The 71,889-nt window shown below is 44.1% G+C and overlaps 2 protein-coding genes across 6 annotated transcripts in view; one reads left to right on the forward strand and one right to left on the reverse strand.

Moving 5' to 3' along the window:
- Positions 1-2,291: 2,291 nt before the first annotated feature.
- FAM120B (family with sequence similarity 120 member B) lies at positions 2,292-42,615 on the reverse strand. Of its 5 annotated transcripts, XM_063124418.1 has the most exons (12): positions 41,225-41,451; positions 38,220-38,302; positions 37,246-38,112; positions 36,124-36,304; positions 31,750-31,845; positions 25,586-25,758; positions 21,412-21,504; positions 10,457-10,663; positions 8,760-8,868; positions 7,748-7,891; positions 4,561-4,621; positions 2,292-2,770 (listed from the first exon to the last, which is right to left on the reverse strand). In XM_063124418.1, the coding sequence occupies exons 2-12, from the start codon at positions 38,229-38,231 to the stop codon at positions 2,758-2,760; spliced, it is 1,956 nt and encodes a 651-aa protein (XP_062980488.1). In that variant the 5' UTR covers positions 38,232-38,302; positions 41,225-41,451; the 3' UTR covers positions 2,292-2,757. The 5 variants fall into 5 exon arrangements, with proteins under 5 accessions (XP_062980488.1, XP_062980485.1, XP_062980486.1 ...); XM_063124415.1 differs by lacking the exon at positions 41,225-41,451 and adding an exon at positions 42,564-42,615 and having other exon boundaries at positions 37,246-38,302; XM_063124416.1 differs by lacking the exon at positions 41,225-41,451 and adding an exon at positions 42,135-42,163 and having other exon boundaries at positions 37,246-38,302.
- Positions 42,616-64,407: 21,792 nt separating this feature from the next.
- The window catches only part of DLL1 (delta like canonical Notch ligand 1), a 14,985-nt gene continuing 7,503 nt past the window's right edge, over positions 64,408-71,889 (forward strand). The window contains exons 1-5 of the mRNA XM_063125658.1: positions 64,408-64,467; positions 65,137-65,472; positions 67,158-67,218; positions 67,536-67,793; positions 71,843-71,889. The exon at positions 71,843-71,889 is cut by the window's right edge and continues 14 nt beyond it. Coding sequence (XP_062981728.1) covers positions 64,408-64,467; positions 65,137-65,472; positions 67,158-67,218; positions 67,536-67,793; positions 71,843-71,889 — 762 coding nt within the window. The remainder of the gene's footprint in view (positions 64,468-65,136; positions 65,473-67,157; positions 67,219-67,535; positions 67,794-71,842) is intronic.

The following is a 71,889-nucleotide window of genomic DNA, read 5'->3' on the forward strand; positions in this document are numbered from 1 at the left end:
GGAATTGCAATCTCTTAAATTGAAATGGCATATCTGTTGGAATCATAGGATTGTGAGGAATGAGGACATCTTCACCTTTGAAAGGTCCTGTCAAGATTGTTCCTTCTATGACGTTGCTCAGTAATTCTTTTACTCCAAGCCGCGTGCCGTTGCAAAGCTTTGGCTGGTTGATATTTCGCAACATGATAATTGGCACGCCGATTTTCAATTGCAGTACGTGCGGTGGCATCCCTGGCAGATCGAGTGAATTCAAAAATTCTGTTGGATAATTAACCGCTTCATCTGCTTCCACAACAGTGTCGACAGACTTGTATGTGACTGCCTCACTTTGAATGTTAGACTGAATAATATTGATAAGTTCGTAGACGTTTTTGTTCTTGGGCGCAAGAATAGCTCGTTCACTCAGCCAATCGTGATTCTTATAATTGGTTTGAATATTGGGAAATACTTTTTCAACCAATTCTTCTTTTGACGTCACTAAATTGCAGAAGTTATGAGGCAATGAAATTCGTCCTGAGGTCAGATCAACCGGCACCTTTCCGTTCCCAATTTCCAGCAATTGACGTGAGAATATCTCAGCTGATCGATCGTTTTGCAGCTGGACACGCATATTTGTAGTTAATTTTAACGTCTTGACGTGTCACCATAAAGTAGAGTATTTCAGGCAAGCATTTATTTCATCTGCTGGTGTTGATCTAGGAATTATAGGTAATGTTTGCCTGAAATCTCCTGCAAGCAATATTATTGCGTTCCCAAATGGTCTGATGTTTCCTCGCAAATCTTGCAATGATCGATCAAGAGCCTCGAGGGATTTTTTGTGTGCCATTGTGCATTCATCCCAAACAATAAGTTTGCATTTTTGCAATACTTTTCCCATGCCGGATGCTTTGGAAATGTTGCACGTGGGAGTTTCAATGAATTGCATATTCAATGGCAATTTCAAAGCGGAATGAGCAGTTCTTCCACCTTGTAGCAATGTCGCAGCTATTCCGGACGACGCAAGAGCTAAGGCTATGTCATTTTAGGATCGAATTGCTGCCAGAATCAATCTAATTAGGAACGTTTTACCAGTTCCTCCTGGCGCATCTAAGAAGAAGATTTTTCCAACCCCGTTATTTACAGTTTGCATTATTTGATTGTAAATGTGATTTTGCTCAAGCGTTAGCTTAGGAATAGTTGATTGCACATACGACAAAAGATCACCCGTGTTGTAATTTTGTTCACGACGCAATTCTACATTGAACAAAGCAGGAGCAGATCGATTCGGTGATGGCATTCCCAATTGATTGAGATATAAATAAAAATGTAGATGTTCGTTTGTTCCTAATCTAAAATCTCCAAAAGTTCTTCACCGATTGCTTTGAAATTTTGACACAACGTTGCATTCGAATACGCGCGTGTTTTTATGTAACTATATTATATATGGGGACAAAAGTGTGTCTTAGAATCGAAGAAATAGGGTATATAAAAGCCCAGAGGCCTCCTCCAAGCCACTTATGCAAATAGGAGAGAAGTCATTGTGACATCACCAACCAGTAGGCCAATCCACTGCCTCTGCCTTCTCTCCTATTTGCATAAGTGGCTTGGAGGAGGCCTCTGGGCTTTTATATACCCTGCCTAGCAGAGGAGCCAAAACCCACTAACCTCCTCACCACACCTGTGACAGGTAAAAACATTCTTTTTTTGAAAAACATTGCCATCTGTTGGACATAAAAGCAACACATGCTATACTACATATTGTACAATTTTCTGCGTTTCAATTGAAATATTTCGTTAGTTTTTAAAATTTTGCCTTTGTTTTTTAGTTTGTCTTTCTTCCTTTTTTAATGTTTTGCAATCTAAAATCTCCGAAAGTTCTTCACCGATTGCTTTGAAATTTTGACAAAGTTGCATTCGAATACGCACGTGTTTTTATGTAACTATATTATATATGGGGACAAAAGTGTGTCTTAGCATAGAAGAAATAGGGTATATAAAAGCCCAGAGGCCTCCTCCAAGCCACTTATGCAAACAGGAGAGAAGGCAGAGGCAGTGGATTGGCCTACTGGTTGGTGATGTCACAATGACTTCTCTCCTATTTGCATAAGTGGCTTGGAGGAGGCCTCTGGGCTTTTATATACCCTATTTCTTCGATTCTAAGACACACTTTTGTCCTCATCTATAATATAGTTACATAAAAACACGTGCGTATTCGAATGCAACGTTGTGTCAAAATTTCAAAGCAATCGGTGAAGAACTTTCGGAGATTATAGATTAGGAACAAATGAACATTTACATTTTTATTTATATAGATTTATCTCTGTTGAATTTAATTGCTTCCCCACCAAGTTTATTTTGAAATGCTGTTTTTCAGTCTTTGCAATTCACCCGTTTGTGTCATCCAGAAATGTGTTAAAATACTCTCTGCCACTTCATAAGTGAAATTACAGAATAGTGCTGGAACCAAAACTGATTCCTGTAGAAACCTGTTTTTTCTTCTTCCTTTGACTACTTTTTCGTTGCTGCTTCTCAATCAAACTTGTACTTCCCTTGAGGGAAACGCCTTCTAATTCACAGTGCTGCAATATATACTTATGAGAATATGTACAGCTTGAAAGAGCATGGCAAGTCAAGTTACACATCTTATTTCAAACAATACAACATAAAGCATAAATTAAATACATCATTTAATTTTAATGATTCATTTGTTGTACAGCATCAGAACTATTATTGTCTGCCTCTACTCCTTTTATTCAGTTCCACTCAGGAGGAGGAGCGTCATCTGGGCCATCTAAAAACACAAATAAACTGTCAGGAGGGGAAATGCACAACCCATCCACATTTACACAGAAAAAACAAAACTCCTGTAGTGTTTGCATGGCTATGCAAAATGAAGTCAAATTTGTATTCCATACATTAGGTTTGAATTGCATCAGCAAGCCTCTCCTACTGCACGACTGGAATTAATTTGACAGTCAACATACAAACCAGTGTAGGTGAATGCTGATTTACAGAGGCAGCTACTTTTGGTTTTGTGTATTCTGCCATGGATTCCACCACAGGCAAGTATTGCAGCTCATGTTCTACCAGAAAAAAGATACAACTCACGTACTGCCCTCAGCTGTTCTTAATAGACTATAGGATGTTAGAAGCAAAGACTTGAGGAGCACAAAACCCACCATCACCACCCCAGTTATGGAGAAATGTCACACACGGACAGTGTTCATGTCACTGAACCATAGCATAGTCCATGGATTATCTAGACTTAAAACTCCACTGCCTCAGGACTGCAATTCTGAAACCATCTATTAAAAGATTAGCAAAACATGGGGAAGGCTGGGGGGAAGAGTATTCAATCTATTATGTGTTTTAGGATGAAATCTTTGCTTTATTTTGATGTTAAACTATTTTTAAGTTTACTGTGTAATCTGTACAGCACCATGTACATTGATGGTGCTATATAAATAAATAATAATAATAATAATAATTAAGGTGGTGCATCTGGGACAGCCTTCCCCAACCTGGTGCCCTCCAGATGTTTCAGACCAGAACTCCCAGCATAGCTGACCATTGGCTATGCTGGGTGGGGCTGATGGGAGTTGAAGTTCGAAACATCTGGAGGGCACGGGCTTGGGAAGGCTGATCTAGGAGAAGCATTCATACGTACAGCAACACTATCAAGAAAAGAAAAGCAACACTATCAACAGGTTCATTAAATTTGGGCTCCAGTGCCAATATTTGTACTAGAGAATTTGGGCAACATCCCAACGGTGTCATTCTACAAACTCAAAGAGCGCTAGCAGAGCTCCGCTGAATCTTTACGTTGTGGAAACAGTTACACAACTCGTTGCACAACAGGCTGCACAAGCATAGCGTTACATCCCCTTGTGTAACCACGCTTGCACAAACACAACTTTAGTTCGATTTTTATCCTGTACATAGTTCAGAACCTAGTTTCTGCTGGCTCAACATCATTTGCACTAACAAAATGGCTCAGTTGGACACTGCCTGCTGGTTCCGACATTTTGACAACAGATGGTGGGTATTCAAAGGGAAGCAACATTGCAAGAGAGTATGACTATTCCTTTGGTACTTTTGTAATATTTACAGCTATTTTCTACAATAGGTCGCGTAAATCCCATAAACTGAACCGCAAAGGCTCTCCCCTATCTCTTCAATGGGAACGCCTGGCCCACGACTGTTGCCATATGGGGCAGTGCAGAGCTGTGAGGATCAGACGGAGGAAATCTTGGTGAGCAGATATAGTTCTGGACCTCCACATTACCCATTCCTGGTTTTTCCTGACAGCCATAAAAACTGAAGTGTAAAAAACGGGCCCCCCAAAAAATTCTTTTAGAAATAAGTTTAAAATTCTAATTTTAAAGTTTAAAGTTAAACAACTAAGGGCACAATCCTATGCATGTTTAGACAGAAAAATGTTCTGCGACTCTCAGCCTGCCCCCAGCAAGCTGGCTTGGGCATGCCAGGGGTTGTAGGACATTTTTCTGTCTAAGCCTGCATAGGATTGCACCCTAATTCACTTTCTACCCTTTTCTATTACATTTTATAGCAGCTATTTACCGAGGAGCAAGCTGGAATCTCTGTCCCCTTAGGGGTCGGTGTCTTGACCTATATCTGGGACCTGAGGGGAAAAAGATACGATTGCTTAATGTTTAGAGAACAGGAAGAAACACCTTCCTTAAAGCATTTCAGAAAATAATTAAATTAAATGAAGGATAAAAAAAAATATTCCCCAGGGTGACATAGCTTTCCCTGGGTGACAATGCAGGGGTGGAGGGAGAAGAATAGGAAGTCCCATTCCACAAGCAATATTTTTCCACTTGCAGAACGAGAGTTTTTGATCCAACCCACTGAATTTAGAATAACTGGGAGAAGAGTCAGAATAAAAAGCTGAAATGTACACCTTAAGGGATGTAAATAAATGGAAATATGAATTGTCTACCAATAAGAGCCCTGCAGGCACCTGAGAACCACTTTAAATTCAAGCCTGCTGGGCCTCCCAGCCTGTATTTAGCCAACTGTGTGAAGCAGCCCCTGCCTGCCACTGCACACTAACGTAATTTTCCATTCAAAAGTGCATTCACTTAAAATAACCACAGCGCGTCCACAGGAAGCAGAGAGAGAGAGAGAGAGAGCTATGGAAGCAGCTGGTCGTGTTCTCCTGCTGAGTGCGAAATTAAACATTAGACAATCATAAATTGGAAGTAATAAAGTTTTCAACTGTTACGTTTCAGGGCCGGCCCAACCATATGGCAGAATGAAGTCCCTACTTGAGAGGAGTATTTGTTTGTGTCTGTTGGACCTGAGGAAGAATGCATCCCTCCCTCCCATAGTGCCTGCCTCCTAAGACGGGAGTGGTACGGTTTAAAGGATCAAGTCCCATCTCCTTTATTAACTGTTGCAGAGGATTCCAGCCAAGAGGGGAAACTCCTGATACTCTGAGGGAATTCAAGCTGCACTACTTCCTTCCTTTCTGGGCATTGAATGCTGCGAGAAAGGGTTGTGTTTCATTTGAATTCTCATCTAGTTGCTCGTGTCCATCACTTCTTCCTATGAGGGGACAAGGATGGGAAGGGATGAACAAAGCGGACCAGCCACATGCAGGTCTCCAGAAAGGGCAGAAGCGGCTCAGCCTCCTTTCTTCTCAGGCTACCAGAGCTGATACACGAGGGCAGCTTGTGCAGGCCTCTTCACCTACGTTGTGAGACAGCTTGGCCAAGTTCTGTACTCTGTGCTGTTACAGTCTTTCTAAATTACCCCCAAACTGGCCACGCACAGAGACAGAAGACTTGGTTTGAGAAGCAGTTGTTTAAAATGGCAAATGAAAGTTTTCTTGTTGCAGTGGATAAATTAACAGGTGCTCTCAGCTCGATGCTGACAAGAGGGCTAATATAGGGCTGCCAAACTGCGCTGGTGAGATGGAGGGAAATTACAGACAATTAAGTGTGATATTTTAATTGTCACACTCAAACCCTGAATAAAACTCAGGCTGGAAAGAGGAAAGGCCTTTGCTGCAATTGTAAGCTCGCTTTCAAATATGTCCAAGAATAATTACAAAGGGAACTTGCACAAAAGCCGAATCATGGTTTACGGAACAGGAGGATGAATCAGAATCTGAAACTAGAGATGGTCCAGAATGCAGCGGCCAGACTTGGCTGGGGCTGGTTATAGGGAGCACGCCGCTCCCTTGTTACAACAACAGCTTCACTGGGGAGTGGTCTGTATCCGGCAGAACTCAAAGTGCTCTCATGACCTATAAAGCCCTATATGGCTTGAGACCAGGCAACCTGAAAAAAACACCTTCGCCTATATGAGCCTGCCTGATTCTTAGGGTCTTCTGAAGAGACCCTCCTTTTGAGGCCGCAGCATTCAGAGATGTGTTTGGTGGTGACCCGAGTGAGGGCCTTTCCAGTGGCAGCTCCCAGGCTGTGGAACTTCCTTCCAAGAGACTTAGACCCTTTCTACACCTCCCAGCCTTCTGGGAGGGAGGCTCTCACAAGATCCTGATCACAAGATTCTCCCCCAGGGTGCACACGTGACGCATGATGTGCTGGGAGGAAAGAACCACGTCACAGCTGCCATCCCACCCACCCCGTAAGTGGAGCTGGTTGCGCAAGAGTGAGGCCCTGCTCCAGCGAAAAAGTGAGTGGTTTAAAACAACAACACAAAACTGCCCCCCCAACCCCACCCCACCCGCCACCCTAGGGGTGGTGAAATGACTGCCACTCCCTCCTCTGATGGGCACAGAGCCGTGCTGCATGACTCCGTGCCTATCTCTGGTGCCATGCTCACTTGCAAGTAAGTGTGGCACCAGGCGGGATGGGTGCCCACACCTCCCGCAGTCTTGGGACGATCCTGAGGCCGTGGGAAGAATTGGGTTTCTTTATCCCTGGTAAAACCAATGGGCATCCCCCCACTGCCCCTGGGAGTTCCTGTGCGTCATTTGGACGCACAGGGACTCAGCCATGACCAGCCCGGACTCTCAGATTGGTGTAGACACAGCCTTAGTTTCCTACCTCTCTGTTGTTTTTCTGCTGGTGGACAAAAACTGCTTAATTTAAAAAGGCCTTTAGCTTTTAAGCAGGTCTCTTGGATTCTGTTTTCATTACTATTTTCCTTTCTGTAATGGTTATGTTTTTATTGTATTTTAATGTATTATTTTAATTAATTTTAATTGTTTTTGAATGCTGCCTTGAGTGCCATTTTTTGGTAGAAACGCAGAGTATAAATAGGCAATTGGTGGGCCACCAGTGAAATTCCTTCAAAACCAATACATAAATCTTCTGCTGAAGCAGTAAAAATGTGCATAGAGAAATTTAGAATAGAAGGATGTATTCTATTTTGCTGTGATTACCTATTTCTGCCATTATTAGAAAATGTCATTGGGCTGGATCCAGACTGAGTCATAGTTAGGGCAGACAGAACCATTGTAAACAATGGGACTTACATTAGTCATACCTCCCATTGATTTCAATGGGTCTACTGGGGAGACCCCCACAAACTGGGCAGAGGGACTCTCTGAGAGCAGAACTCTTCCTCTCGTAGAAGGCAGGTCCTGATTCAACCCATTATCAGCAAAAATTAGTTGCTCCACTTTCCTTAGCACAAAGCCGCCATTCCCTTAAGTAATTCATGCTTTGTGTTAAAAACAACAACGCCCCAAAACAACAGTGAAAAAAGAATTTTGCAAGTAAAGTAATTTCGAGATTGTAGCCAATTGCTCATCTAAAAAACATGTTCTTTCTACCTGGAGGCTGGGATTCAGATGAATAACCAGGTGGCTGAGAGCTTCTCCCAAGGCATTCCCTGTTCTGATGATGGTAAGGATAAGGACGTGGCTGAATTCTGCTTGGGTTCTGAAAGCAAGAACCTCCGCATCTTCCTCGTCCCTCTGGAAAAAAGCAAACCATTTATTTCACTTGGCTCTGATAGCGCACTAACCAAAAGCATTCCAAATCTTCTCATTCTGCAATTTTAAAACAATCAAAACTATTTATAGAGAAATTCGTTTGAAGTTTCACCTGACAAAACTGTTGCTGTTCTAGGAACATGGGAAGCTGTTCACTGAGTCAGACCATTGGTCCATCTAGCCCAGTATTGTCGACCCTAACTGGCAGCAGCAATCTGGGATTAGAAGCAGACGTTTTTCCCAGCCCTTCCTGGAGATGCTGGGGATCGAACCTGGGACCTTTGGCATGCAAAGCAGGTGTTCTACTACCAAAACTGGAAAAATATGGAGGCATACAACTACTTACACTTTTTAAAGTGTAGAAGCAATGAACATGGTGTTTATTGTGGGCATGCTTTGAATAGCTTCACATTTGATGAGTTTCCCACACAAACAGCATTTACATGTAAAAAATCATGCACACCTTATATGTATATGATCCCAAATGAAGGATACAAACACGTCTATTTTGCCTCATGAATTGCTAATCAAGGCTTCCCATGTACACCCCAGACACTTGCAAGTTATGACATAGAATACTATTTACATACGAAATGCATCAACAACAATGTGGCCCTTAGCACCAGTTTATTTTTTGTACGAACACAGTTTACGTAGCTGCAACAGGTTCTTTTAAAATCTGAACTGTGAAATTGGCAAGCTTTTATTACAAATAGTTGTTTTTAACCCAGCAACATCTCTGTTGCACTCACTTGTTTTGGTAAAGTATCGGGGGCCATTTTATTCCTGCTGAGGGGTGCCAAATATTGTCATTGCAATGGATTTACAGAAGCACTCACATGACACTTACCTGTCCCAAAGCTGTTCAGTCGCTGTCTGCTCTGGATTTTTCTACCTTTTGCAGAGCATGCTTTGCAAATAAGGGACATGAGATTCTGAAACCTTGTAAGCCAAGATTCCTGTAGAGAGCAAAACAATGGTAATTGTGCCAAATTCTCTCTTTTTGAGACAAGCTGCACTGAAATGCCTAACAGGTTCAGCTGAGACATCACACCAAAGTATGATGCACAGTAACCATAGTTTAGAACTCAGTCCATGGTTTCAGCTTCCAAATACACAGACAAACCAAAGTTTAGACTAGAGCTGCTCAACACTCCCATTTTTCATAGTGCACAAGGGGAGGAGCAATGGAATTTTTGGTCACAGTACTTGGCCATGGCTTCACAAACTATGGCCTCTTCACCAGTAACCATGGTTAGCTGAAACTGGAAGCAAAAGCTTCTGATCTCCGTACGGTTGTGCCAGAGGTAGAGGGGGAACAGGGAGTGCATGAGTGTGAGGTTTGTGTATGTGACACTGAATTATAGTTTAGCGTTATGTGCAAATGCAGCCATATTGTCCTCTGGCATCTTAAAGGCTAATTTATCATAGCTTCAGCTTTTGTAATTGAGATCTTATTTCAGATACAACTAAGAACATAAGAAGTCATACGGGATCAGACCGAAGGCCTATCTACATCCAATACTCTGTTCCCATGGTAGCCAGCCAGTTGCCAAAGGAAGTAGGTTCAACATTGAAATTCATCTTGACACCAGCTTCCCAGAGATTTTATTCAGATCCTACTTTATGGACTATATATGCTTTTTCTAACATAGTTCATCAATGGGATATCTGTGGATCCATGGCTGCATGTCACATCTAGTATAGTACTGTTTACTTCCAGTTAGGCCAGCTGGCTAACAGAGATATGGGGAGACATGAGTGACATGGCTCCCAACAGTGGCATGAATCCAGAGTTAATCATGCTTAAAACAGACCCACTGAAACCACTGGGAAAAGTTAGTCACAACTGTCTTAAGTGCCACTGATTTCAATGGGTCTACTCTAAGCATAATTAAATCTGGAGCCAACACTGTATCTCCAGATTAACCAAGCAGTATACATTTCATTAGAGAAAGGCAAAAGAGCTTGAAACAAGTCACTAGTTTTTGATGAAAAATAGTTTTCATCAAAATAAAACTTCCACTACAACAAATAAAAGCCTTTAATGCAAGATGTGATAATGAAAGTCCCTGTACATCCTTCTACTAGTAGTTTGAACATAAATCAGCAAGCAATGATTTTAACTTAAGAAATTATTGAATTCTTTTGGTAATGCTTCTTTATATTATCAAGCAGACAACCATATCTACACTTCCATTTATTACTGCTGCAGCAATGGAAACCAATAATTTGACACGGTAGTGCGTTTTTTGCTGCAGTAAAATGAAGAGACAGGAAAATGTAAGAGACTGCACAGGTTAAGTATGACCAAATAAGATTTTGGGCAGCACCCAATGGGCCTGCTGTGCTTATGCAATTGATGTAGTGCTAGCGTAAGCAACCTCTATTGCAAAGGTAAGCTGGTGCAACGGCCCCCTTGGATATTATGTATAGGGTTTTGTTTGTTTAAAAAAATAGTTTTTAGTTTAAAGAAAAGAGGGTTGGCGTTCCCAAAATACAAAAGGTTCCCCCTATCCCCACCCCCAAACAAACATATGTACTTACATTGCCTTCCAAAAGCTCATGTAAAGGGCATCCTCTGTGGGCCTGCTCATATTTCTCGTGAAAAAGTTTCCCGTCGAATATACGCCACGGCATTAAATCGTCCATTCTAAAGGGGAAGCCACAGGCACTGTTGGCCATAACCAGCACACCCAGGCCCCGGATGAACAGAGAACCAAGCTGTACAGCTCTTGCATCCACCTGGGCCAGCTGTTAGAATTTTTTAAAAAGAAGAAGTGCAATGTGATCATCTGGCTGGAAGGAATGTAGTCATCTGTGTTGCTGGCTTCCTCTACCATGCAAGAATCCTGTAGCTACCACTGCTGCCGTATATAGCAGAGCTGGAGAATCTTAGGCCCACAACCCAAATCTGGCCTGCCTGGGCTTCCAATCTGGCCATGCCCCCTTCTCCTACCCCTACCTCTTACTGACTGACCATTTGGTGTTTTCCCTGCTTTTGTGCAGACCTCCACCCCACCCCCATTCTAAAAGGTTGAACTCTTAAGGTTAAGTTACTGCCAGTAAGAGCTTTAAATTGCAACATGCTGGATTTTTTTTGTAATCTTGCCCTTGCTGCTTTGGCCTTGCTCCCTTGATCTTTGGCCCCGCCCACCAGGGCTGGTGCCAGACTATTACGCACCTTAGGCAAGGCGAGCTATTTGCACCCCCCAAAAAATAATTGCCAACTTCGATCAGCTGTTCAAGAAGAGTTTCTGAATTATTATATTTTCCTTGTATAATGTTTTTTCTTAAAACAGCTAATTTGTATAAAACTGTGACCCTTAAAGGGCAGTACTGCACCCCTCTGAGGTCTGCGCCCTAGGTGGCTGCCTAATGGCAGCACAGGCCCTGCTACCCACCACTGGAATTGTGGGCCCTGAGAGCTTCTCCAAAACTGAATCCGGCCCTCAGGCTGAAAGGTTCAACACCCCTGCTATACAGAAAAAGGCAGAGGAGAAATGCATCTAATTCCTACGGAGAAAAGGAAAAGTACAGTTTGAATGTATCACACAGAATTACAAAGCCACTAGACAACGACAACAACGTGAAATTTTTGGAGGGTAAACTGGCAGCAGGACACAAAATGTTCCTTTAAAAAATTGCACTTCCGAAAACAAAGTTAAAGATGGATAACTGAACAGGAACTTTAATTACAAAATTTCACAATAGCATATAATAATGAATCATAAACCTGTAACAGGCCTGATTTTCTAAAACCAATAACAATCTAAGCCAAACGTGTGTTGGAAGGCAGGGACTTTTCAACTTACTGAACTATTGGGTGGAATAATGCCTGCGCATTTTCCTTTATGTCTCCACAAATAAAAAGCTATAAAGACTTATTTTAAAAAGCACGGGGGGTGGGGGGGACACGAGCTGAAAATGCAGGGAAGGAAAACAAATCTTGGAATATCACGGGGTCCTCACAGCTGCCCCCTCCCCCCAGGGCTATGGACCTGCTGCTAGTTTACCCTCCCGGCCGTACCAAACACGTGCAACATTGAGAACATGTCCAGTGTGGGGCTACCTGAATGGCAAAGAGGCTGTGCCAGCTGCAGCCACCTCCCAGGAGCACCGATAAGAAATCAAAGAACTGGGGCGGTGGGGAGGGGGTGCGGTGGTGATGGCGAAGCAGGAGGGGTGCTACTACCTATCCGCAAGCTGCTTTTGCCTGAACGCCTTCCAGCAATGCCAAGCCGTGGCCAAACCCTCTGCCCATGGCAGGATGAGAGCTAGGAGATGGTCCCACCTGGCAGCTCTTGCTGTGAGGTGTGTGCATTTTGTCTTTGATGGATGACTTGATTACTAATGACAGACAGGTCCATTAATTTTAGGGACCACACCAGCAGTGCAGATATCACTCAAGTGTTGCTTCTGGTCTTTCTTTTAATTTGTTTGTTTGTTTGGTACAGCCAAGACAACCCAGTTGCTTTTGTTGAAGGAACTTTATTCATTTTTTTTCCTACTCAAGGACTTAAAACTCAACTTGCCATGTCATACCATCTGTGATTCAGAGAAGCGCACCATCATTTACCTCCCCCCCGCCCACCCTGCACCACACAAAACAGCTCTTTTTTCTTTGTGTACATGCATGTTCAGAGGCTGATGGGATCATAGAAGCCTAGTTTGAAATGTATACAATTACATTTTAACTTGCTGCTGGGCAAAAATAGCAGTCTCTGCTTCTTCTATACCTTTTGTGACTTTGCAGCCAGAGGAATTTGGAAGCACGAGACAAGCAGTTCTGGCCTCATACCCCTGCTTCGCTAGGAAATTAACTAGGTGGCTTTGGGTCAGTTGTTGCCTCTCAACCTACGGATTCCTTCACACCAGCGTTTTATCGCACTCTTGTCATGCCTGGTTTGCGGGTTTACAGCACGGCACTAGGATGACGTTGTGTGATGGAGCTCTTAGTCTATCTTGTACGATTGTCATGAAGAAGAAATTTATTTATGCTATTATGCCACCCTGAGCACCTTGGAGCAAGAGCAAGATACACATGGGATTGTCATAGACAGAGTGGGCTGGATTTAGTAAGAGTATTTCTCATCAATGGACAGTATGTTTAGGCAAAAATATGGTGGTAGCTGGCAGTTTTAAATTCCCTGAGGGGCACTGTTCATCTGCTTTGAGCAGCTTGGTTACTTAAGACCTAGGGTGCTGTTGGATCCTGGAATGGATCCTGGTTATGTTTTCCATTGATTTGTTAATTGCTGAGGAACTGGAGGAACAGAAGACTCAGCAGAAACTTAAAGGTCAACTCTACACCTGGACATTGAGTGTCATAATTGAATAATTGTCTAACTGATTGTCTTCAATTAAGGGTTGCAAGGAGTTACATCATTGTACAGGTTGTCTATAAAAGTAAATGTATTTTCAAGTTCCTGTTTAACTTCCATGTCCCTCATGTGAGCTGTATTGACTGACCGTTTGTAAGTATTTGTATCTGTACTGCCATAACTAAATTATATATTTATTTGCCAGTAAAAAGGTTTGTTTTAACCTACATAAATCTCTGTCTTAATTCACGTCTTTGCTGACTTGGCTGAGAACCGCTGTAATCTCTGCTAGTCTCTGTAGGGCCCAGACAGAGACTTAACACAAAAGGTTATATGCCAGAAACCCAGTCTGTGCAATAACTAAACAGCTTCTAAAGCCATAACTCAACAGGTGCTTCTAGACAGAGGGCTCCTAGCTCTACCTGTCAAAGACACTGTCCTCTTTAGGGTGAAATCCTATCCATGTTTAGGCAGAAAAAGTCCCACAACTCCCAGCATAGGATTGTGCTATTGATGGAAATTTTATTTAAAGGAAAAGACTGACAATGTGCTGGGGAAACATGGGAGGGTTACAAATGGAAGATATTCCATTTGGAAACTTGTCACAAAAAAAAAAATGTTTGAGGCACGGAGATTCCAGGACAAATGCCTTCTTTGAAAGTGGACATAAATAACGGCGGAGGGGGTGGTATTTGTAGATAAATGGTGAAGGACCAATAATGTTTAAAATGAACTACTTTCTTCCTAGTGTATCTTTATTAGAGATACAAGCCAGCAAGAGGGAAAGGCACTGAGTGTCGTGCAAAAACAGGGAAGAAAACATTCTCAGAATGTCTAAAAATATTTTATTAATCCCAACGCGTTTCAGAATTGCTCTTCCTTCATCGGGAGCTTCCACCTGTATTTCTATATGTATGATTTAACAAGTCTTTCTAATACTTCCTCTCTTTGAAGCCAAACTTTACGAAAGATGCCACCAGTTGCCCTGGTCATTGGAAAATTGCAGCATGTAGATGCAACTTTAGTCAAAATTCAACCTCAGCAAGGTGGAAAATTCAGTTGGCCCCAATCAACTTCTGTTGGCATTAATTAGAGTCTGTGGAGCGATGATAGTTCTACCCACCTTTTTGGCTACCTGGAATGTAAAATGTCATTTATTTTGAAAACACTCTAGATATGTATTCTTGAAAAAAGAAAAAAGATAAAGGCTAAAGCTTAAGCTAAGTCCTTCCTGCTTAGTCAAGGTAGGAGCAAAGGCAATGTGGTTGAAAAGAAGGAAGAACATACCAACTACAGCATCTGTTTGAAGAACAAAACTAGAATAACCAGTTCTTAAATGTCCCTAATGCTTCATGGTAAATATTTAACAGTAAACAAATCAGCAGTTTGGGGTTTATATGCTCTGAAAGGTTTATTTGCTGTGCTTCACAGGCAGATTTGTGTAAAGTGATACTTTGGTTGAACAAAACTCATATTTACTGTAAGCCAAGGCTCTGGAGTGAGCCTAAACAAAGATCGCAATATCACTTTACATTTCTGTGTCCTACTGAAAAGAACCTGAACATCAAAACAGAGCAAGAAACTCACTACAAATAGAGCCCATGTTTATTAATCAAACCCAAACCAGTTAAATTCACTTCCAAAGTTCAAAGGGATTCATTTGGAGGAACACCCACAGAACAGTTTCCTGCACTCCTGTTTTGACACGGTGTAGTGAGTAGAAGGGAATGTGAGATCTGTACCTGGAAAAGATGTTTTCCCCCACCCCATTTCCCTTGGGAAAAGGAGGAAGCCAACTATTCAGGTGACATCACCAGCCATGTGGGCTAGTTTATTACCAGTATGGGCTGAAAGCCACCTTTCCATGTGCACTCTGAGGATCAGACATTGTCATCCTGGTTGATGACTTATGTCAAGGAATAGCTATGGAGAGTTCTTCTAGACCTCTGAGTGGATTTCGATACCCTCAACTATGGTATCCTTCTGGATTGCTTACCGAAGCTGGATTTAGGAGGCATGACTGAAAGAGTGGTCTCAGAAAGGGGTGCTGAGGGACGTCTCTTCCACTTCATGGCCATTAGTCTATAGCTGACACTTGGCAGAGGCTGGGTGAGGGCACATGTTGCTCCTCTCTGCTTTGGGTCTATGATTTACTTATTTATTTTAAATACTTTATTTAAAATTGTTATTTTTTTACTGTGTAAGCTGACCAGAGAATATTTACTTTGAAGAGTGGCACAGAAACTTTTAAAATAAACAAAGAGCTTTTCTAAAGATGAGCTGTTAATCTGCTATATCTAACTTTCAGTTTCATCACAGAATTGAGGTCTGAGTACTACAAAAAGGCATTTCCTTTCCTGCTTTTCTTTTACACAACCTCTAATTGGCACTCTGATATACTGGAATAGTGCAATTATACAAACGGAAAAAACGTGTGTGTGGGGGGGTTAGCTTTCACAAATATTACCACATTTTCCCTGCTCTTAAAAAAAAAAAACTCACCAAAAGTGCTGTTTAAAAACAGAAGTGAAACAGGAGGGTCATGATGTTGTCTAAAGAACCTCTAAACAACTGCGAGTAGGAAATGATGAGTGCGCAATAAATGTCTCATGTAGAAAAGCTCAAAGGAGTCAGAAGTTGCTACCCATACACTTGATTCTTCTCAGTGTCACTGCTAGCCTTTCCCCTGAAGCCGAGGCAGATGTGAAAACTTGCATTCCTGTTCTTGCGCAACTAAGGGCCAGCAGCAGACAGGTGCAGAGGGGAGCAAGACCAGATGACACAGGCAGGTGCGTGCACACTGCATGCCTTACTTGTTGCAGGCTCCCGGCCACCACGTGCCACACCCCAGTCTTGGCAACAGCTGTCACTTCAGAGCCTAGGTCACCTCTTAAAACAGCTACAAGTTAACCAGGTAAACACGGTCCCTTCTCTCTTCCCGCAATCTTTTTCAGATTAGCCTGAAGAAAGAAGCCTTTTCAGACTCTCTGTTACCAAGCCCTGATCACATCAGAGGGTAAGATCATATTTAACAGGGAATGCTAGCTACTCTGAGTCGCTAGTTTTCTCCATCAGTGTTTTATATTGTAGCTCGCTGAAGTTCCCACTCCCCATAATTTCTCGATAGAATTTGACAAAAGGAAAATCTGAAACAGACAGGCTCCTATCATTTTAAACACTGTTTTGCAGGGCCATTCTAAGCATGTTTACTTAGAGTAAGTAAGAGCGTCATCAGAAGAGTGTTTTATTGCATGCTCATTACTCCCACCTTACGGATGCTCGCGGGTCCTTTTGACCTCCCATGTGTCTCCTGCTCCTTCTTGCCTTCTTTCCATCACAAAATAGACCCCTTTAAATCCGTTTTTTTAGGGAAACAGAACAGCCACTGAATGGGCCACTTGGTCATTGTTTACTTCCTCTTTCTTCCCGTGTGAAGAAAGAGGAAGTATAATAGGACAGAAGGAAATGCAATTTTCCCCCATCTGATGATGCTCTAAGTCTCACTGAGCTCAAAGGGGTTTATTCCCTGGTAAATGCGCTCAGGATTGCAGCTTTATTGCTGTAATCCTATACACCTAGGTGTAAGCCCAACTGAGCTCAATGGGGCTTACTTCTGTGTAGTAGATGTGCCTAGGGTTGCACTGTAAAATGCCTACTGCTTCGCATCTCACTTGCATTCCCAATAGTACTGACTGCTGTCATCTTCATTCAAAAACATCACTTGTATAGGAGAAGAAAGAAAATACAGGCTAGGATCCAAAAGAGACGCTTTCAGTGTGTTCAAGTTTTTATAAATGCCCAGTTCTTATTTATTTGTTTATTTGAAACAGCAACTCTTGTGTAATAACAGAAACTGCTTTTGAAACTCTTCTGTTTTAAAAGTAGTTTGCTGTGCAGCACACGGGGTGAGGGGAGGCATGATGGAAAGAGTACTGCTGCTTGAAAGATGCGGCGTTATCAGTACCAGAGGCCGGATGCCTATGTACACCAGTTGCTGGGGAACATGGGCAGGAGGGTGCTGTGGCACTCATATCCTGCTTGTGGGTTTCCTTGACTGACAGCTGGTTGGCCACTGTGTGAACAGAATGCTGGACGATGGAGCCTTGGTCTGATCCAGCAGGGCTCTTCCTATGTTCTTATGACATTAGAAGACCAAAAGCCCATCTAGTCAAGCATCCTGTGTCCTAGAATAGCCAATCAGATGCCTCTGAGAAGCCCACGAGCAGGACATAAGTGAGAGCGATAGCCCTTTCCTATTGCAGTTCCCCAGCAGCATGCTGCCTCTGACCACGAAGGTGACATGTAGCTGCCATGATTAGTAGCCACGGATAGCTTTATCCTCCACAAACGTGTCTAATTCCCTTTAAAAGCCATCCAAGTTGGTGGCCCTCACTACACCTCGTGAAAGAGAATTCCACAGTTTAATGATACATTACATGAAAAAGGACTTCTTTTTGTCTTCCCTGAATCTCCCACCATTCAGTTTCATTAGATGACAATGGATTCCAATGCTTTCCATTAGCCATTTTGTGGTTAAGCAGCATGGTTTAGTGTGTTGTCTGAAAGGGGCCTCTGACTAATAGTATTATGAGAGACTGAGAAAACCTTCTCCCTCCCCACTTGTTCGACTGTTCTTTAAAACATGGACATAGGGCCAAAACAAACATTGCTTTAAATTGGTGTCTAGCAACTATGTATTATGTTCAATTTTATTCTAGAGTAGGCATCGGAGGGGGTGCGATGCAGATCTTAAAAGCCCCCGCCCTTCAACTAGGCCTGGATCTGTGGGGGCCTGTGCCTACTCTAGATTTAAAATGACGATAGAGAAAAGATGTCGCTGTTAGATACAGAACTGGCTTGGATATCACTGTGGCAAATCGTGGGTTAACCTATGATTTGTTGTTAGGTTAACTCTGGTTTGTTTAACTCATAAACAATGCAGAGTGTCCAGATTTGGATATCACAATAACAACTTATGAACAGGGTGTTCGTAGGTTGTTTATGCAAAGTGGAAGTGGCTCATATGCAGCACGCATTCTGGTAAATTGCAGGTTAATTAATTATCCCATGATTTGCCACTATGACGTATGAACTGGCCCACAGATTCAAAGTAAACACTGTTTTGGCCCATAGTATTTAAAATACTGCTACTGTTGTTTGCAATGGAAAGCAAATATGAGAGATGCACATCAGTAACAGAAATTAGGGAGAAAGCATTAACAGATCAAACTGATATTCCAAGGTGGTAGAGTGAAATCCAAAGACAGTCTGGCACATCTCTCCTAATAAAACCAATGAGGAATTGTGTAGTGAAATGCTTAAGTTCCATCAATTTTCATGGGATTTAAGACTATCCACCATTCTGCTCTGCAAAATAAAATTAAAAAACTAAAAAACCTGCGGACTAACCCACATTCCCTTTGTAGGCAGTGATCATTTTAGGAGATATATTTATAGCTGTTTGCCGCTTGACTTTTCCTGCACACATTTAGACTTCTGGAAAAGGCACAATCAACAAGAAAAGCAGCATATTTATTTTCTCATGCTGAGAATTTTCCAGCAGCCATTTTGATTCAGTGGCTTCTTGGAATTGTTCAAGAATGCTGCAGTGACTGACCAATGGCGATAGATGTCAGTTCACTAAATCATTTGATTTCCGGTATGCACAGACTTATTTCTCCCCTTTTCTTTCATGTTCTAGCTTGCTACAAGGGAAAAGCAGAGTAGAAAAGCTGGGGGGGCGGGGAATGCTGTACATGGTGATACTTATCTGTTATTTTATTCTGTTATTCATTTTTAGATGGGATTTAATGAGCTATCTGCTACATAAATATTCACTTCTGTATAAAATATGTTATGTAATAAAAATACACAATATTTGAGGCAGTACTGCATGCACTGAAAACAGAAGCATTTTAGTGTCAAACTACACATTCTGTTAATCACATAGGTGTAGCTGTGCCTGATATTTTTCGTTATGCCAGTGCAAATGCATGCAGCTCCAATTCAGATTGGGTCCAGCACACTCAGGGAGGGAAGAATTAGGCCTCCCCACCCCAACTTTGCCCTGAAATTCCACCCTACCCCACCGGGCAGAATTTCCAGGGGGAAATGGGGGAAAGGTTTAATCCTTCCCTCCCCGAGTTCACATTCACAATAGTAAGCACCAAACAACAAAGAAGGAAAATGCTTCACAACATCCTGACCTATGTGGGAGGCAGCCTCAAACACATACAGACTGGAGGAATAGTCAGTCAGATAAAGGTGGCTTCAGAGCGGTTCATAAATCTATATAAAAAGTAGTCATAAACATGCCTATAAAATATGTCAACATTTCACATTCACGCTCTATTTGCTTTATGTCTTTTACACTGTGAGGCAATAAAGTCAGGGACTTAAAAGATTCTGAAATGTAAAAACCTGTGCTGTGTGTCACATACATGGCTTCCCCCACCCACCCCCGCCACAAAGAGAAACATTTCCTTTTAGTTAGGAGGCACACTGATTTAATTACAGTGTTTATTTTCCATTTTGCATTATGCACATGTAATGCTAATTCTGCACGGCACTAAAATTCTTTGATGAAATCGGCAGACGTAAATGTCAAACCCAAACACACACACACACACACACACACGAAAGGTTGTTTTTTAGCCGCGGGACTGCTGAGGGGAAACAAGGCAGGTACTGACAGGACACAGAAGGCCAGGCGAGCATGCTTGGAATTCCAGTGTAAATACCCCAGCGAACAATTGGAGATGGCACAGACACACGACTTGCAAGTGGCTCATTCACCTTGTTATCAAGCAAGTGAGCATTTCAAACAGTGCTAGTGTCAGTTCAAAGTGACCCAACATTCCACAAGGAGAGGCTGCTGGGTAAAAAAAACGCCCAGTCCTGCCCGCTCCTAAAACTTCCTTCCCCTTTAAGAAACTTATGCCTGAAGCTGATAAACATGCAGACATTAAAAACACACACGCGCACACCTGTATATCACAAAACAGGATCACAAGCTTGGGATACATTGTAAATAAACATGGCATAGTCCACTGCACCACAGTGAGTGGGGGCGGGGAGGTATTCTATTTTGGTCTAATGGAAATGATACAATGAATTTACATTATCATTATTAATATTTACACCTTAATACATATTTTGCCCAAATAATTAATTGCTTATATTTACACACTCAGAGCGGTATGGTTCTGAACCGCAGAAGTAGCCTGTCAATTCTGTAGCTTCCTACAGGAGTTGAGTTAATACTACAAAAATACTACTCAAAATACTACAAAACTACTGTGTCTCCCCTAACTATTGCTCATGACTCCTCACGTCGTAGCAATCTTTTGAAAACTAAGGAGATACAGAATTTGTGGCTGAATTAGTAATGAGAGCTTTTAATCCTGACATAAGAGTGTCTTTTCTTCCCTCCACTGGATACTAGGCGGAGTCTGCATGTTACAACAAGACATGTCATCGTCCCCCCCAACCCTGGGTTGTTGTAAATGAAGCAGGAGCGAGCATGCTGGTTTTCACTGCCCAACTGAGTCCCACTGCAGCCGGGAGGAGCTAAACAACCCAGAGATGCCCTGTTTCTGGGTTGTTGATCATAATGTGCAAACTGGGTATTCTGGTTTATTGGGGGAGAGACAACCCAGAGCTGTAACACATGGTTAAACTATAGGGCAAGGCTTCAACTCAGAAGATCACTGGACCATCTTAAGAGGGTGGTGAAGACCTAAGCAAGTAATGCCTGCATCACAAGGAAAATGAAGGTATCTGGGCTTTCCATGGTACCCCTGATCTGGTTGTAAGAGGAAGATGGACAAGCAGGCAGTGACAAAATGATGGAAAAGAGGAGTCTGAATTAGATCCCAGCTTAGCAAACAAAGTGCAATCACATCTGGGTGGCAGTCGCAGTTAATAGAAAAGTGAGGGCTCCAAAGTGGCAGGTCACTTGAGTCTTTGGAGGAGGGGGCTGACAAACTGAAGCAAGAAACCCTTGTTTATGCAACTGAAGCATACAACTAAATCAGGGTAATCAAGTGACATCCTGACCCTCATATCTAATCTCCTGAATTTGAATAACTTTGAGAGAAAAGGTCAAAGAGAAAGCCAAAGGTTGTTCGTCTCAGGGTTGCCACCCGCACAACATTAGTAGCGGAGTCATGTCTGTACCTGCAAGTCTGCAAGCTGAACAGCTGACTTCCCCTCAAGGCACAGCGCCTGAGCCATAAATGCATTCAAGTCTTCCAAAGAAAGGCTATCCACCTGAGAGAGAGAGAGAGAGAGAGAGAGAGGAGGGAGGGAGAAAGAGAGGATTTTTTAAAATACCGGAAACTTAGCTCAGAGCTATGAGCTCAGAGTTCATACTTTTCTCCATTATCTAAATTCCTTCTTGCAGGAATGTCAGTCTTGCTCCAGTCTTATTCATGCATATTTGTTGAAAACCTAATTATGCAAACAAACAAAGAAACAAAGGCTTTCACAACACTCATTCCATGGCCCTATGTTGCCTTCGCCACCAGCCACATAAAGCTCAGTTTAATGTTTTATCTTATGTGAACTGCCCAGAGAGCTTTGGCTATGGGGCGGTATACAAATGCAATAAAATAAAATAAATAAAATAAAATAATGTTCCATCTCTCACTTTTCCTTGAGAACTTTATAATGAGCTGCACACTCTCAAATATTAGCAGGTGACCTCAGTGCGCATTGCTCTTCATAAATTATGTCCCCCTTTCCTTCCTAGGTTTACATTTGGGAAAGCACAAGTGGTTGGATCCAGATTTATGTTGGGTCAACTGCACTGATGGGAGCGGACCTCCCTGCCCCTTCCTTCCCACAGCAATCCCTTCAGCCACCTGAAAATGCAACCAGAGAGTCAGGAGACCCTGATGAATGGGGTGAGCTGCAGGGTGGTGGGAGGGGACTCCCCCAAAATTGGGCGGAGTGACCTATCACAAGTAGAGGCTTTCCTCTCACAAAAGGCATATCTTGGATCCACCCGATGGATTGCACTTACTTTGGAAGATATTATTTGGATGCAATCCACAAACGACTGCCATTTCTTTGCCGATTACGAAGCATACCAATAATAAAGGTGCAGTCAGAAAGAGATCAGTATGGAGCAACATATAATACAACCAAGTTCCATTTGAACACACAGTTGTCTAATCTATGTGGGGACATACTGTATGGGATTTAGGCATTTCTTAATTTGACTTCAAGCTTTGTAGTGGTTTCTAGCTATAGTAGACAGATGGCATGCTTACATTAGGTGCAATTAGGTGCAATCCATCAAATGCTAGTTCTGCTTGGCTGTACTACTACTACATAAAGGATTGCTTCTTTGCTCTTTGTTATTCAGCATTTCTGAAGTTTGTGGGGGGAGGTTTTTAAAAACATTTTTTAAAAAAACTTCCTTAATGTTTTGACTAAATTAATAGAAACATGGATAGAAAGCTGATGGAACTAAAGCAAGCTGATCTGATTGTTACGTACAAAGCCAGGATACAAAGACTCATGTGACAGCAATTTCCTTTCCTTGGCTCTCTTGCTGCAGGCTATGGGAATTTATGCAGATGGGAAACTGCTTTGGCTGGTGTCTGTGTCTAAAAATAACTGCTGAAGAGAGCATAAGAGCATAAGAAGAGTGCTGCTGGATCCGACCAAAGGCTTAGCTAGTCCAGGTTTATGTGGCCAACCAGCTGCCTCTGGGAAGGACATGAGTGCAACAGCACCCTCCCACTCATGTTCCTCAGCAACCTGCATTGGGAAGCATACTGCCACCAATACTGCAGGTAATATATAGCCATCATGACTATGAGACATTGATAGTCTTATCCTCCATGAAAAGCAGCCAGGACTTGCATGCAAGGCTCAACCCTGAAGGATATGAAGAATGAGCATGTGCAGAATAAATTGCCTCTTGACATTGATTACTGACAACCCTCACACATCCGTGAGAGGGCGTCCAGATAATAAGGGGCAGTTTCCAATGAGACCTGAGCTCTGGCATCTCTTTTCCTAGAAATTGAGCAGCATAGATCAGTGTCCACTTGAGGTAAACATTATTTCTAGAAGTGCGAGTTCCGGTTACCAAAACAGAACTGTAGCAGTTTGATAAGAAACATTTTCCCATTTCAAAAATGTGTGTGGACCAAAACCCCATGAATCAGATCTTTTGGTTGTACCAATAGGCAGGGCTTCTCCTGTCTTGTCTTCCTTAGACCAAAATATGAAATAATCTTCAACTAAACACTGGCTGGAATGTGACATACAAATAGAGTCTTTACAGGAAGACTTACAAAAATGGAGAAAGGAACTCAAAGTGGAACAGAAACCACACAATGTTCACAGATTCCTACAAAACATGTGTGTGTGTGTGTGTTCGATGATACAGGTTTAGTCATACTTAGAAATCAAGACTAATTTAAGTCGCATCCAATTCAACGGGTCTACTCTAACTATCACTAAATCTGGATTCAATCCCAGGTGCTTTTCCAATGCAAGAGCATCTGAACAGACAGATAATCAAGTCTAAGTGTCTTCTAATCAACCCAGCAATGCATCAGATAAATACCAAATAACCTGCAGAACAAACAAGGCCTATATTTTCCAAATATGTTTACTAGCAGTTAACTTCCTTCTTGAGATGGAGGAAAGGCAATCCCTTGGAATCATTATATTGCTGTCCCTCTGACATGTTTCCCACACCAAAATTCCAACCATGACCCTTGTTTTATTCTGGATAAACATCCATGGCCACAGCCAATAAAATCTCTTGGGTTGGATCCCAAACCATGGTTCCACCAGTAGAAAGATGCTGCTTGTAGTACCCCAACCTTCTGAAGGAGTTTTGGAGGGAGTAGGGGAGAACGGGGGAGGCGAGGACAGGGAAGTGTCATTCTGCAAGTGGTGTCCTTCCACTGGTGGGATGACATTTCTGGATCCAACCCTTTGCCCATATTCCTGTCTGCCAACTCTTCATTTATGGTGGAGGGAATGGTAGGAGCATCCTTAATGAAATCCAAGAAAGCCCTATTCTCCCCCAACCCCTCTTTTCCCAACGGTCCCTGGTTATTCGAGCACTGTTGTCTGCTCCAAGGGAGTGGTGTGGGTGGAGCAGTGGTAGAAATAGGGGTACGGGGACATGAGCCATAAAAAAAGAAGAGAACATCAGGGGAAAACAGAATTCCATCAATATAATCCAAATGCACACAGCATCCCACAGATATAAGAGCTCTCTGCAAATGGGGATTGAGCCATACATTCACTATAGGGAAGATTCCATGCATAAGTGCATCAATTTGAAGCTGCTGACATTAAAAAGTATGAGGTGTCCATTGCTTCTACAGCACCCCAGATATGCAATGGGCACTCCCAAGTGTTCCCTGGGGCCATCAGATCGTGGTTTACTGATTAGAAAACACAATCCAGAAAACAGTGTCTTAAACCCAAATGCACAATAAAGATTTTTAGATAGCAGCCTCTCTTACACTGCACAGCAAACTGCTTTGGAAACCAAGGGAGCTTCACCAAAAGCATCCCTTTGGATTAGATAAGAAGCATGGCTCTTCTTATGTTATGGCTCTTCTTCCCATAAGACAAGAGCACCACCCTCACGGACACATTTGCTACATTCTTTGTTAAGGAACTGTCATCTCTTTATGTGGCAGGGATGTGTTAATCACCAAAACTCAAGCTCAGTGAGGTTCTCCGAATTCCAGCTCAAAGCTTGTTTGGACGTGTGCCCATATCAGATTGCAAGGTTTATGTAAGATTTGTGTGGATATTTTAAAATGTTTGCATTTCACCCCATTGATTAAAGTGTGCTTGTGCGCATTTCTCAAAAGTATGCCCTCCCTGATGTGCATTTTTCAAATGTAGGCATTTTTTAATGATATTTTGTTGTTGTTGCACAAATGCATCACAAGCTTGGAAATGCACTCTGGGTCTGCGTTTTGTTTTGGGAGCTGCGAACCAGCTAAATTGTGCTCAGAAACAGGAACAAATTTCTCATTTATCCCTGCTGTGCTTTTCTGCAGAAGAAGTGGCGGAGAAAAAGCAGGAGGAAAACGAGACGGGTAACCTCATAATACCTTCTGACTGGCAGTGCTAGGACTCATCCATCTAAGGCTGCAATCGAATACATACTCACCTGGGAGTAAGTCCCATTGAATTCAATGGAGCTTACTTGTGAATAGAGGAGTTTAGGGTTGCACTGTAAGGAGACAAGAAACCAGTGAACCTGTTACACTAGTCTAGAGATATATTTTTCCTCCTCTATGCATTTCTCTGGCACATACGGGCACGAAGAGATAAGTTACAAAATTAGGATTGTCTTTACTTGCAGAATGAGGTAGAGCAACAAGGCACAGGCAGTACCAATGGGAGCTTGCAGAGCCTGGAGTTCCTCTGCCAGATCTTGAAGTTGAAAGCATGCCAGAAATGTGCAACTGCGTCGCTGTTCAGCCTCCAGTCCCCTGCTGAGCCACAGCGATCTCAAACTAGGAGTGCCACCTAGGAAAGAAAGCCGTGGCCTGGATCAGTGTAGAAGCAAGCCATGGCAAGCTTTGTTCACTGAGCTTCAACAGGAAACAATGGTTCGCCTCTTTTCTCTTTAAAGTTTACAATAACTGCAGTGCAAATATGTATGATACTCTGAGTGAAGAAATCTCAAAAACATGGCCACTCAGGCCTAGGGGCGGCGGGGGTGGGTGGGAGGAAATGACATTTTACAGTGGCACAGGATTATGAGGCTGAAAGATTTGGTGTCATTTGTAAAACAGATTTGTTTGCGTAAGCAAAAGACATCGCCCCTGAGTTTAACAAAGATTGGGGTGATCTGAGGCTGCCTGACCCTTTCCACTTCCTTCTCATACATATTTTGGGCTGCAATCCATGCCCCGCCCAAGCACTCTCAAACGGCTCCCTCCCTTCCTCCCCCACCATGTCACCTCGGTACCTGCTGTGCAGCTACGAGTCTAAGCATGCTGCAACTTGGCAGGAGAGTTTCTTTAAAGGGAGACCCTCCTCGGTCTCATGTTACAGCATGGGAGGGGCTGTGGCTCAGTGGTAGAGCGCACTCCTTGCATGCAGAAGTTCCCAGGTTCGATACCCAGTATTTCCAGGTAGGGCCAGTAAAGGAAACCCTGGAGGGCCTCTGCCAGTCAGAGTCGACAATACTGGGCTAGATGGAACAAGGGTCTGACTTCATATAAGGCAGCTTCCTATGTTCCTGTCTAATAGCTGGCCGACTTTCTCCCAGGTTCCCACTTGTGGCTCTATTTCTGCAGCAATGGGTCAATTTGCAAAGGAAGGAAGGTTAGAGGTGACTACACATTCTGCCCAGGAAGGATTGTACCCTAAGTCTTAATACACATGTTTTTTTAAAAATAGAACTGAATGGGAATAATTATGTGCTCCCCTTTGCATCCTGCATTGTAAGGCTTCTGCTCCAATCGCAGTTGTGTGCGCACTCTGATGTGTGGGTGCAGGAGCTCTGCAATGTTCATAGGTTCTCATTCACTTCAAAAGCAGGAATAGGCCTGCGCATCTGTGCTTTTGCTTAAAACCGAGAAGTACTGGCTGGGGGGTTGGGACCTCATTGGGACTCGGTGTGTGTACCGAGTGAATCCTGCGTGAGTCAGAAACTGTTGGGCAAGGCTTTTGCCTTCTATGTTGCTCTGCATTCTAGCAGTCACTTCTCTTCAAGCAAATGGCCAACTATGCATGTGGGTAACAGTCCCAAAGACACCAGGGGTTATTACAAGGGTCCAGAACCTCTTTCAGCCCGATGATCAAGTTCTGTTTTGGAGAAGCTCTTGGGGGCCATAGTCCAGTTGTGGGTGGGGCCAAAAGCAAAAGGGGTGGAGCTACAATGTCAAAAATTACACACATATTTTAGCTCAAAGCTCTTACAGTAATTGAGCCTTAAGAGAGGAATTTCAACCTTATGGAGGGTTTAGGAGGAGGGAAACTGCACAAAATCCAGAAAACCACCAAATGAGTGGTGGTTGTGGGAGAAAGGGAAGGGGACCTGGCCTTCTAAAGAACCCCCGAGGGCCAGACTCAGATCTCTGGTTGGCCGGATTTGGCCCCGGGTCTGAAGTTCGCCCTGGTTTAGATTTCTATACTGCTCAATAGCCAAAGCCCTCTAGGCAGCTCACAACAATTAAATTTGTGTCCATGAGCATATACTGCTGCACACATTGTCTCTAGACTCCTTCTTGTCTCCTCATATCTTATATCTTCTTGTCAGTGACTGGAAAAAGATAGCTAGATGCATTGATTGCTAGATGCGTTACCTTACCTATATTCAGCTGAGTAATGCTGAGTATGAAATGCAAAGCTTTATTTAGGTAAACTCCTGCTTTGTCTTTCAGAAAAACAAAGATGCCAGTTTCAAGATAAAATGGATTAAGTTGCATTTGGTAAAATGTCTCTCTTTCTTTCGTTTTTTCTTTCGTCATTTCTTTTCAAAATTACAAATAGAAGCTGCATTCCTTTGCGTGAACCACCTGGATACTATAAATGATTATAGTGTTGAGGCGTCAAACAGTGGGTGAAAGAAGTGTTTGTTTATTTACCAAACAAAACTCACTTAACCAAATGGTACTTTTGCCCAGGGAGACAAAACAGAAAATAAATATTTTGACCATCACCTGCAAGACGGGTTTCCTTCATATATTCTTTATATATTACGTAAGATGGTCCACTTTCATATATTTTGACTGTGAATATATTAAATTTGGAGAAAATTTGTGCAGTCCCAATTCATATGGGGTGGAAACTGCCATTGAACAAAACGTTCGCAATTTTTTTGTTCTTTCACTAATTAGGTGGAGAGGAAAACTCCTAGAACTTATTTCTTGATATGGAACAACACAACAACTGTCTGCATTTTTAAACTCTCCTTGTGGATGGAGACTGTTATGATGAGCACCTGTACTTCAAAACTCACCACTAAACCACTGGAGATCAACTACAAGGCATTGATAGTTGTAATGCCGGCAACCATTTAAACGTTTTATAATACAATCCATGTTTACTCAGAAGTAAAGCCCATTGAGCTCAATGGGGTTTATTTCCTAGTAAACATGCTTTGAATTGCAACCTGAAAGCAATGGAAGTGGGACTAACTTTTGAGTCAACAGGCACAGGATTCCATGGCATATCAATAAAAGTTGGATGAAATGTGCTTTTTCTAGGAAAGCCCTGATGCATCTTTGACATTTCTGCAGCAGTAAAGTTCTCTATGTCCATAATCCTGTTATCCTTGCATGTGTGGAGAGAGCAGGACTGTTACTGGAGTCAAAAAGAGCACTCCCCTTTCAACCTGCTGTGCCTGGTGAACCACTGCTGTGTTAGGGGCTTGGAGAGGAGTGGACAGCGAAGTGATCTTCTGCCTGGAAGACCTGCAGGAGAGTCTACCTGGAGAAAATATTGGAGTGCACCATGCAGTAGTTTGTCCTACATGGAGGGAGACGGTTCTCTATAATATGTTCTCCATTCTCACACACAGGCAAGTGGCCAATCCTACTGGATTGTGGCCAGTAGGCCACTACATGTCAATACAGGTCCCTACAGGTCCGGGCCCGATTCAAAGTGCTGGTAGTAACATTTAAAGCCCTAAATGGCTTGGGGCCAGGCTATCTGAAGGAACGCCTCCTCCCATATGTACCTGCCCGGACCCTAAGGTCATCCTCAGGGGTCCTTCTCCGCGAGCCCCTGCCAAAGGAAGTGAGGCAGATGGCTACCAGGAGGAGGGCCTTCTCTGCTGTGGCACCCCGGCTGTGGAATGGAGCTCCCTAAGGAGGTTCGCTTGGCACCTACATTATATGCTTTTAGACGCCAGGTGAAGACCTTTTTATTCTCTGAGTATTTTAACAGTCTATAAATTAATTTTAACGTGGCTGTTTTAAATTTGCATTTTAAATTTATATTTCTGCACTGCTACTGATTTTATCCTGGTTGTGCTTTTATATTGCATTTTATATCACGTTTTTATACTGTTGTTTTATACTTTGAATGGTTTCAATTTTTGTGAACCGCCCAGAGAGCTTCAGCTATTGGGCGGTATAGAAATGCAATAAATAAATAAATAAATAAATAAATAAAACTCATCTAATTGTAGTCTAATTGCTCTTACATCCTCTCAAAAATATTGTTTTTCTATCATCCACTTCTAGGTTTTAAGATTCAAGTATAATTTACCAGTATCTGATCTGATCCAAATGAAACATGCTTGAATGTTTTTGGAGGAAATTTCACAAATTGATAAAAGAACTGAGGGTAAAAGTTGTGAGTCTACATTAAACAGTAGCAAATCATTCACTTGTGCACAGCAAGGTTCCATCCCTGTCTTTTGTTTCTCTTAATAACGATAAAGTACATGGACAGATGAGATGGGTGCAAATTTACATATGCTTCAGAATTAGTCCTTAAACAAGCAAACAAAAAGTTAAATTTGTTTTTACTAGTCTGACTTCGACTGAAATGATATAACCTCCTACCAAACTACTTTAAGATTTAAAAGTGACACATGGCTAAGCTCCTTATTTGGTGAGCTATAGATTCATGCTGCAGAAAATAAAAAGCTTTATGGGAGAATTTAAGGTATACAGAAATGTTTGTTTTGGAACAGAACACTAAAAATAAACTCTGGAAATCCTCCTCTCCTTCTTTACCAGTCTGCACCAAAATAGAAGAGAACAGTCTTTCATTGCAGAATTAGTAGCAAAAATGGTTGAAAAGCAATTTGTATTATAAGCTTTGTTCCCAGGGCATTTTTGGCTGAAACTGCTCATACTTCTACACAGCCTCATACTTTTTATTCTTTGTAAAGCAATTTCCAAGTGTGATGGATTGGTGTCATTGCATCTACCCAAGAAGAGAATTTCTGTTTTATGAGAAGCAAAATTCTTTGCAACTCTGTGTCTGCTTGTACTAATGAAAAGCGAGAAGCATGTTAACTAACCAACTGTACTCTTTTCACTATGCTTGATCCTAATCCAGGTGCAACCCAGATAACTGCATTATAACTGGACATGTAAGAGTACCCACCTGCAGATCAGACCACACAAAAGGGTTTTTTGGTGGTGGTGGTGGTGGGGGGGACACGGGACATTCGTACACAACAAACCCAGCAAATATGCATTAATGTAGCTACAGCTTTTAAGATGCCTCAGTCTCAGAGCTAAACCACACAACGTATTAAATATGTAGTGTGCAGCGTAGCTCCTCTCTGTGTGTCTCTTTTTTACTTACAAGCAAGCATGTGTGGCCCTGATCCTGATCACTGCACATTGGTAGGAAAGGTTTAAACTTGTTTGCCTAAATCCCACCCAACTACCCCGAGTGGGGACTAAAGAAAGAGAAAAGCAGCAATGGAGGCTTTTTTCTTTCTTTAGCCTCTACACAGTGGGGCACGAAATTTAGGAAAACAAGCACCTAGGAGGGGAACATTTAAACATCACACTTCCATCCTTGTGCTACCCTGCATGCTTATTTGTATTACCTCCTTAATATCTCTTTTTCAAATAATCCAGTCATCTGGAGCCAGTAGTGGACAGGATAAAGGTGAACAAACTGAAGTTCAAATCCAGATACGACAGAGACTTTAAGGAACCAATCCTATGCATATTTAGAGAGAGAAAAGTCGTACAACTCCCAGCATGCCCCAGCCAGCCATGTCTACACATGCACAAGACTGAGCCCTAATTGTGGGAAGTCTGGGAGGACCGTTGGATCCACTTCTTCTTCTAGACGACCAGGTAGCATTTGCAGCCAGGAGTACCTCTGACTGGTTTTGGCCAATACATTCGCTGTGGTTGCTTCTAGAAAAAGGGTATCGTGCTACTGTTATACATGCCTTCGTAGACTCCAGACTTGGTTACAGTAATGTACTTTATGTAGGGCTCCTTCTAAAGATGGTTCAGAACATGGCAGGCCACTGGTTAGGGGGAGTGGGGTGCAGTCCATTTTGCTTATACTGTATTGGCTCCCAATTTAGATTAGCCTACAAAAAGGGCAGGGCTTTATCGGTGGTGGCAACTAGCTGTGGAACATACTTCTCAGATAAGCCCAAGCCCACTCAGTTTGGTCTACCGTAGGTCAGTGAAGATCATTTTATTCCAACAAACATATAAGAATTAATTCTGTCTGGATCTTTGATGATGTTTTATGTGGAAATTGTACCGGCTTGCCATGGATTTTTTATTATTATTATTACTACTGTAATGCTGTTCTTCTGTTTTTTAAAGTGTGGAATGTTACTGGTTGATGTTTGTTGGTTTTATATGTTGCAAGCCTCCCCAAGGGTTTATAAAGCCTTCTTGGCAGGCTACCCATTTCAAAAATAAATGCATTTACGTAAGTCACATTTTGAAGCTGTCTGGGTCTCCAAAACCAAAACATCTCAAAGAATATCTAAGCAACACTACATAACTTTAACTGTTAAATATCTTATATTTAGTTCAAGATTCGATACAAGATGAAATTTCATTCTACCTGGTAGTTGCTTGGGTTGTATTAGGTCTGGTTGCTGCAGGGAGTTCCCAGCATACACAAACCACTCCTTTACTGCAGGACAGGCTCCGTGGACATCTAAAGAACAGAAAATTGGATCAATTAACTAATGTGAGAACTAATGTTTTAAAAGCCATTGTTTTAACCTCTTTAAAATACAAGAAAACATAGATGCAGGCTGCAATCCCATAGCCACTTACATGAGACTAAGCCCCACTGGCTACAGCAGGACTTACTTCTGAGCCAACACGCATAGGATTGCAGTGATAGGCTGCAATCCTATACCCACTTACCTGGGAGTAAGCCCATTGTTAGTGTGTTTCAGTCCAAATGGGTTAAACTTATAAATGAAAACAAAGGTTTAGAAATGAAATGGGAAATAAATAATGCCCATTCCTATATATTTCCATAGCCATGATGTAACCAAAAGACAAAGAGCAGCTTGTACTGCCTTAACTAAATCAGCATTCTGAGTGAACCAAGGGAGCCAGGTCTATCTTGAAAATGGTGCAGAGAAGCTTCAATCACATGTTAGATCTTATTGTGTATCCTGCCAATTTCAGAGTAGTTTTTGGAGAAAATGAGAGAGGGAGAGAGACAGAGACAGACAGAGAAGGCCTTTCCTGTGGCCACTCACAGACTGTGGAATTCTTACTAAAGAGAGACATATCCTGCCCCTCATTGGTGGCTTTTCACTAGAATGAATATAGGAAGCAGCCCTGAGCCTGACCATTGGTCCAACAAGCCCAGCACTGTCAACACTGACTGCCATGAGCTTTTCCAGCCCTACCTGGAGATGTCAGGGATCAAACTTGGGACCTTCTGCATGCGAAGTAGGTGCTCTACCACTAAGCCATGGCCGTTTAGACAGCTCTTTAGCTCAAGCTATTGTTTATTGTTGAACTTTTATCTGCTTTTTGTGATGTTTTAATGCCACATTTCTTGTTTTTTATTTATGAATTTGATATTTTGCTGTTTTAAATTATCTTGTGTTAAAATTATGTTATTGCTGTTAACCAACTTGGGTATGGATCATGGAAAGGCAGGATATATTTATAAAAAAATAAATGCACGTCCATCTATTTAAAATAAATAAATGCATCTTAATCTCTACATTATCCCATGTTGGACATCTTTGCTTTGTGTGACATTACTAGTCTATGTTTTTGTGTAGACCACTTTCAAGACAGTATAATTTTTGCATTGATTTTCTAATGATAAAACACAGCCATCCAAATTCAGGATATAAGAGACAGGGTCCTTTTAAAGGGTACAAACTTCAGCTAAAAGATTTCAACTGTCGTCTTCAACTAAACTCCACCTCCCACATAATGACATTTCTCAATATAGAAGACTCGCGTGCTTTCAAGAATCCCAGATCTTCATCCGTTTCCTCCTTAAACTTAAGACAATAATTTAAGCATTGCGACAGTATTTCCAAGCTTTAGAAAGTCAACGTTTAGTACTAGGAGTCGAGTAACATTTCCATATTTGAGTAATTATCATCTAGGCTCTTAGTAATCAGGATATGTTCCATCATCCTGCTTCATTGAAATTAAGCCCTTATGCAGGAGGAGCTGTCTATCAAACAATAAGTGATTGTGGGAAAGGGGCATGGCCACCTGGAGAACCCTGGACAGCTGGATTGGGACCTCAGGAGGGTTGGATTTGGCCCCTGGCAGCAGGAGCGATCAGGCAAGGTGCACCAGCATGTTGCTTCATTCACAATAAGCAGAATCCTTTAGAATTCTGACTTATCATGCTGTGTAAATGCCTGATGTTCATAGCATGGCATGGCTAAACCCATCCTTGCATACAGACAGATACTATTGCATGTAAAGCAACAAGCTGATAAAGGTATTTTCATCAATTATATGTCAGTTTTTGAATGATGATGAACCTACCAATTAAAATTGGGATCATAATAAATGGAGGATTACTAATGAAAAATGGCATGTTTTAAAAGATTAGGCTTATTTTCTTCTCCTGCTGAGCAGACTCTTTGTAAAAGCTAAACTAAACAGAGAGGTACAGTATCATGGTATATGGAAGTTCCTACTGATATAAAACAGAACAAATGTTTTGCAGGATCATGCCAAATATTCACTACCTATACTATAGCATCCTGTGCCTATTGTGACCAGCCAGATGCTGTCCTATCCACCACTTTAAGACAGAAAAAGCCATGTGATAAGGAGGACTGCGCTGGGCTCTCCAAGCTCCCAAAGAAGAAACTGGCAGGTAGGAAGCAGAACCTTGTCTGAGTCACCAAATCACTGCCTCCCACCCTCTCCAAATAGGAAGGAGTATGGAGCAAATAAAACCTGAATCATGTCATTCCACCATGTTTTATGAAAGCATTATTACCTTTCCAGGGAAGGTTCCCCCCGTACTTGACTTTATCACCTCACATGAGTTGAGATGGCTTATGACTAGGTGAAAACAGAATTCACTTCAGCTGATGGAGGTGAAGGCACGCTATAAGTCCCACCCTAGTGTGGAAACAGATTGCCCAGGCAGCTGTCTCAAGGTAGACATGGCACACTTCCTAGTAGAATGCCCACTGTATGCAGAGTTGAGGAAACAATATCTTGAGCTCTTAATAGCTGGGTCCAATTATGACTCCTCTGTGAGCTAACACTATTGGCTGGTACAGACTATTATACGTCATATAGGACTGCCAAGTTTGTCAAATGGGCTTTGGAGAAATGAAAGTCACTGGCTGCCATAAAAGACTAAACTTATCAATATAATACAACATGTTAGCAAATATTGTCCAGGATTAAAAGATGTTTTAACTTGTTCTTGTTAGCCATTTTATTAACACTTTGTATTTTGGTATGCCCTCTGGCTAAGAGGCGTATTTTACTTCGTTTCTGTATGCACATGGCCTGACGGGCTAATAAGCAATAAACTGTTGTTGTAGGCCTCTGCGATCTCCCATTACCTGATGGGAGAACTGCTTGACCAAGGCATGGGGTTGCAGGACAGTTGCCTCAAAAACAAAAGTTTCAGAATAGCATACGGTTGGCTTGGCGGCAGTCCCCAATTAACTGGAGCTCTACTTTTAATAGAGCCACAAAACTTTGGTGGATTGATCGGTTTGATCAATCCATTAAAATGGCAGCCTGACTTGGAAGTCAGTCTCACCATCTTCAATAAAGCTTACTCCCAGCAAAGTGTGCAAGGACTTCAGTCTTAATAGTTCATCTTGATTCCTAGTTCCTGATATAATGGGAAATATTACAGATAGGGCCAGTGCTGGCACCAGGTTTTTGAGGGCCCTTGGGCAAGGCAGCCTCAAAGCCGCCCACCCCCCTTCAGTGAGTCTACCTTGTCACCACCATTGTCACCAACTGCTATTGCTCCTCACCCTCTTTGTCAGCATTGCCACCACTTGCTTGCTTGGCAGGCAGAGAGCTGTTAAGGATGCAGGCCATGGCGTCTCCTGCTCTGCCTTCCCACCACCGTTGTTGTCTGGGACAGAGCGAGAGGCAGGTGAATAAGTGGATTGCAATGGCGAAGAGGAGGGCAAGCCCCAACCATGCCGATCCTTGACACTAGCCCTGCAGAAAGCAAATCCCCCACCTGGATCCTGTCTTTTAGGATCTTGCCAAGCTGGAGAAGTGCATTTCTCAGACACTGAACAGTAAGAAATGATTTGGGGGCCTTGCAAATCAAAGCCTTGTTGCTTTTCTGCAATTGAAAATAAAATGCTTTTAGAATTCAAAAATCCTATGTATCCACTTCACTTCATCCCAAAATCTGTGTTGACTGGCCATATAGTTTGGGATATACTAATTTTTTAGACTTCCTGTGATATTTCTAACACAAAATTCATTATTCAGGCACTATTATTGCCTAAGTAATTTTGAAAAAAGGGGTAACGCCATGGGGGTGGGGGGAATCCTCCAACCCAACCTATGATTTTTTTTCAACCCCTGGAAAAAACATATTGTTTGTTAAAACAACAAAAATGTTTCTGGTTCTTTTTTAACCTCCTAATCTAGTGTAAACATAACCATTTTGCTTTGCTTTCTGATCATTAACAGCTTTCATAAGTATTTTATTAGAGCATCTTAAAAAAAAAGTCCTTAAAAGGTTCAGAAGTGCACCAGCATGCAAATGCACACCGTTCCTGTTTTGATGATTTCTAATAGCCTTCTCCTTATTAATTATGTACAGAATGCCTACAGCACCAAGGCCTAAATTTCATACAGATGTGAGCCTCTCAAACACGGATTTCACAATTCACAAACATCTTTTGAAAAGCCCATGGAGTAAAACTGTGGCTCAGCCAGGGCTCTTTGCTCCCGACCGCAAGCGTTACACAGTAAATTCCAGCCCAGCCGTTACCTTTTACAGACTCCAGCAGGATGGAATAGATATGCTGACGAGCCAGGCGGTAGATATGTGCCTGCCCAGGGAGCTCGGCATCCTGTTCATCTTCCAACGTGTTGCTGCATTCAACCTCTCCACCACTCAGGACGTTGTACACCATGTAGCTCTTGGCGCTCACGTGCTGTTCTTTCGCTATCTGTTCTCAGGAGAACAAAGGGGCTTTCTTGGTTTCGGCTCTTGTTAGTTCACATTTTATAGCTTTGTGAGACCAATGAGGATTTAACAGTAGAGGAGAAAGACAAATGATCCCAACTCCAAAAACAAAAGATTTGGGGCAATCAAAGAAAGGATAAGCTCTGAGAGCTCTGGCTATTGGGAGACTCAGAAATTAAATAATACTATAAATAATCATAGAAAGCTGCCTTATACTGAGTCAGACCATTGGTTCATCTAGCCCAGTACTGTCAACACTGACTGGCAGCAGCTCTCCGGGGTTTCAGGCAGGACTCTTTCTTTGCTTGAGACTTTGATACTTGAGGGACACCTCTCCCTATACTGTATATGCCTGCCTGAGATTTGAGATATGTTGGAGGAGCCCTCTTCTGGGTCCCAACAGTGCGAGACATACATTATGGTGGGACATGGGAGAGGGACTTGCCTGTAGTGGCACCCTGGTTGTGGAATTCCTTCCCTTTGGAGGCCCAACTGGTGCAGACGCTGGCTTAGTTTCGACACCAAGTTAAAACATGGCTTTTTCTCAAAGCTTTTGAGGGCTAAATTTGCCTAAAGTTGCACATGATATTTTTTTTTTTTACCGGTGTTAGCTTGTTAATGGTTTAATACATTTTTAGCTGTGCACATTATTTATTATTTTATATTGCTTGAATTGATTTTATCTGTACGCTGCCCTGAGATCCCAATGGGATACAAATGCTCTTAATAAATAAAAATAGACACCTGAAGAAGCCAGGGATCATTCCTGGGACCTTCTGCATGCAAAGCATTCATTCTATCACACCTCGCTATGTCCCCCACACCCCGCTCAATACAATATGCATATATAATATGTGTTTGCATTGGCCAAGATACAACAGGCCATTTATAACTACATGAAGAGGACTTCAGGTGCTTAGTTACCTGAAAGATCTCCTGATCTAAGCACAGCTGCACATTGCATTGCGGTGATGCTACGGAGTTATGTGAGAAGTCATAGGGAAGCCACGGGGACTGTTGCCCAGGCAGGATATAAGACTCTATTCCTTTGCGAAGTGTAGACTTATCTGATCCCCAAGACAACTTTTCCGCCAAAGGGATCAAACTATCATGTGAATGTGGAATAGTTGAAATATAATTGGCCACTGCTAGAATCTCGCTCATCCTTTTGTCGGAGCACCGGCTTTTTGCGCAGGACGAAGCTACGCACTGATTCCGAAAACTTTCCATCGCCCTTTCTGGAACGATATCTGTGCCAAGGAGGCAAGCAAAGAGGGGAAGATCTTCCACACGGAGGCCCAGCATGCTGCAAAGATTTTGCCTTGAGAACATGACCGTTTCCAGCTTCTCCAAGCAGAGCTTATTAATGGAAAAATAGGGGACAGTGTCATAAATCAGATAGTCGGTGTCTTCTCCGAGGATTCCCATGCAATTGTTATGCAGTCCGTAAGATGCCACCTCATAGTCTGCCTCTTGCATCGAACATATTGTCTCTTGACCAAGGGTCTTCAAGGCGAAGCGGGTAAAAGTGGCCAACCCAGACGGAATAAAGAACATCCCCCTCCCAGGTTGCTGCTTATTGGTCTTGATGAACTGAAAGACCCTGGCTATTTCTTTGTTATTTTTCAATCTCCGTTTGACCCATTCATCCCGCTTTTTCTGTTCCACCAGGCCATCAAAGTAGAATACCAGTTTGATACCAGCTGCTGAGAAGGTCTTTATGAAACCATCCAGATTAGAAAGGTATTCACACCACTGGCCACCGCAGACCCAAGATTCCGGTGTGTACCACTGTCGAAGACAAGACATAGCATCTACCACAAGAACAGGAGCAGACCCAGGATACCTGCTGCAATGGTTTTCAGCCATTTCTTTCAGGTTTACTACCGTACACCCACCTGGGCAGGCATTGGTCACAAACCAATGCAAGCCTCTAATACCCATACTTGAGCTCTATGCAAAATTCAATTTCTTCAGCAATCTAAAAAAAGAAAAGAAAAAGGAAATAGGAAAATAGAAAGACAAATTAAGAGAATTTCAATGAACAATTAGGACAATTTGAACCCTGCCTTTCTACCAAACAATGGCACTCAAGGCAGATTACAGAACCAATTGAAATGGATTAAAACAATAAAACAATATATTAACATACAATAAAAACATAACAATGACAGGGAGAAAATAAAAACAGCACCTAACCCATGAGACCCACTTATAAGCTCAAGGCCTTCTTAAATAAAGAGGCCTTTGCCTTCCAGCAGGATAACAGAGAGAGAGAGAGAGAGAGAGAGCAAACCCTAGTCTGGGTTACTGCAATGCATGATACGTAGTGCTGCTCTGAAAATGGTCCAGAAACTTCAGTTGCTCCAAAATAGGACAGTGAGATTGGTAACAGGGGACTGGCTAATATGAGCCTATTGTGCCAGTACTTTCCCCTCTGCACTAGCTGCCAGTCCACGTCTGGGCCCAATTCAAAGTTTGGTATTAACATTAACATTTATAGCCCTAAGCAGCTTGGAGCCAGGTCCCATATACACCTGCCCAAACCCTAAGTTTAGCTCCAGCAGTCCTCTTCCAGGAGCCCCCAGTGAGGTGAGTGGTCACTAGAAATGTGTACATAGATACTAGCTTTTGAGAAACTACTGGAGGCTGTGGTATACATCTGTTATTGTCATGTATGTGTATGCATGTCTTAACCAGTTGGGTAAAACCAGTTTTGCAAGATTTTCTAGCACTTCACCCTGGAAGGGTGACTGACACTACTCTCACTGATACAATAACATTTCATTGTAGCATACATAGGTGCATCATATGGGGTGTCTGGAAAGATGTTGAGTTTACTGAATATTGTCCAAAACAGAGATGGGACATGGGAAACTTGTTGCTACTGTTTGAAAAACAGAGCAAACAGGCTATTCTCCCTGCTAGATCAGGGCTTGTTCCACAATGACATTAAGGAAAAATACTCTCCCCAGAAATAATCAATTCTACACAAGTACTATGTAAATCCACAGAATATCGGAGCGGTAGCGCCATCTGAAAAGGGCTGGTCTTCCACGGGATGCAGAAGATGCAACACATCTGAACTCCCTACACCAGAGAACTGGGAGAAGGTATGGAAGCATTAATAATAATGGCTAGGATCCAGAGAACTGCACAACTAGTACCATGCACCCAAGCTAAGTTGGGATTTGTGTTTCTTGAATAGCAGCCATTAATGCTGCATAGCAAACTGCTTTTGAAACTGACAGAACATCTGAAAGCACTTTGTGAAATATCATCGGATTCTGCTGTTCAATTGGCAGGGACAGAGTCAAAAATCTCACTAGGGAGTGGCATATGTCAAACAGCTCTCTGGATCTCCATCTACGATTTTGTTTATAATATTTATATCCAATTTTCCTCTCATTGTATCCTTGCCATCAGCTGAGAAAAACAGCCCCAAATGTGCAAGATCCGGCTTCTCCCTCAAATACTCAACATGTAAATTAAATTCAACCTTCCACCCTTTTTGAGTATAATCTGAGTTTCTAAACTCATAAAGTGTATTTTACCAGAAACAGCCACAATCCACCATGAACACCTCCTTCTCAAATACTGCTGAAATGAATACGAATGGTTTTCATGTGGTTGCTCTTGTGTAACTGCCATTGATTTCAATGGGCCTTGTAGAGACATGCCAGTGATTTGTACTATGCGCCCACCTGAAGTACATTTCCCACTTCCAAATGAAACCAATCAGTCTGTGCCAAAATGAACTTAGGGTTAAATAGCCATTGAGATGTATGATTAAATAAATTAGTTCATATTATTGAATTCATAGGCTTAAAAAGAGATGAGATTTGTGGGAAACCTCTGGCTCATTAGATGTCATTTGACTCCAGCTCCTATCAGCCCCAGCCAGCATGACCAATGGTCAGGGATGACTGGAGTGCAAGAACGTATGAGCCATGCTGGATCAGACCAAAGGTCCATCTAGCCCATCATTCTGTTCACACAGTGGCCAACCAGCTGTCCATGGGAAACCCGTAAGCAAGACATGAGTGCAACAGCACCCTCTTGCTTGTGTTCCCCAGCAACTGGTGTATATAGGCATTCTGCCGCTGATAAAAGAGATAGCATATAGCCATCAGGGCTAGTAGCCATTGGTAACTTTTTCCCCCAGGAATTTGTTTAATCTCCTTCTAAAGCCATCCAAATTGGTGGCCATTACTACATCTTGTGGAAGTGAATTCCATAGTTTAACTATGCACTGTGCGAAGAAATACTTCCTTTTATCTGACCTGAATCTCCTACCAATCAGCTTCATAGGATGACCCTGTGTTCTAGTATTATGAGGGAGAAAACCCCACTTTCTCCACCCCGTGCTTATTTTTGTACACCTTTATTAACTTTTCTCAATCACCTTTTCTCTAAGCCAAACAGTCCCAGCTTTTGTAACCTTTCCTCATAGGGGAACTGCTCCAGCCTCTTGATCATTTTCGTTGGCCTTCTCTATACGTTTGCCAACTCTACATGCTATATTGGGAGCAGTACTACAACAATATCCGGAGGGCCATCAGTTCCCTACCCCTTTTGTATAATAAAAGGTGGAATCTCCCTATAGCCCAGTTACTGAAAATTTAAAGAATGCAAGGACAGAAAAGAACTATTTTTTCAAAATACTTATGAGAAATCACTCATTTAAATCTCAACTAACTATGATTCAAAAAGGAATCCCAGGTTTAAAAATATATATGAATTATCTCCCAAAAAGAAAATATGATAATTCAGATTCTTAATGATGCAAGATTTCCTTTTAGGTTTCTGGTAAGAAATTCCCCTCATTTCTAACATAGTTAAGAAATTCACTGCACCTTTTAATTAGGCTGGCATCTTATCTTTCACACTGCTGATTTCTCACCTTTTCAATTACAAACTATCTCCGAAGTGTTACATTCAGTATGCTCTATTCAAAAAATGGTAATTAAAGATTGTTAACTTGCAACTTTAAAAGTTGCCTGTGGGTTTACTTTCTAGCTCCACAATTTAAACATTCCCATCCTTCATGTGCAATTTACAAGTTCCTTTTCACTGTAATGCGAAAATAAATGTTTGGAGCAATCTAGATCTGACATGAAGTTACTTTTTCACAGATGCTACTGAAAGTGCTTCCTAGGTGCACAAACCCAAGCTTGTTTCCAATGTTAGGCGTATCCCCTTTTGATACTAGGCTTTGCCACAGAAGTCTATATGGTAGTGGCTGAGTGAGATATGGAAATATGCCTCCCTAGTTTAGCCTTAACACTCCATCCTGGCCTTGTAAATATGTCCACAGAAGTTACTAGCCTGCAAAAAATTCGGTAAGCCTGTGGGGGCTGGCAGAGGAGCGATGGAGAAGTCCATCTGTTCTCCACCAGCCCATTGCATTTTTAGCCCTTGTCTGCATTCCTCCCCACTCGCCTGCATGCAATTCCTTGTTGGTACTGGTGGCCAGGCAAGTGCTTAAATACAAGGGCTACTCTGAACCAACAAATGTTGTGTTATTGGTCCCTGCTATCTCTCATCACCCCTATAATGTCTATATTTTGTTTAATAGGTTTGCAGATGGCAGTATAAGAAAGCACTGCGTGGCCCGGGTACTACTGCCCTGTCAACGCTTGCTGGCTGTAGCTGTTATGGCAGGGGTTGCAACCTATCCGGTATGTTTACAGTTTGTTCGTAAGTCGAGGCTTTGCCCATAATAGGTAGAAAAATTATGATGGATGGAGCTTGCACATATTTTTCATAAGAAAGACAATCCCAATAGACAGCAGCATTGCATTGCAACTCACATGAATCATAGTTTGTGCATTTGCCACTTTGACAGACGGAACTGAAAGAGACAGGGCCTGATAAAAGGCATTTGAGGGGAAAACGTGCAAGAAAAAATGAATTTGTCCCCCTGCCCCCGCCGCCCCTCTCTCCACGAGTTATTGTACAAGGCACCAGCTTTAAGGAAGGGCAATAGGAGGCAGGATCCATAAATCCCCTGATGTCCTACTCGTCTTGCCCTACTGCTGTGGTGAAACTGGTGAATTGCTGGAGTAGCCATTATTGCCAAATTCAACGGTGGGCTGCCAGCTCCTCCCCACACGGTGTCCCAGAAAAAGCTCTTGCACTCGGCCTGGGACGTAGAGAATACACGTCTGTCCGTTTTAAATCAAGAGCCTTACAAGCCGCTGCTTTTCCCCACCTCCTCCCGCCCTGACACCACCACTAACCCGACTGAACGGCCTCTTCAGCTTCCTTTTAGTACAACGGCGTCACAGGCTGCGGTCTGAATGACCATCTAGCGAGATTTCCGGCTCCCTGTTGCCTTTCATAGTCCTTGTGCGGGGCCGACACGCGGAGGAATGAAACGTAGAACCTCAAATAAAGGAAGTAAGAGATAGAGGCTTTTCTTTCGTGACGGTGCTTTGAAATAATCACACATGCCTCTTTTTTTAAAAAAATGTACAAAACAAGCTATGAAAGGAGACATTTTTGTTTCATTGACGGGGTTTACATCTCTTCGCCACCCGGGGGCTCCTAGTCCTGGGCTTTAAACATCTCCTGGCAAACAGGAAATCAAATTGATGGAGATGTACATGAGGAGAAAGGCTCCACCGGTTGATTTTTTTTATCTGTCGTCTGGGATTTAAAGGCACAGTAATGTAACCAACAGGTTCACTTTGGTTGCCCTGCAAACTAGCTTATACGTATATATATAGTTACATAGAGTTAAAGTAATATGTGATAGAACAGAACTAATGTAATACTCAGAAATGTGTTTCAGCTGGAAATTCAACAGGTGCATCACTAAGGTGGCCAGGTGTCCTACTTTACACAGGACAATCTTCTCTTCGAAGGTGACCTCTATTTGATGAACTTCCCAATCCAAGCCTTGAAATGGCCCACCCAGAGTTAGCACCTTGACAGTCTTCCTCACTATGGTGAGATGTACTGTATTTCTATTTAAATTAATTACACCCAATGCACAAAGGAACCATGGCATGTAGCAGCGTAAGGGGTGGGGAAACTGGGGCAATCTGCCCCAGCTCCGCGAAGCATGTGGCCCTCTGCCTCAGCTCCTGTGTCTTCCGTTGGCCCCAGCCAGTGGAGGCTGGTGGCTCCGATTTCAGTGAATCCACCCTGGATTTCAGCCAGAGCTTTAAAGGAGCTATCCAAAGTGCTGAACGGGTTCAGTGCCTTAGACAGTTCCTTTAGGGTTCTGACTGGTCCTGACAAAAACTCAGAGTGGATTCTCAGCCCCACTGAAATCAGAGCCACCAGTTCCCACAGGTTACTCGCCACACACGCACGGGGCCTGGTAGAAAGCAGCGGCAGGGCCCCAACCTCACCTCTGCCGTAAACTCCGTAAACCCTCGGCGGCACCAGGGCAGGGATTATTCCAGAGCGCTGCAACGAAAGGACGCAGTCCTTCATAACTTTGCTCAGGAGTAAACCCCGCTGCGTTCAATGGGACTTCTTTCAGGCTTCTCGAACCTAGTGTTTTGGACAGTGTTGGCCTGCAACTCCCATAATCCCCAGTCAGCATGGCCGATAGCTGCGGATGATGGCAGTTGCAGTCTAACACATGTGGAGGGTACGAAATTCGGCAAGGCTGCCCTAGAAAAGCCTCTGAAGTTGTACATTGATTCTGATTTATACATGGAGGAGTCCAATCGGAACCGGAAGTTAGGTCTGTGTGGCTCTCTCTTTTTTATCTCTTTGCAGCGACGCCAACGAAAATTGAAAAGGCGAGGTGAGATTGCGCACGCGCAAACTTTTCTACTCCCTCTATGGTTTTTCCCCGGCCGAGAAAGTGGCAGCGTCGGTCATGTGACCCTTCCACCAGCTGCCGAAGCATCTTTCCCGGCACCCTCCGCACCCATACAGAATAGAGACCAGGAGATAAGGCGGACCAGCGGGGGGACGATAGAGATACGAAGTGAAGTGCCCTGGACTACACAATAGCATACACGCAACACTCATTCACGTGCGAATATGGGGAATCTGAAGATTCACCGTCCTTCTGACAGCTGCAGATTGTTGTTGTTGTCAGAGAGCAAGACCATCCCACATGATATTTTCACATACGTACATTCTTTACTGCTACAATCTGGCTCAGCCCTTAAATCTCTCTTATCGTATAATGTATATTTCAACCTTTTCTAGTGTCTCCCAGGGATTTTCTCTCCTATAAAAATGAACGGTATGTTTTTAACCCACTACCCCCACCCCACCCCGATATCCAGCTGCACATTATCTTCAAAAAAGAAACATCTTCATTTTTTAATCCCACCCTAAAAAGAATATTGCTTACAATTGTAATTCCCTAACAGTAAGTATTCCACTGTAGTTAATGTTAATAAATAGTGAACAATTTCAATTGAGGAAATCCTTCCTTTTCTTTCCCCCTGTTGATAGACAATCATTGTTTGTCGTCGTTCTTTTGTGAAGATGTACTGTTTGTTTGTTTGACTAAAGCTGGAGGTAAGGGCAATACTCTTAAACTCTACATGTCCTCTTAAATGTTCTATGATTTTAGAAATTCTTTCCAAGATTTGTTTAAACATCCCTGTTGCTTTTCAACAACAACATACACACACAAAACAACCTATTTTTGCTTCTTTTTTATTGGGGTTCTTTTCTCTGTGTCCCTTTCTTGGAGCTGGGCTTTAAAAAGATGGTTTCCTAGCAGCAGAATGCAGAAGGCCCATTCATATTACAATGGGCAGAGAGGGAAGAAAGAGGCTGGTTTGTTTAAACTGCTTCTGTCTTCATTCACAGCCTGATATCCAAGGGCATTGTGCTGGCTACAATGGAACTAAAGGACGTATTGTGGCCGAAAACAAATCAAAACAGAAGAAGCGATGATCAGAGAAAAGAGTCATGCAACAAAATTGTCCCCAAAATCGAAGTCTTACATCTGAGATTTATGTTACCTTTTGGCTGCTTGGCCTATTGACCGATGTTTCTAATAACCACTAGAGTTTAATAAACAAAGCCTCACATGGGAACTTTCGTGACCATTTGCAAAAGGCAGAAAAGGTGCAGCAAGGGTGGTGTTTTGTTCCTTTACCATTGTCCTTCTGGCCCCTTGCAAGAGTTTTGCAGGGAAGGGCATCAGTGACTTCTCTGAAGGTTTTTTTTTTTAGCAGTAGGTCACATATAATGCTAAATTTAAAAATAATCTGGGACTAGTAAATGTGCTCCCTCTCTCCTTCCCCTATCTCTCTGTCTCTGTCTCTCTCTCACACACACACTGAATGATGATCTTCTTTCTGAAGTCCTGTGATGATCACATAACCTACTTCAATCCGATAGGCAACAGGTGGAAGTTTGAATAACTTCACATATTTTTTTCTGGGGGTGGAGGGAAAGGGGCACAATGGGGAGCCAATTGGAGGATTAGATCAGATGTTATTGCCAGTGAAAATATTAAACAGAGCAGTGCTCTGGGGAACACAGATTAATATATTTAGTGACTTTGGGTACACAAAGGCTTACCATTGTAGCCACGTCTGAATGCCTGTGAATAGGATGGAACATATGCGGCCTGTCACCGCAGGTGCCCACATCTGTTCTTCTCCAGGCAGATGCTCGCAGGGGGGAAAAAAGGGGGGAGCCCGCTCCAAAAGCAGGGGCTCTCTGCCTCATCCCCAAACTCCTCTTTCATAATGGCTTTCAGCAAAGTGGTTATGCTTTGAATTAAAAACAAAACAAAAAGCTACGAAGCAAGTGCCGGAAAGGAGATTGTATATTTGAAGCTGGAAAGGACTGCAGAAGGGACAGGCACAAAAGAGGCACCGCAGGGGAAAAAAATAAGCAGCAAAAATGTGACTTTTTTTTTGTAAAGACTGCAATCCTAAGCATGCTTACTTGGAAAATAGTTCCACTGGAGTCTGTGGGACTTGCTTTCAAATAAATGTGTTCTGGATCGGGATCTTTGGAAGTGCAAATCAAATACAAGGCATTAAGAGAGAGCCAATATATGAAAAGCTGGATTAATGATATAATTTGTGATATGGCTCTCATATGATAAGATGATTTGTAAGATGATTAATTTTATAATGAAATTCTTTCAAGGTGTCTCATGGTAATATAATTTAAAATGGGAAGAATTATTTTTTTCATTACATTTTTTACCCCCAAACCCCTAGATATTGAGGTGATGAGAATATCTTGATCAGCAATTAAGATTTGCATTAAAGCACTTGGAAGAATCGCATAGCAATTTTTAAAAAAGCATTCAGTCCTCACCTCACCTGTTTTATTCTGGGGGGTGCGGATCATTATATGGCACTAGGGTTCAAATCCTAACCTACAATTCCCAACACAGATTCATGGAGGCTAGTGGCAATTACTAACTCTTGAAGAAAAGGCACTCTGCACATGCTTGGGGATGCTGTGATGATGCCAATGCTGATGCTGTTCCATGTATTCACAACAGAGTCAGAGCCAAGTCCTTGCATAAATGAAGGGTCCTAGGAACATTTATTTGAGAGTAAGTCTCGTTGAACTCAATGAGATTTACTTCCTAATAACCAAGAATGGGACCTGGATATGTTATCTATTTGTTTAGCTACTTATACTTACTTAAAGTATTTATACCCCATTTACCAACTGAAGTTCTCAAGGCAACTTATAATATATTTAAGATACAATCAAACAGAAATCTGGATGTTAGTCCCTCAGTGGGTGAAGTTTGCCTACCTAAGCTGCTGATGCCTTGGTTTGTTTCTAGGAAGAGGAAAAAACTTCATCACTTTGTGTAGGGCATGAATATTGCTGCCTGATCTGGGGCACACTTCTTGGAAGTCCTATAGAAGAAAGTGGAATGCGAATCCGACTTCCATTGAACAATCTCACACTTCTGAGTAAACATGCATAGGATTTGGCTGCAGCTACTACTGATTTTAATCTGGTGTACAGAGGTAATTTTAGACTCTGGACTTAAATTGGTCTTACACTCCCCCCTCCCCCCCCACTTTACATACATATTACTTCACTCACTTCAAAAGATGGTAAACTAGTCCTGTTGCATTTGGGGAGGGGAGGATGTCCTGCTCATTCTGCTGAGTGGGGCAGTGGAGGCTGGTGGCTCAGATTTTGATGGAGCCATGAATCCACTCTGGGTTTCCGTCAGAACCAGCCAGAACTCTAGAGGAGCTATCCAAGGTGTTATTTTGGGATAGGGTTCAGCATTATTATTATTATTATTATTATTATTATTATTATTATTATTATATTTATATACCACCCCATAGCCACACCTTTAGAGCTCTGTCTGGTTGTGACTGAAACCCAGAATGGATTTACAGTCTTACCAAAATCAGACCCACCAGCCTCCACTGGAGGGAGGCCCTGGACTTCTGCCCTGAATTCCTGCCCTAAGTGCACCAGTAATTTTCAAGGGACTTGTTTCCAAGCCAGTGGTTAGGACTGCAGCCTTGCTGTAAGGACACCCCCAACCTGGTGTCCTCCAGATGTATTATACTACATCTGCCCTTGGCCATTCTGGCTGGGAATAATGGGTTTTGCAATCCAACTCATCTGAAGAACACCAGATTGAGGAAGGCTGCTCTGTTGGATCTCACCACCACCACCACCACCACCACTAAAAGTGCTAATTATTGTTTGGGATCCTGAAGCAGTGGAGGCTGGTGGCTCCAATGTCAATGGGGCAGTGAATACTCTCTGGGTTTCAGTCAGAACCAATCAGAACTATGACATACCTTGGATCGCTCTTTTAGAGTACTGATGGAAACTCGGAATGGATTCACTGTCCCACTGACATCAAAGCCATCAGCCTCCGCTGTCCTGAAGACAGCTTAAAAGAGCAGGTTTGTCTACTAGATAAATGTGACAAGCACACATCTGGCCTTGTGTTCTCATTCCAGCCATTATGTACATCTGATCTGAAGGGGTGCAGGATCAGGCCCCACCTCACATCACTGACATGACATCACACCATTTTCTAAGCAATGAATGCCTGGTCTTTTGTTGTTCTAATCCCGTTTTCTTTGCCTTGTGCAAAACTCTGGTAAACTCTGGTAAATTTTGTTTTGTATTAATTGTGGAAAACTCTCATATTGCCTTGCTACCAACCACTTTAGCCAGTAGCAACAAAAAAGGGGAAATCAGAGATACACACCTACACATAAACAAACACACACCTAAAGAATTTAAACATCTGGAAATTGTTATTAGTATCTGTTTCTGGGCCATCTAAATGAGGGCAAATGACACTAAATCTGTTTCTATTATTAATATTATTTACATTTAAAAAGCAGCCTCAAAGCAACTTGCACACACAATACAGAAACTATTAATATATGATTAATTATCAGTATAACAGGAAGGGATCAATATCATCACAGTAATACTAAGAAAGTAACTATAATAAAAACATAATCTAAAAACAACACAGTATGAAAAGTGTTCATCTGCAAGTACATTAAAATCTCCCCCCAATCTTCTTGCTCAGGATCTAGAATGAACATCACATAAGCAGTCCACAACAATTGGGCCATAACATCCAAATGCCTGGGAAAAGAAGTATGTCTTTGCCTGGCATCGAAAAGATAACACTTCCTTTCAGAGGGAGTTCTGCAAGATTTTTTTTGTTTAATTAGACCTTTCCATCCTGATTCTAAACAAATTATCCAGAGGGGAGTTGATCCTTGTTTTTCAACAGGATATGTTTAGGATGGGGGCATTTTACCTGCACGCTCTTAAAGTATCCATAAGGTGCCTGATGCAATACATTGGTTATAATGTAAGTTCAGAGTAAAATTGCTTCTTCTGCTTTCTGTCCAACTTGACATTAACATGTGCATGCAAGTAGCTTCAGATAGACTCAAAGGAGCCTTGGTGTCAGGTATAAACATCCTTCTTGTATTTTTGCTTGAACAAATTAACAGTACAAACCTATGCATGCCTACTCAGAAGTAAGTCCCATGTGAATGATTGTAGCTTAACAGTCCAATACTATACATGTTTACTCAGAACTAAGCCCCATTGAGTTAAATTTACTCTCATATAAGCATGCATAGGACTGAAGTCTAGGTGCATTTTCACTCATGACACACTAAAATTGCTTTTGAGTGTTTCTAATGCTATTTCTGTGCATATGGTTCTTGCAGGAAGGAAAGCAAATTAGAGATGATTTTAAATTGTATGTTGCTTTGTGTGTGTGAGAGAGGAAAGTACTTTCATATGACTTGTATGAAAATACATGGCTATTTTCCAGGAATTAAACTCTGGATAGAATTTGGTAACAATCTTTAAAAATGGGTGTCTTCTGTCTGTCAAGTCGGTATATTTCAGTGGGCTTTTATAACTTTTTTTCCTCCATAAGTTTCAATTGGAAACATCAATTGAAAGTAAGTGGGGGTTGACTCTTAAATTGTCATGTTTGTGAGTAGGGTAAAGTGGTTAAGGGAAGGGTGGACTTTAAGTGTAGTGGCACAGAATATGCATCTTATTTATCACAAGTTAAGAAATGTAGAGCAAATCATAAGATATGTCAATAATACATTTCTGAAATGGGTGTGCCAGGGCGCTCAAGCCTCTCAGGAAAGGAAGCCTCACCTTCCTGCCTGGAAGCCTCACCTTCTTACTTGGAGGCAAGAGAGACTGGAAAAAAGTTGTGTGGATTAGCTATCATTACTTGTTGGTGAACAAAATGCACTCTCTCTGAGCATATTAGGATTCCTTCTTTTCATGATGCCTAACTTGAAAGCCAGGTTCCAAACACAGATTCAGATTGTGTTCACACACATTTATTTATCACTGGAACATCATTCTACAGTTTGCATGTGTTAAGGTCATTCTATCCATTATACAGAATGACATGGTAGAAGACTGAGATGATAGCATTCTGGCCTGTACCACTTGAGACTAGAAATGGTGATGGTGTGGATAATTTTTTAAAAAATGTTCGTCTGAACTCCCTTCACCTAGCAACTCATCTGGGAGAAGGGCTGCATTAAACCATTCTTTCTGATGTGCTTGTTTACCACATGCAGGGAACTTTTTATGTTCAGTAAAATTAAAAAATAGGCTCTTCCTCAGCTGCAGTCTAAACTCTAAATGGCTTGGGTTATCTGAAAAAACACCTCCTGCCCGTAGTTTAAGCTTTTCTTCAGAGACCATTCTGTATGTCCCACCACAGTGGGAACACAGGACAGGGCCTTCTCTGTGGCAGCACCCCTCCTGTGGAACTGTCTTCCTAAGGAAGCTAGGCCGGGGCCTTCTCTGTTCAGTTTTAGGCAGGCTGTTAAATCTTTTTTTGTTCCCCATAGCTCTTTAGTATTTTAATGTCACAATCCTATGCATGTTTACACAGGGGAAAAAAGTCCTATAACTCCCAGCATGCCCCAGCCAGCCATACTGTCTGGGGAATGCTGGGAGATGTAAGACTTCTTTCTGTCCAAACATGCATAGAATTGTGTCCTAATAGTATTAGCACAGCACTGTTTTTAAGATTTTCTCCTACTCTTAGTTTTGTTGTTTGGGGCATTTTAAAGTTTTTACATTGTTCTTTAACGTGTGTGTGTGTGTGTGTGTGTATGTTTTATTGATAAGTCGCCTAGGGGTGGGGTGGGTCCTATCTAGGCCAAAATGCGACTTACAAATAAATAAAGAGTAACACAGCCCAAAGCTCTAACCACTTCATTGTGCCCAATGCCTGGAAGGGCTCTGAAACAGATACCATGATACCACTCTCGGGAGCGGCTCTTCCCAAAAAGGCGCAATTCACACGTGCAGCCCTAAAACTCGGCTCATGCGCATGCGGGACAAACCGCCTAAGAATCCTCGACTTCGTCCCAGCAAGAAACACGTGTCCGCGATTTCCTGCGGCGGCCCTCCGGGCAAGCTGGCGGTGGGAGCGGCAGGCGCTCGCTATGCCGTGCTGCCTTTCCGGGCGAGGCCGCTTGGTTTTGTCTGGCTTGGAGGCCGCTCTCCGGACGTCGTCCTCGCGGGCCGGCATCGCGGCTGGTTTATTTGCTCGAAGGCACCGGCAGATGTTCCCTGGGTAGACATCGGCACGCGACTGACCTCAGCCCCCTCGCAAGAATATTTAACCAATAATCCTTTGCAGTTTGAGGAGCGAGCGAGGAGGGAGTGGAGCGTGCGCGGGGTAGGGGGGTGGGGGCCGGGCGGTTGTCTCACCAGAGGCCCTGCTCTTGCAGTCCCACCGGCACTCTCTCCAGTAGCCAAAATGTGCCAGAAACTAGCCCAATGGGAAGGAGAGAATGAAAGAACGCATTAACTGATCAGCCTCTTCCTTCCTTGTCTCCGCATTCGCAGCTCTCTCCCCCTCCACCCTTCCCCCCCCCCCCGATTTTCAATCCGTCCCACCGCAAGCCACGTCGGGGGCCACGGTCAGATTTGCACAGGAAAAGGGGGGGGGGAAGAGCAGCTGGCTGAAGCAATCTGATCTAGAGACAAAGGAATGCCCCGTCGGTTCTGGGATCCCAGGTAAACACGCCCGCTTTGTGATGAAAATGAGAGGCGGGAGGAGAGGGCCAAGAGCAGATGATCTGCGATTTGAAACAGGGGCGGGGGTGGGCAGAGAAAGACACAGAGGGAGAGAGAGTAGAGGAGAAAGGGGGGGGGGACACACACATACGGATGCTTATCTATCATCTGGCTTCTCTGTGTGCCAGCTGAGCCACGCGACAGCCCTTTCTTATTCTAATCAGCACATGCCTTTGCAACTTGCCACAAACCTGCAGTGCAGGCGAAAGTTCTTAGGGCTTCCCTTTCAAACAAACAAACACACAAACAGGCACCAGCCTTTCCAATGTGGATGTTGTGTGTGTGACATGGACTGCTCTCCATTTTTTATAGTCAGTGTCGTCGTCCCCGTCTCCCCCTAACCACCCTTCATTTTGGTGTGGTGTGTGAAAAGCTTGCGTTGCAGCAGGCACCAAGTCTCAGGAGAGCACTGGGAATTCCTTTCCCACATTAATTCTCGGTGGCCCGCACATGTGAAGCGGAAGGAGGGAGGGGAAGGGGGAGATGAGTTAAAATGTTCCGTAGCAGAAACCACGAAGATGTGAGCTGGACATCATAGGCTATACTTAATGTTAATCTAAGTCCCATTCATTTTAATGAGTCGAACTCTTAAGTAGGACTAACATCGGGTAGAACCCAAGAAATTGAACAATAGTGGCAGCAATATTAATAATGATAATATTGCAGCTGCGCAGCACAGAGCCTGTGCAAGCCCCCACTGAATTTATTTGGGCTTGCTCTCCAGTGAGATGTGCATAGGATTGCAGCCTTACTTGCCGGCCGGACTTTGCTTTGCAACAGACATGAATGTGATCTGGGCTGCACTGTGCGCAAGCAGAGCTCTTAGTTGTGTTGATGGCATTTGTCTTCGCAGCAGCAGTAGGACAAAGGCACGTGCCCTCCTAATGCCCGTTTTACAGATGAGGCAGGGGCTTACAGTGTAAGACACCCGTTGAGCTCAGGCATGGCAAAAGCAGATTTGAAGCTGCAGAGATGTTGAGTGAGGCGCTTCCGGACCAAGAGCTCCCAGTGCTAGCAATCAGAAGATATTATGCAGCAATACCATGGTGGTTTTTTCTTACCATGGATTTTCCATGGTAAGGAAAAAGTCAGAAGAAGTAGTGGGAAAACACAGGAGGGTTACATGTGGAAGACACCAATGCCTGAACCCCACCCCCCAATTACACGAATGGGCAGGACAATGGCATGATAAAAGTGTTGTCTGCAAGACCCATGTGTCAAAAGTGTGCACCTTCTCCCTCCTAGGCAACATCCACATTCCGGACGTTCTTTAGACTAAGCAGGTGAAAAGACACCCAAGCTGATTGTGAAACAGCCCAGAATCCATTTCTTATTCTGTGACCTCTTCTAAACTTGAGATCACTTCATGCTGATCAGTTATCCCCTCATTTCCTGCAAGCATTATCATACAATCTGGATTATTAAGGGTACAATCTATTTATCTGGAAGTATCCTTGCCACCATATACACATACTGAATTTGGTAGCAATTACTTTTCAGTAAGTATGCTTAAGACACGAGTGGCAAAATGGGGTTTATCATAGAATCATAGAATAGCAGAGTTGGAAGGGGCCTACAAGGCCATCGAGTCCAACCCCCTGCTCAACCCCCACCTTTTCCTGATTCTGAAGAAGGAATCAGCCAGGTGGATATTCCTTACTCCGGATCCATAGTGCAGTCTTGCCAGGGTACCCAATGATTCTGTGAACTTTTATGCCTAAAGTAAAAATGCCCTGTGCAGTGGGCATTACTGATTTTAACCGGGTAGAAAGAGAAGAGCCGCTGCCACCAAAAGGATAAGTACTCAAGGTGCTTTGGGACTCCTCGTTGCTTTTGCTCTACCAGATGGACAAACATGTGTAGTGTCGATCTACACACCTCGGAGGATACACCCAGAATTCCCTGGAGACAGAATCTTTAACCAGACGAATCATATTACGGGGTTTTCCTGAACTAGTGGATGTGACCCTGAATGGAAGGTTCATTCATGTTACCATATTGAGCCAAACAAAGCACCGCTATATAAGAGCAATAGGAGCCATGCTGGATCAGACCAAAGGCCTATCTAGTCCAGTCTTCTGGTCCCCCAGTAGCCAACCCAGTACCCCTGGGAAGCCCACAAGAATGGAAAGGAAAGGAACCTCTCGTGCAAGCACTGAGTCATTACTGACTCTTGGAGGGACGCCAGCTTTCACTGACGTTTTCTTGGCAGGCGTTATAGTGAGGTGGTTTGCCGTTGCCTTCCCCGGCCGTTATTACCCCCAGCTAACTGGGTACTCATTTTACCGACCTCGGAAGGATGGAAAGCTGAGTCGACCCGAGCCGGCTGCCTGAAACCAGCTTTCGCTGGTCAACTCAGGCCGTGGGGAGAGTTTCAGCTGCAGAAACTGCTGCTTTACCGCTCTGCGCCACAAGAATGACATGAGCACAATTACAGCACCCGCCTGTTTATGTCCCCCAGCACCCGGCACTGAGATGCATACAGCTTTTGATGCTGGAAGTAGCGTATAACCATAATGAGTGGTCATCATTGATGGCTTCATGAAGAACATCCAAAATGCAGTGTCAGTTTGAGTGATCCCCCTCTGTCAGTCCAAAATCAGGAGTAAGATATGAGCAAGGGGAGAACATACTTAGTATAACGTTTTATCCTAACCCTCCAGAGAGCTTAGGAGGCAGCTGACATCATTGGGCCTGTTCAGACGATATGCTAAGCCATGTTTAGACCGCTAACAAATGCAGCAAATGCTTAGTGTGTTTAAAACCATGGTTTTAAACACACCTGATGGAACGCCTCTCCCGACATGAACCTACCCGTACACTGCGCTCAACATCTAAGGTCCTCCTCCGAGTGCCTACTCCAAGGGAAGCTCGGAGGATGGCAACAAGGGAGAGGGCCTTTTCAGTGGTGGCCCCCCGACTGTGGAATGATCTCCCCGATGAGGCTCGCCTGGCGCCAACATTGTTATCTTTTCGGCGCCAGGTCAAGACTTTTCTCTTCTCCCAGGCATTTTTAACAGCATTTTAACAGCATTTAACAACGTTAAGTTTGTTTTTAATGGACCCCACAATTGTTTTTAAATGGATACTGTTGTTTTTATACTATTTTTATGTGTGTGTGTGTGTGTGTGTTTAAATTGTATACTTTTAATGTTTACTATTTTTAAATGTTGTAAACCGCCCAGAGAGCTTCGGCTGTGGGGCGGTATATAAATGTAATTAAATAAATAAATAAATAAATTATGTAGCCGCTATGGTTAGGAATGGTTCATATGATGCACTAAGCCATAATGTTTAGCTCAAAATACTTAACCACTGTGGCTTAGCATGTCATCTGAACAGGGTCAATATCTCTGCCATTTTATATTCACAACAACCCCACGGAGGTAGGTTATTTATTTATTAAATTTATATACTGCTCCATAGCCGAAGCTCTCTGGCCGGTTTACAAAAGTTAAAAACAATGAACATTAAAAAGTATACAAAATTTAAAACCATCAAAAATATAAAAACAACAGTATAAAACAACAGTATCCATTTAAACAACAGTTAGGATGAGAGAGAGAGAGAGTGTGTCTGGCCCACACTCAGTGAGCTCTATCTTTGAGTAGGGATTTGAACCCTGGTCTCCCTGATCCTAGCCCCAAATGTTAACAACTCTACTACCTGACCAGTCCAATGCGTTGTTCCAGGGACACTTTTAGGACAAATACAACCAGGAGCCATAATGTAGAGGGGTGGAAGAGGCTGGCTACAAAGACAGGAGGGGAAGTCACTGTTCTTTGCGGTGGGGTGGGGTGAACAGGCAGCTCCTAGGGGTAGTGTGACCATATGGAAAGGAGGACAAGGCTCCTATATCTTTGAAGTGTTGTATAGAAAAGGGAATTTCAGGAGGTGTCATTTATAGGCTTGCAGTACCCGGTGAAATTCCCTTTTCTACACAACTGTTAAAGATACAGGAGCCCTGACCTCCTTTTTATATGGTCACCCTACCTAGAGTTTTCACAAAGTTTTCTGCAGCCCTCAAACATTGACCTATTCTGGCTCCATTGCTGATGTCAGGTGGCCAGGCCTACAAATCTGCATCCCATTCCTGCATGACAGTTGAGGATCCAGGTTAGTTTGCCTGGTGCCATCTTAGCAAGAGTAACGCCAAGGTAGAGCGCCCATGATGTGTGAATGAGCTGTCACAGATATGGATCACAGAACGATACAATGCTTTTCAGTAGAGCCAGTCCATGCATTGAAATGGTCAGACATTCAAGCATGACCAGAGACAGGCATGAGCCATCCCTGATTGATGGAATGCTGTTGAATCTATGGATGGCAGTCGACATGAGGAACTCACTAGTATGGATATCTTTTAAAGGGGATTAGACAAATCCACAGAAGAGAGCCTATTAGCCAGGACAAGTGAGATCCGCAACAACATTTGCAGTAGTTTCAACCAGCCATGCCCCCTTCCAGGATACTCCATTCCATTTCCCTTCCCTTCCATTTTTCCCTTATAGAATGTCAGCATTCAACAGTTACTGAGCATACTCGGTTCTCAGTGGTTCTGGCCGGCCATGAGCCCTTCCAAGATATTCCATTCAGTTCCCGCTCCTTACAGTTTCCCCTCTATGAAAGTTCAGCGTTCCATAGGAAGGTGTCCTCCAGATAATGTTAGACTACATGTCCTCTCACCCCTCACCATTGGGTATGCTGGCTAGGGCTGATGGGAATTGCAGTCCAACAGCATCTGCAGGGCCACACCTTCCCCATACTGGCTTAAAGATCTGTCTCGAGCTAGGAGGCCTCAGACAGCCTTTGGATCCTGCTCAAAAGGACCTTGCAGACTTCCCCGCCTGTGCCAGCACCACCACAGCTCTCAATTAAAACTGTCCACTGACCAGAAACACTTCTGGGATCCTTCGGGGCCAACAAAAGATCTCTTGAATGGAAATGGATCACACCAGGCTCAAAAAAACAAACAAAAAAAAAACATCACTCCAAGCTCCAAAAAAGCGAAGAAGCAGAGATGAGAAAAAGAGCCATACCCCCGGCACCAACTTCTCTCCCTCCCTCCCCCCTCTCTGTTTCTTGTCTTCCCAAGAACAAATTCTCCTTGTCTCCTGGGCTAATGTCTTCTCTGCTGGCTAATGAGGCCGACGTTGTACAGTAAATTTGCTGAGGAATCAAAAAGTATTTAAAAAGGGGTTGCGACGTTGCCTTAATGAGAAAGGTAAGGATTTATGGCCTTTTTGGCGGCGGCCTTCCCAATCATTGCCCCCCCAACCCCCCCCCCCCAATCTATTCAACATACTTCAACTTAAGCTGCCTTTGCAGCGGGGTGGGGGTGGGGGCAGGAGGACAGGGGAACTACTCCTCCGGGACTGGAGCTGGAAGTGTGAGAGCAGCGGAGTATAGAGACACGCAGGAGCTGGGAGTGAAAAAACGCCATTTGGTTAGGAGCAGATGGCTGGCTAGGGGCTTGATCGCGTCTAAAGGCGTGTCATCCCCCTTCAGCTCGAATCCCTGAGGGCTCCCCTTGTCTTCGAAATCAATGAAAATTAAAGCGCAGAGAAAGGATGAATGGTTAGACCTCGAGTCCTTCCTTTGTTCGGCCCAGCTACTGGTGGGCAGGAGTTAAACTACAACCGCCTCCTATAGAAACACTTAAGTTAAACAGTCTCCCCGTTAGCCCGGCAGCATCTGAAAGAGAAGTTGTGGGGTGGGGTGGGGGGAGAGGGAGAGCAAAGAGGGGAGGGAGGGGAGAGTCAAGGAAAAAGGGAGCTTTCTGCTTGATTTCCCCAATACAGAATCGCGTGGCATAAATTAAGTTGGAAGAGAATAAGCGCTTTGGGCAGGATTCTGATGGATTTTACGACGCCTTTCAGTTCCGCTTTGCAGGCCTAATCGAGAAATCTGTGCCGCGTCAATTTAACAAATCCTTGAGAGCGAAGGCAGGGCTGTTAAAAAGATTTGGAGAGACTTTGTTTTTTTTGGAGGGGGGGGCGGAATCCAGGGGAAGGGGGGACTTTAAGCCCTTGCGCGTGTTAACTTTTGATTCCCAAACTCCTTCCCAAAACAGGAATGTCAAACGAGTGAACTAACTCTCCCTCCCTCCCTCCCTCTCTCTCTCTCTCTCTCTCTCTCTGCAGAATGCTTTGCTTCCAGATTCAATCTGCAATGGACCCTAAATCTACAGATCCCTTTAACGTTATTATGCCCCCTACAACCTTGATCCAGGAAAAAATCCTGCCCTCCCTGCTTCTCTTCCCAATGCCTTGCCCATAAAGCTTGGGAAACACCTTTTTAAAAAGAAAACATCTAAAGGGAGCTTCTCTTGCACAAGAAGGCCCATAGACATGAATGGGGCCTGACTACAAAGTGAGACTCTTGTGCAAGTCCCATTGGTGTCACTGAGGCTGGGGAACGAGGTTTTGATGGACTACTCCACTCCCACTGATGGAAGCTGGTACTCTCTTACTGCTCAACAGTGGTGGCATATTTTGTAACCATTGTACATTATTCCCCCCTTCTTGGTTGCTGTCCCAAGAGATAACTGCTGCAATGGTCTCAGGGTAGCTATAAACTTCCAGGAAGCCAGGGGGGCGGGGAATCTAATGTGCACATGTCTGCATTTCCCCCCTCCTATATAAGGGATGGAGGGTAGCTATTCCATGCTCAAACTAACCTGGTCCAGAATAAATGCCATTAAACCATGATGCTTGTGCTAGCCCTGGAAAAACGTCTTTCTACCACCCTACAAGTCTCTGCATTTAAATGGCAAAGCGCAGGATTTTCACCTGATTGGATCAAAGTGGTTAAAGGCATCTGGGTTCCCACTCCACCCGGCCTTACTACTTTCACTTATGCCCAAGAGACATACCCTCTAATTTTAAATGTGTTACATCAGCCTAGGAACTTCCATCATTCCTAGCCAGCAGGCTGGCAGGCCCTTCTGGCTGGGGTTTCTGGGAGTTGTATTCCAACTCATCTGCAGGACACCAGGTTGGGGAAGGCCAGGTTACATGAAGGCAAGATTGACAGCTATCAATGACATTTCCACTGGAGGATTTAAGAATGCATGCATACACACACTCACACACACACACACACACACGTTGCAAACCTGCTATTACTCTGTTGCTGAGGTTGTCTTGCAATTCTGCCTAGTGAATGATATCCTGTGCCTCTTGTGAAAACCCGTGCATGACCCGTTTAATTATTTATTGCATTCAGGTTTCATGCTCCAGCAATTGTACTCATGTTTAGCACTGGTATTCCCTTTCATTTTAGTTCTCAGTTTATTAACTTGATTTGTCTTCCAGTATACCACAACACCCTATGTAGGATCTAGGGTGCCTAGATGAGATCTGGAGGATACCCAGGTTCAAATTTGTGCTGAATTATGAGGAAGTCTGAATGGACTTGAGCCAGCCTTCAGCCTAACCTACATCCTAGTTTATTGGAAATGAAAAAACAATAAATCTATATCACCCTTAAGCTCCTTGGAAATGCAAATCTGACTTGTGAGCTCTACTCTACTCACTTTTTTGCCTACCCTATGCATCTGAATATTAAGTCTAAAAAAAATCTCCCCGCCCCATGTCTGAGTCCAACATTAACTTTGAATATCTTCTTTCCTGGAGAAGACAAGGTTGTCTTGGATCCAGTATTGTCACTAGAGGTACAGGTGGACTCAGTGGCACAGAGTGCCTTATATCAGCTTAGGGTGATATACGTTATCTGGACAGAGATAGCCATGCAGATAGCCATGCTGTGGTAAACTCTTGTCTGGATTACTGCAATATTTTATACATGGGGGTGCCTTTAAAATGGTCTGGAAACTTCATCTGATCCAAAACAGATTGTTAATGGTGATGAGCCAATGGGATTATATTGTGCCAGTAATTTTTCCATCTGCACTGGGTGCCAATCCATTTCCAGGCCCAATTCAAAGTGCTAACATTCAAAAGTCCTAGATGGCTTGAGGCCAGCTTATCTGAAGGATTGTGTCCTCACATGTATATCTGCCCAGACCGTAAGATCATTCAGCAGTCCTCCAGGACCCCATGCCAAATAAAATGAGGTGGATGGCTATGAAGAAGAGGGCCTTATCTGCTGTGGCATCCCAGTTGTGGAATGAGCTCCCCAGAGAAGCTTACCTGACACCTACCTTGTGTTCTCTTCGGTACATTTAAGTCTTTCAGTTTCTCTGGTTTTAAAGCTGTTATTGTATTTTAAAGCTTTGCACTGCTGCTAGGCTTTATTTTTGATTTTATCTTTATTTTATACTGTGGCTTTAAACTTGCAAATTATATTTTATCATGTTGCATTTTATGGTTTCAATCGTGAACGGCTTGGAGAGCAAACATTCCTAAGAAGTAGAGTCTTAGAGAGACAATGGTTCACCCACCATTGCCTAGTAGAAGAACTAATGGCAAGGAGAAGAGTTGGGATGAACATTAGGAAGACATAGGAATGCAGGAAAATGCCTTATACTGAATACATCGGATGGAATGCCAGACTAGATGGACTGCAAGGCCATTTTTAAGTTCCCCTCCTTTGGAAGGATTTGCTGACATGGTGGACTAGCCATTTCCCAGGTTTGTCTTTAAATGTGGGATGTGGGAATGTACGGGGTTCCAGATGGTGCTGGACTGCAACTCCCATCAGCCCTAGCCACTATAGCCAACTGTGAGCGAGGGTCCAGCAACATCTGGAGGCCCAATCATTCCCTCTCCCCCCCTCCGCTGCATTAAATAAAGGCAAAGTGAGTTTCAGAGAAGATAGTCCAATGGAGCTAGGGGCTTTATCCAAAACCAGATGGCAGGCCTGTCTAGCCTAGGATGTCTTTTCCAACTGGCAGGGCTCTTGGAGGTCCCAAGCAGAGGCTCCCCCCCCCCCGGCTCAGCTGGGGTACCTGAGCTCCAACCCACAGACCTTCTGCCTCTGCCTGCAAAACATGTGCTCTAATGCTACTGAGCTGTGTGACCCCCCACCCCGGAATCTGTGCAAGGTAAGAACCAAACATTTTGATACTTTGCAAAGACCATCCAGGTGTGTGTGTGGGGTGTGCATGTGTGCAATGTCTGCTTTTGCAGAATGAATACCACTCAACATGTTCAGCTGGGAATTTCCAGCTTTGCTGCTACCCTAAACCACCAGGAAGGACGGTCTTCTTCAATGCACATTAAATTTGCGATTTTCTTTTAATTGACCTTCACCAGCAATTGGACTTGAAGAAGTGGTTTAGATTGTTTCTCTCTCACCCCCTCCCCCACTCCGGCATTCCTTGCCCCTTCCCTTCCCCAGTACCTTAAGGTAATTTGTGATCAAGACATCTGCTTCAATGAAAGTCACATTTCGTCATGCGACACCACATTCCCACCCAACAACGTGGCCGTAAAGGATACTTTTTATTATTGTTGTTTTAAAGCAAGCTATTACCTACTAGGCACTCATTGTGGCCAAATCCTCCCTCTTGCCCACCAGCTTAGGCTGCCCCCTGAAAGGATCTGTTGCAATTCAAATGACATTTACACAGACAGTGACACCTTGCATGCCAATGAAGCTTGGCTGACTGTCTGGTTGCAGAGGCGCTTTGCAACAAGGCCCACAGAGAGGTGGGGGGAGAGGGTGTGTGTGTGAGAGAGAGGGGAGCACAAGGGAGAGGGGGTGAGAAAGAAAGGGAAGTGAGAGAGGGTGAGAGAGAAAGAGTGGGTTGTGAGAGAGAGTGGTGAGAAGGGTGGTGTGAGAGAAGGGTGGTGTGAGAGAGAAGAGGGGTGAGCCAGCGAGACTGAGCAAACTCTCCCCTGCCTCCTCAGCCCCCTCCCTTCTCCCATCAACTCCAAATTAGTTACCTTCAAACTTGTTGTTTAAATCCCTCTACTTTTCCTATTACCAGGATGGAAGGCTAATAGGGACTTGCTCCATCAGCAAATCTTCCCCTAGCTGCGTGCATGGTCCTCCCCCCCCCCTTCTTCTTCTCCTCCTTCCAACAGACACAAAAGCCCCAGTGTCTGATGGATGTGTAAAAAATAATAAGGTGACGGTTGGCATAAAGTTGTGTTGTTTTTTTTAAAGGTAGGGACGGGAAGGAAGGCTGGAAGGGATTTCTTAAAAAAAATGTGCACATTGTTGTAGAGGCAGTAGCGTGCGCCGAGGGGAGCTCTTTCTCTCGTTTGTATTGTGCAGGGAGCAGGTGCTCTCCACATTACCATACAGCTGAGAGCACAAAGGGCCAACTGATTCAGGCCTCACATAATAACAAACTGCCTTAATGACAGCCACGCGAACGACACACACCAAACTCACTTTTTCTTTCTTTCTTCCTTTTTTTTTTTTAACCAAGCTTGGAGGAGGAAAAAGGCAGAGAGAGAAAGTGCGTGCGTGTGTAAAAGAGAGATTGTAATGATGACCGTCATAATCATCACAGACGGGGGGTGGGGAGGAATTGAGATGAATGAATCGTTTGGGCAGAGGTTTGCCAGTTCACCAAGAATTCAGGAAAAGGGGGGAAAGAAAAGGAGGGGTGTCTTTCGGCGCGGTTTTTTTTTTTTAAAAAGCAGGGCTGTTTACCTAGCCACCCCCCTCCCTCTCTCCCACATCTCCCCCGCCTGGAACTTAACACATGGGTCTTTCCCGGATTGTTTGAGCTCGGTGGGGAGGTGTGTTGCGCATAATGATCAGGGAAAGGGAGCGCAGAGATTCCGAAGAGTTCTTGGAAATTGGGGAAACTCACCGATCCCCGCCCTAAACTCGCCTTTCTTTTCCCCTCCGCCTTCCCCCAGGATCACCGAACACTTCTGACACACGCAGCCCCGTTTGACGGAACCTTCAAAGGACCAACACGCTGATACCGACTCTGTCTTGAGTGCTTGTGTGCCCTTTCTCTCGCGTATCCTCATTCCCTCACCTCTCGCTCTCCTCCTTTTCCCAGATGGGGGCATTTATAAAACCATATACACACACACACACACACACACACACACACACACACACACACACACACACACACTTGGCTCACATGCCACGTTCAAGGTGTTCGATTTCAGCCGGGCGTGATGCTGATTCGGTTCCTTCTCTGAGCTAAAGGATCTCCTTGCGGTGGATAAACGTAGTTGCCAAGAGCGTACTTTTTTTTTAAGTGTGTATATGTGTGGGTGCGTGTTATAGTTACACATTTTAAGATGTTCGAGATCTCGGCTCGTATTCTTACCGAAGCGTAAACTGTGCTTCTGTATTCAGACGCGAGTGGAAGAAGGGTGTGTGTGTATATGAGAGAGAGAGAGAGAATCTTCTGAAGGCAGAAGGGGAAAGTGTGCATGTGTGTGCGGGGAAAAGGTTGTTTCTTGCGGTTACCAAATTTGCAGGAATGTAAATGAGCCCCCCTCCTTTTTTTTGTGAGAGCCGCAGGGGAGGGGAAGAGGAGGAGGGTTGCCCATTTTACAGCTCACTGACCATTTGGCGATCCATTGAGAGGAGGGCTTGGAAAAGTGGTTCCTTTGTGACCGCTCTAGCCAGATTGGGGGGCTGCTCATTTGCATCTCATTAGGCATGCAGGCGGCCGGCGAGATATAAGGCAGGCAGGCGCCCGACCGCAGGCAGATCCGTAGCGCTACAGAGCCAGCGAGCGAGCAAATAAACATAATAAAATAAAATAAAACATTAAAATAAAACGAGCCGACAGCCAGCCAGCTAGCTCCAAGGCGAAAGCAAAGAGCACCCACACCTAAACCCGGGATCACACATTCACACGGGCGCCGTCAAGTCATCGACTCTCTCGAAACGAACCACAATTTTGCCTTTCTTTGGGCTTGGATTCTTTCAAGAAAAAGAGACCAATCGGGGTACAACTGGCAGAAAGTGGCGATCAGCAAACCCTTGCGGGATTTGGAGACGGCGTGACAACCAACAGCCCCCGCTGCAAAGCTAAACACACGCCCGCTCCAAAAGCACAGATAAAAAAAAAACACAAAAAAACCCCGGACCCCTCTCTCCCTCGTCGCCTGAAGCCATCGGGAATTATCTCCTCCTCCTCGTCTCCTGAGGGATTTCCAGATCGTTGATTATTTCAATCTACTTTGGGAAGCCTTTTCTCCGCCTTTGGGAATTAAGTGGCTTTTCTCTGCTTTGCCTTGGTTGGAGCAAGAAAGAGCGAAGCGCAAGGAAGCGGCCAAAGAACCGCAGCCGGGAAGAAGGGGGAAAAAAAAAGCCAAGAGGAGGGTAGAAGTTGTTTCTTGAGACTAATTCATCTTCAAAACAATCGCCTCCCAAAGAGCTGTCAGTCATCCAAAGGGCGTATCTAAAACCGCATCGACGGAAAGCGAGCGAGCGAGAGACGCGAGGGAGAGAGCGAGAGAGACTCGAAACTAATAAATCTTCATTCTAATTCCCCTCCGGTCAGGCTCGGACAAGCCAATTCTCCTGCCCCATCTTCTTGACAGACGCTCGTTTGGTCTGGCTCTTGCCGAAAGGGACAAGAAGAAAAGAAACCCAAATCTCTCTCTCCCCCCCACGCCCCTCCGACAACACCCCCTCAAAATGGGAGGTCAGTCCACGCTGACCCTGGTTGTCTTTTGCGTGCTTCAGTTTCCTTGCCAGGTAAGCATCTGCGGTGCGTGCGTGCGGTGTGTGAGCGCGCGTGTGTGGACAGGGCTCTTGAATTCCACGGGCCACCCTCGATGGCAATTGGTGCACTCCCCCCCGGGAAAGTTGAAGTCCTCCGTCCGAGTTGGGAAGGGGTGCCGTAGCCAAGCGTGGGCCGAGCCGCGGGTCTTCGGTGCCTCTCCTCCCTCCCCTGCTTTGGAGGCAAAGAGCGAGAGCCGTCTGCCCGCCTGCGCACGCACCCGCGCATGCACTCGCGGAGGACAGCAGCGACTTCGGCGGCCGAGCACTCGCCGCCCTGGGCTTAGATTAACTCTTGAGACCGAGGGGGCGGCGGCGGCGGCGGCGGCACGTGAACCCCGCGTCGCAGTTGCCCCCTATGGGAGCGGCGCGCGAGGTGCCTCGTGGCCATCAGTGCGTGGACAATCCCCGTCCCATTCTCGGAGCCCGCTCTGCTCGAGGGGAAGCGGACGGAGCAGACGCAGCAGCAAGCGCCGCCGGTCTGCCCGTCCGGCTTGAAATCGGCGGCCGAAGAACTCCCCTTGCTCCCTGCTCCGCGCCCCGCCCCGCCCCCTCTTGGCCATGGCACCCCGATCGCTGCGCGGGCCCGGGCCGAGCCAGCTCCAGCCCCTCACGGTGCGCCGTCTCCCCCTCCCTCCCTTGCAGGTTTGGAGCTCCGGCGTGTTCGAGCTGAAGCTGCAGGAGTTTGTCAACAAGAAGGGGCTTCTGGGCAACCGCAACTGCTGCCGGGAGGGCCTGGGCTCGGCCAGCCCCAGCGGCGGCGCGGCCGCCGGGCTGCAGCAGTGCGACTGCAAGACCTTCTTCCGCGTGTGCCTCAAGCACTACCAAGCCAGCGTGTCTCCGGAGCCGCCTTGCACCTACGGCAGCGCCGTCACGCCGGTGCTCGGAGCCAACTCCTTCAGCGTGCCCGACAACCCGGCCAGCAGCAGCGACCCCTCCTTCAGCAACCCCATCCGCTTCCCCTTCGGCTTCACCTGGCCGGTAAGTTCCGCGGGCCCCAGTGTATTGGGGGGGGGGTCCAAGGCGATATATGGCGGGGTGGGCGGATGGGGACCCCGCATGAAATCGCAAGTAATGGGAATTCCCCCATCGATTCCTATAGAAAAGCAGAATGCACAATGGGTATGGATTCCAGAGCCTTGGCTGCCCCACAGTTTCCCTCCAGGCACAGTTAATATCACTTTTATTTGGGAATAACGCCGCTACTCTGGTTCTGTGGTCGCAGTGGCAGATGAGAGATTGGCATTCCATCCATTAAAAAACCCTTCTTAAGATTGCAGATTACTTAGTGGAGGTTCACTGTTGGAGATGGCTGCTCCAGAAGACTGGGGGTATGGCGAGGTGTTTGTTTGTGTGTAAGAAACACTTTTTCATCACCCCAGTGCATATTCAATAGGGCAGGGAAGCCTTGATGCGGGCTATTTATCATGGTTTTTGAGTGTGCCTTTTGTTTGTTTGGGGGTGATTGTGGGTTCAGATCAGAACCAGGGGTTTATGTTTATTCCGGGCCAAGTAATCCAGAAGAGGCTTGTATGTGTGGATTCGCATCAGCATCCTTGGAGGCTGCAGTGCAGGCCGTCCAAACCAGGTGCTCTCCAGATGTGTTGGACTATAACCCCCAGCATGGCTGGCATGAAGTTGTTGTCCAGCACACCTGGATGGCATCAGGTTGAGGAAGGCTGCTGTAGTGTAACTAAAAAGTGTGTGCTTCTTAAATTTTGGTAGAAAGGGGAAATATACATTAAATAAAGACAAATCCAGGCCTTTACACCTCTCCCCAAACCAGTGGTTTGTACTTGCCCTTTCCAAGACCTTGGTGATGCTGCTGTCTACTCAATGATGAAGGCTCTTGAGAATTCAGGCTCTCCTGAATTATTTTAGTGTAAGATGAATGGTTGGGTCCAGAACGTTGCAATTCTATACACCCGCCTTCCTCAACCTGGTCCCCTCCAGATGTTTTGGACTTCAATGTCCATCAGCCCCAGCCAGCAGGACCAATGGTCAAGAATGCTGGAAGTTGTCATCCCAGCCATCTGGAAGGTACCAGGCTGGGAAAAGCTGCTGCATCTCATCATGCCTGTGTGATACACTCAGAGAGATGCGGTTGCTCCTGCAAGTCTCCCTCCTCCAGCGGCTCAGCTCCCTTCTCCTCATTAGCAGCCTCAGCCAGTCAGCTGAAGGGGCTGATGAGCCTAGGGCTGGCTGAGCCTGCTTTATTGTGATTCCGCTCCCCTTCTCTTCCCATTATGGAAATGGCAGCGTCATTGTCAGCTCTGCCTGCAATTCCCAAAGGCTTCATCCTCCCTTCATCCCCCCCCCAATATCTTTCAGAGTTACAAAGCTGGGAGGCAAAAGCCCATGCGGAAAGACCAGCAATAACAGCCCTCCTCCTCCCCTTTCCCCTCCCTGCTCCTTTTTAACACCCGCATCCTGTACGAACAGGCTGAAAAAACAGGCCAGGAAGCAACTTTTCAAAAGAGCAGTTGCCATTTCCTTGAGGAAAGTGAAAACAGTCCGGAGTCAGGGGATCACAGAGGCAGGCAGGCTGGCTGGCTGGGCACACCGATTCCTGTCGCGGCGGCGGGGCTGTGATCGTATGAATTCTGCTGACTGTAGACGTTTGTGCTCATTGTTTCTCCGTGTTCTTTTGAAATCGTATTTTCCAGGGCACTTTCTCGCTCATCATTGAAGCCCTGCACACGGACTCCCCCGATGACCTCAACACAGGTAAGCAGCTTCTCTGAGTTGCCTTCTGGGTCATTGCTTTCAAGGTTGCCCCAGCGTCCTCTTGAAATGCCCCAGAGCATTTATTCACAGTGGTGTGATCCCCACCCGCTTACTTCGATGTAAGTCCCATTGGAATCGAGGGGACGTTTCCACCCACATTGAGGATCTGAGTGCCTGAAAGGCGCACGTGGCTTTTGCACACCTGCTTTTAAAATCCCCACCCCCTCCTTCTGATCCCCTTGGTTTCCATGGTGTCACCTCACCCTTTCCATTTAATTAACCTCATTGCCTTCCTTCTCTCTGTCACTCCTTTGCAGAGAATCCGGAGCGCCTCATTAGCCGCCTGGCTACCCAGAGGCATTTGACCGTTGGGGAAGAATGGTCCCAGGACCTGCACAGCAGCGGCCGCACTGACCTCAAGTATTCCTACCGTTTTGTGTGTGATGAACACTACTACGGGGAGGGCTGCTCCGTCTTCTGCCGGCCCAGGGATGATGCCTTTGGCCACTTTACTTGCGGGGAGCGAGGGGAGAAAGTCTGCAATCCCGGGTGGAAGGGGCAGTACTGCACTGACGGTGAGTGTCCATGATGCAAATCTCCTCTGTCTTTCTGGTGCCCTCTGTTTGCTCTCCACTCGCACACACATTAGGCGCAAACGTGCCCCGTTCAGTGAGTAGTGGAAACAGTGGAAGGGCCTCTGTTTATTATCACATGAAGTGAGTAATAATAAGATAGGCTTGTAAAAGAGAATGAGAAAAGACATACTGGCAGTGATGTAGCGAAATCCTGAACTTATCACTCAATAAGAAATGAAACAAGGACCCAATAAAATTTAATTAGAATTGCAAAATACTTTGTATGTTGAAAAGGCTACAGCAGCTGATGATGATAATGAGGATACTAACAGTACCAAATTTTCATTTATATCAATAGATGGATGATTTGGGGAAAAGTTGCAAGGTGTTACCAAATTATATGTATGATCCAGCCAACAGTGGAATTTGCAAGTATTTAACATTGGCTGGATTGAATCGTTTGAAATTGCTGGTACATACACACACATACACACACAGAGTGCAGAATTTAGGATCCCGACCTAAACTCAATATTGTCTTTATAACACATTGGTTAAATTCATTCTGGTGAACTCTGTTCACAGAAGGAACATAAGGTTTGTTATGTGTGTGTGTGTGTGTGTGTGTGTGTGGGGAATACATTACTATTCCCTCCCCACTCGATACATGAAGAATCATTTTCTCCTATCTTAATTGGTAGAACACTGGCAATCATTAAGTGTGAACAAATACTTAAAACAAATTGGTCTAATAGAAAGAGTGATCTTTCAACAATATTTTCAAAAGGCAAAAATATGAAGAAATAAACAGTAAACATCACAGATTATAAATACAGATTAGGCAGCAATCCGAAACATATTGGATGCAGCAGGTCTCACTTCTGAGAAAATATGCATAAAATTGCTCTGTAATACACATTGGCATGGATTCAACCTTACAAAATTCCTGCAGAGTACATGATAATTAATCAGTAATCCAATTCTTTCTCTTATCCACTGAGCATGTGCAGTGAACATAGAGACCAAATTTAGCCAAATGTTTGAGTTACTGCTTAGCAGTACAGTCAATTTTTTTTTTTACTTCTTCCAACCAGGTACTTGTTTATTAGCAGAGAAAGGCACTTTCTCTAAAATGGAGAGTAGGAGTAGGAGGATTATGTACGCCGCCTTGGGTTCCTTGGAGGAAAAAAGGCGGGATATAAATGCAATAATTAAATTAAATTAAATAATGAGATTACCTGCTAGATCTAGTGTGTTTAATTTTGCATGGACACTTCCAGCTGAGATTGGGCAATCTGTTCCACCAATTTCTAAAATCCTAATCTCCGTTAAATGTGCAGCAAAACCACCCCAAAAGCAAATGTTGAAATATTTCCAGAAGTCATTCTATGGCATGCCCTCCTTTTCAAAATCTATATCAGAGTAATACCTTTATCGGGCTGCACAAAATAGTGTTCAAGCTTTCAAGTTCTTCAGAACTCTTCATCAGATGGTAGGTGAAGCAGGGTGAAGAGGCATGTGGGAGGTGAGAAAGGAAAAAGCTGGCTGGTGCTGAAGTCATGGCATCTCCATGGCTTCATCCCCAGCCAGCCCTTTTCATTCTCTCTCCCCACCCCCCAGACTTTGATTAGTTTAACACCTGATTAAGAGTTTTAGAGAACTCAAAAACTTGCACATTTTGTGACATTTGGGGTGGCTTACTAAAGATATTGCCCTAATTTAGATTTTGGATTTTTTTTTCTTATGTCCAACACAAGTCTCTGCTGCTGCTGTTGTTATTTTTGCTCTGGGCATCTAAAAGTTGTTAAGGATGGTCCTCATGTTCAAAAGACAAAGTGATAAGTTACTGTGGGAGGAGAGAGAGAGAGAGAAAAAAATCACATGGAGACACAAACATAGTATTGAAACTGGTTGACCTGTAGGAATGAAAATGCAACTCATACCCTAAAGTTAAGCTTTGCCCTTGACTTAAATGGGATCTGAAGTGTACCAACTCCCAAGAGTGAGCTTTTTTTAACGTCTTCTGGAATTCCATCTGAGTACTTAGCAGTCATTCTGGTAATCTTATTGATACCAGTAGTGATAGTGATATCGGGAGGAAACAGAGTGATGAAAGGTGTCAAATAAACTAGTCCAGCCTTCTTTAATCTCAGATGTGTTGGACTACCATTCTCATGATCGGTGGCCATGCTGACTGGGGATGATAGGAGTTCTAATCTAGCACATCTGGAGGGCACCGATTTACACTGGCTGTAATATGGTTCCTTATTTTAATACACTTGATAGCCTGGCAAAAGAATGTGGAATGGAGCCACCCACACCTAACAAGCCAGGGTGGGCCATGACACTGCAAATGGCCAGGGGTTGTAGTAAGCATTGGCAGGCAGTCCAAAGGATTGCACGAGTCCCCCCCCCCCCAAATGCCACATCTCAAGCCACTTTTGACCATAAGGGAATGTCCAAAAGAAAATTGTGATATAGCATGGAAGTCTGTTCTTGGGGGTGGGGGGGGGAGAGAGAAAGTAAAACAACAACAACACCCACTGACTATGTCTAAGCCTATGGGTGTGCCTAAAGTAGCTCTTTGTATCCTGGCCATTAGGATAAGATATGTCAAGTGCAATTGCCACTGTTTGTGTTGAACTAAGTCAGATGGACTGACATCACACAGGCCTGGTATCTTGGCCCTGGCAGAGAAAGCTGGCAGGCCTCAACCTGGCTCAGGTTAGGGTAGCAAACGGAGAACTCTCAATTTCCAGGACAGCGTTCAGCCCTGCTGCTCCCGTTCCCATTATACTTTGAGGACAATAGAAATAATATCTCTCTTTAAATGGGTTAAAGGAAAGGATTCCCTTTCAATTCCTTATTGATGTTGCCTTCCGAAGCAACAGGTGGCATAGGGCCCTTTTGCTCTAGTTGTGCGGACAGTCCTTTTTCTACTCTCTCTCTCTCTCTCTTTTCCAACTCCCGAGGTTTTTTTTATGAGCAAGTTGTTAGAATATACGATGCATTTTTTGACAGCGAGAAAATGATGTCACCCTGAAGCCAAGCCAATTTTTTTTAAAAAAATCTGCAGGCTTGCCTCATCTGTACACTTGCCCCCATTCAGGGCACTCTTTTTTTCTTTCTTTTTTTTAAGACAATCTGATTATCAGTCCGGCTTTTCCTCGTCTTCTGTTTCTCCTTCTTCGGGGGGCTTGCCATTGTGTCTCTGGCTTGCTTTGTTGAATTAAAACTTGCAAGGCCTGCTTAATGAGTTCCATAACCAGGCAAAGTAATGAGCAGAAGTCTTCCCTCCCGCCCAGCTCCCCTGCTGGCCTGCTTACCTCTTTACTTCTGTCTGTGCTCCCCAGCCTCTCTCTCCCCCCTCCCTTTTCTGGGGTGTGTGTGAAAGAACTTTAGACTTATTTATTTGAATAAGAAAAAAAAGCGCCCCCCCTCTTCCTTTCCAGAGAAATCACGCGCGTGCCATAGATTAGATCTGGACAGGGATAGGCTGCCGAGGAAGCCCATCTCAGCCCGGATTGGCTGCGAGAGGTTGGGGGTATTGTTGCAATGGGGCAGCTGCTGGGAGAGAATAGACAATAGAGCAGCTGTCCTGGCTGGCACTCTGCACACCAGCTGTCCACCCTTATCTGCACGCATGCACCCCCCCCTCCGCTTCACACACACTTTCTGAGGAGAGCAAGAGGCGGAGCAGTGTGCATAGAATTGTGGGGGGCGGGGAGTGGGAGAAGAGGACTTCTGACCCTTCCTGGGAAGAAAAGGCGGATGGTTGCTGTGACGAAGGGAGCAATTGTGAGCGCTCTTTTTGTCCATGTGCAACTGTATTAAGAGGAATGTTCATCCCTGGTGATGTGTAAAGGGCCGCCAGTTACTAAGTGAGATCAATACACCTTCCAAGCGCCAGAGATTAATTCAGCTGCTGTTGCCAACTCAACTTGTAGTGAAAAGGAGTTTGACCCAAGCCCACAAGACTCCAAAGTGTGTGTGTGTGTGTGTGTGTGTATCTATCTATCTATATCTATATCTTTTTCTTTTGTTTTGCAGCTATTTGTTTGCCTGGTTGTGATGAGCAGCATGGATTTTGTGAAAAG

The sequence above is a fragment of the Elgaria multicarinata genome, chromosome 4 (genome assembly GCF_023053635.1).
Source record: "Elgaria multicarinata webbii isolate HBS135686 ecotype San Diego chromosome 4, rElgMul1.1.pri, whole genome shotgun sequence".
Taxonomy (NCBI): domain Eukaryota; kingdom Metazoa; phylum Chordata; class Lepidosauria; order Squamata; family Anguidae; genus Elgaria; species Elgaria multicarinata.

Excerpts from the sequence above, each read along its gene's own strand:
- FAM120B (XM_063124415.1), bottom strand. The coding sequence starts at position 38,265 with ATGGGTATTAGAGGCTTGCATTGGTTTGTGACCAATGCCTGCCCAGGT. Across the intron at positions 31,846-36,123 it reads CCTGCTGGAGTCTGTAAAAG|ATGTCCACGGAGCCTGTCCT; the intron begins GTAACGGCTGGG and ends TCTGTTCTTTAG. Across the intron at positions 8,869-10,456 it reads ATGAGCTTTTGGAAGGCAAT|GAATCTTGGCTTACAAGGTT; the intron begins GTAAGTACATAT and ends TGCTCTCTACAG.